Source organism: Watersipora subatra, chromosome 8, assembly GCF_963576615.1.
Source record: "Watersipora subatra chromosome 8, tzWatSuba1.1, whole genome shotgun sequence".
Taxonomy (NCBI): Eukaryota; Metazoa; Bryozoa; class Gymnolaemata; order Cheilostomatida; family Watersiporidae; genus Watersipora; species Watersipora subatra.
Window position 1 is genome coordinate 65,461,319 of NC_088715.1, and position 51,808 is coordinate 65,513,126.

The window sequence follows — 51,808 nt, forward strand, 5'->3', positions numbered from 1 at the left end:
TTCAACTAGCTAGTACACATTTTATAATCAATTTCCATCAAGTTTTACAAGTCACCTAAAATTGACTGGTTGACACTTTCATAACTGGCAGTGTCAGTGCGGGTGAAAAATTCCATGAAAACATTGACACGCGCTATGACCAATAACACTAGCTACTTGGTCCATAGTTAAGATTATTGTTGCTATGACATGACCACTACCGGACGTATAAGGTACCGTTTTAAGTTTTTTTGGGCGTTGCCATAGAGCCCTGTTCTAGAACTTGCTTTCGCAGGCCACAGTCAAGTTGTTTGACAGCCATGATTGTTCCTAATTGTTTGTATAATGCAGTTATTAACATAATGAAAGGCGTAGGAGTTCATCATCGGGCGTATTTAATAACAGGATAGCACGCCGTTCATCCAGTGTCAAAGTGCTGACAAGTGATCTCATCCTAAGCTCGCGTTTTCAAGACTCCTGCCAGCCACAGGCACAAACTATCATCTGTTGGAGCTGTTACTGAATAACAAACTGAAGCATGGGAAAGGGTAAGAAAACTTTGATAGGAATCAAGCTTTATTAATTGTTGAATTTATTCAATGACAGACGAAAAAAATTAGGAAGAGAAACTTATCAAGATTTTTGTTAGTATGCACTCCCTAGAAAACAGTGTGAACTCACATGTACCCAGTGTGAACTAACCTGTAAACAGTGTGAACTAACCTGTAACCAGTGTGAACTAACCTGTAACTAGTGTGAACTCACCTGTAAACAGTGTGAACTCACCTGTAACCAGTGTGAACTCACCTGTAACCAGTGTGAACTAACCTGTAAACAGTGTGAACTAACCTGTAACCAGTGTGAACTAACCTGTAACTAGTGTGAACTCACCTGTAAACAGTGTGAACTCACCTGTAACCAGTGTGAACTCACCTGTAACCAGTGTGAACTAACCTGTAAACAGTGTGAACTCACCTGTAACCAGTGTGAACTCACCTGTAAACAGTGTGAACTCACCTGTAACCAGTGTGAACTCACCTGTAACCAGTGTGAACTCACCTGCAATCAGTGTGAACTCATCAGCAAAAACATTTGTCGTGAGATATTTTGCTAGAGCTTGCCATTTTACTGCAAAATTTGTGAAAAAATTTCCGAAGCGATTTTTTTGTTTTTAGCGATAAAATCAGGGCTGAATTTGGCTTTATAAGAATTGAGTAAAGCAGACATCAAGCACCTTAGAAAAATCAACTCAGAAGCTTTGTGAGATATTTGGTTACGAGAGTGATGGAAAACGTAACTTAGTAACTTGTGTGTTTGAGCTTTGGCTTTGCATTGCTAGTCGTACATCTTGTTCTCTGTTTGTAGAAGACCCTCCACCATCTTACGACAGCATATTCAAGGAACTATCTGACAAGAAGAAACAGTCGGATGGAGTGGTCGACTACACCAAGGAGGCTGCAGAAGTGGTCAACACCAGGATGTCGGGAGCTATTGGGTTGTGTATATGTGGGATTTTCTGCTCTCTGCTCTCCATTGCCCTTCCGGTGACAGAAATCGTTATAGGTAACCCCAAACCAAACATTTATTGATATTCAGCCAACAATGAGATCAGAAGTTTGTGTATCCGCCTAATTTTATGAAACAAAACAAACTATTCAAGATTTTGATTGGTCCAGCAAAAACGACGTCCATAGAATTTGTGACTGACCATTGAGATACGCAATTTACCCAGATAAGCCAATCTCAAAAACTAGTGTCTCTCATCTGGTAAATTTATGGACGCTGAAAACTTTTAGGTGTTTTACTAGAAGCAATTGCAAAGGTTCTATATCCTTACTTATCTTCATAAAGGAAACCAAAGTTAGGCTTACTTGCCTTACAAGCTCGCCCCCTCCCCCATGTTATGTCATAAACCGGTTTATTCCAGTTAGTCACTTGATCCCAAGCATGTTTGATGAGCTTTTCTGATATGCTATCTAAAGCCATGCTGTTTATTTGCATATAATATATAATCTAAGGAGAAAAGATGATGATAAATGCACCAGCAACTTTTCACCCCTGTAGGCATGCTGACACTCTTATTGCCCACATACATTCTTGTTGATTACATATATACATAATATATTTATTAGCCTACATATATATGCATATACATGTATGTAATATATACATATTACATATACATGTATATGTACATACTAATGGATGCCCAGTGTTGCCCGAGTAATAAAAAAGTCTTTGAACAGAAAATTTATTTGTATTTAAAGGTTGACTTGCAACAAAATTCACATTACAGTTATTTGGTATCATAAGATTCACCATGTCTTACTCTGTTGTGTTGTAGGTGCAAAATATATGGAAATGTGATTACAAGCTCTTAAAAGCTCAAAAACGAACAATTAATCGCAGCCACACGAGACCGCCCTAGTTTTGATTCGCTTTCCAAAACGGCTCAAATGGGATGTAGTTGTTACAGGATGGTTTCTGATTACACTTTCAAGCAAAATTCGTCGAAATATTTTCACAAATATATTTTACGCATTCAATAAAACCATGTCTATTGTTTTTACGCGTCTGTTTTATCGCCATTGTAATGCTGTCACTTTTAGCACTGATATCTTATAACTTACCGTTAAAAATCGTTAAACTTTTTAACCTTACCTCGTAGGAGTATATATCATTGTCGGATAATCATGACGAGCCTGTTGGTTACCTGTGATAATCGAAAAGAGCTGCAAAAATTATGTGTGAAGTATTGGGTCACGTGATCAGATTACGACTTGATGATTGACTAATGCTGAAAGAAAACTGTAAAGTAGCGAGCATCTATATTTGATACGGGGTCTTCAGTAAAACCCAAAGTGTTTGTCATAAACTAGTGCTACGATAAGTTTTACATTAAGCTTTTTATTGGCCTTTCAATTCACGTGAGAACATACGTGACAAGACGATAACCAAACTGGAATGACTATGTCAGATAAATAAACAGATTCCAATCAACGGCGGCTTTTCGTTTTTAAGCTTTTAAGAGCTGGTAATCACATTTCCACGTATTTGACACCTACAACACAACAAAGTAAGACATGGTGAATCTTTTGATACTAAATAACTGTAATGTGAATTTTGTTGCAAGTCAACCTTTAACATATAACAACATTTGCCCTTCTTACTTTCAAACTAAATGTCATGAGAAAAGGGTTTTGTGTAGTTCACAATGTTTGTGAAGCGCAAACATTAAAAATCATTTGGCTAAAACAGGTTTCCATTTGCAGGTTCTCTTTATTTGGGCCAGTGCAGCGCTCAGTACCTCCTTCCCATCTACCTAATAGTCTCTGGAGTGTTTGGCGTGGCCACTGGAAGCTGCGGTTCTGTGCAAAGAATAGCCAATCGTAAGTAAAAACTGTCTATGGACTCACTGTTTTTGGCATCAATTAAAATGCTTGTTACAGAAGAAAATGGGCTTTACACGAGGGCTTCGGAAAATTAGGTTATCATGTAATGAAAAGCAATATGCTGTACCCAGGCAATAGCAAAAAATGTGCTGCACTCAGACAATATCAAGCAAGGGGCTGTACGCAGGCAATAGCAAGTTATCTGCTGTACCTAGACAATAGCAAGCAAAGTGTTGTACACAGGCAATAACAAGCAAGATGCTGTACCCAGGCAATGACAAGCAATCTTCTGTAACCAAGCAATGGCAAGCAATGTGCTGTACTCAGGCAACAACAAGCAATGTGCTGTACCCAGACAATAACGAGCAATGTGCTTTACTCAGGCAATAACAAGCAGACGGAAGATTCAGAGAGCGGAGAACAGAAGAGTGGAACCAAGAGTAAAGCTAGCGGGGGCTTCAGCAGTATATTTGGGCTCTTCACCTTCGCCTGGCTCATATGCGGTGAGTCCAATACACCCCTTACTTTCTATCACAAAATATACGTATTAGCTTGGCTATGTAGAACATTTTGCCAGACTTCTATTCCTCTTGCTGTCTATGCTGCATATTCTGCAAGATCAAATCGGTAGATAGTCTCATGCTTTTGCTCACCAGATTGGTTCTGGCAGACAACAAGCACAAATAAAATACAAGGTAATGAAACAGTGTGAATATAAAAATGCAAACTACCAATTGTCACATTATATCAATATCAGTTATGAATGTGAAAAGTTGACTTCCATAATTTCCATATATTTACGCTTGCAGAGGGCAAAAATACTGGTGAAAAATTAACTGTTTACAGAGAAAATGTTGAACTGATGAATTTATGATTAGCAAGGGATTAAGAATGAATGATCTGGTGTAAGGATAGTTGAGAGACTTGTTTGTGTTGTTATAGTTGAGATGATCTCATCTTATGAAGTGAAATAATGCTTTTCATAGAAAAAAAATACCGACCATTCTTTGCTAAAATCTCACAGCTAAGATTGTTCGATTAGCCTAAGTATCTATTCTTACTTTGACTTATTTTTATTAATCTTACACAAGCCCCACTACAGCAAATATTTTGTGTTTCATAAATAAGTCAATATCTAGAATAAAAACCAAAAGATGCACTTTACGTGCCGGCTAGGCCTTACCATGAAAGACATGTAAGAATTCTCTAATAGCAATATTACACCTTCTACTTCCTCAGCATCTCTCTGAGGAACACTTATGCTAACTTAAGCAGTGCTGCTGGCTCTAGCTGACTGATGGACGTGGTTTAGCTAAAAGTTAGGGGTGTTAAGGGATAATGTTACACCTTGGTCAGCCTGGCTGAGGAGGCTGACAGACGGAGTTGACCTGGCAACATAAGGTATTGAACTTTGAATTAATAAACGAATCGCTTCACAAGAATGAATCATTTAAATAGCAAACTAAAGCATTCGATTTATACTGTGCAAACAAACAGTGCAAACAAACTGTGCAACCAAGACTGTGAATTCAGGTGGAAGGGCAAACAGAAAGGATTTACATAAATTAAACCTAATACCCTCAACTATATATGCAAGTATGACGTTGATGGAAATTAAACAATAGCATACCTCAACATATACTTGAATAGCAGAGAATTGTACACAAATGACTCCAACTAAAGACTGTTAAGCTACCTGCTGACAGCGTGGTTAAGTAAAGCTTATATTGATTGTTACGAAGTTGAATATGGTATACCAATATACTGGTGCTGTTATATAACTGAGTCGAACATGATATATCAATATACTAGTGCTGTTATATGACTGCGTTGAACATGGTACATCAATATACTAGTGCTGCTATATGACTGAGTCGAACATGATATATCAATATACTAATGCTGTTATATGACTGAGTTGAACATGATATATCAATATACTAGTGCTGTTATATAACTGAGTCGAACATGATATAACAGTATACTAGTGCTGTTATATGACTGAGTTGAGCACGGTATATCAATATACTAGTGCTGTTATATGACTGAGTTGAACATAGTATATCAATATACTAGTGCTGTTATAGGACTGAGTTGAACATGGTATATCAATATACTAGTGCTGTTATATGACTGAGTTGAACACGGTATATCAATATACTAGTGCTGTTATATGACTGAGTTGAGCACGGTACATCAATATACTAGTGCTGCTATATGACTGAGTTGAACATGGTACATCAATATACTAGTGCTGCTATATGACTGAGTCGAACATGGTACATCAATATACTAGTGCTGTTATATGACTGAGTTGAACATGGTACATCAATATACTAGTGCTGCTATATGACTGAGTCGAACATGGTACATCAATATACTAGTGCTGCTATATGACTGAGTCGAACATGGTACATCAATATACTAGTGCTGCTATATGACTGAGTTGAACATGGTACATCAATATACTAGTGCTGCTATATGACTGAGTCGAACATGGTACATCAATATACTAGTGCTGCTATATGACTGAGTCGAACATGATATATCAATATACTAATGCTGTTAGATGACTGGGTTGAACATGGTATATCAATATACTAATGCTGCTATATGACTGAGTCGAACATGATATCCTAATATAGTTACATATTGAGTAACGTGAAATCCAGTAATAATGGCCGATTCACCGTAAACTTATATCAGTTAAAAACTTGCAGATGGTTTCTAATATTTGTTAAAACATCCGAATCATAAGCAAAAAGCAAGAAATAAACCGTTATGAATTGCTCAAATGTGTGACAAGATTTTACAGTTCTAAATATTATTTAACTGATATCTTTTGTCTCTAGATTGGTAAATTATAAGTTGCTTGTACCTAATGTGTGTCTAATGTATTTGCTACTTGTAGAATAAGTTAATTCATTGCTTATAGTATAGTGTTGACCTGTAGCTACACAGGAAGCTCTCTATATGCTTCTCATGTAATGAAATTAGAGCCTTTTGCGCATATGCTGAGCTAGAATTTTCCTTTCGCAGGATCCGTCTGGGCATTTCAGATGCAAGAATGCACTTCAACCGCTGGTTTAATGATCAACTCAACCGATGTCAGTTGCTTCACCAAGGATGCCGAATTCGCTGCGTCATCATTTTACTGCCACTCATTGCTATATGACTTTGCCTACTATGAGACAATCGCTAAGTGGGCTGTCATGGCTGCCATGTTATTTATTGTCAGTATGGTTTGCTGTTGTATTTGCTGCGTTTTCTGCTGCAAATCCTCATCAAAGCAAGATGCTACAGAGATGCAATAATTCCCACAGGCAGCTTTGCAACAGCGGAAACAGAGAAGACAATTACCACAAGAATCGCTTGAGTGTATTAGAAACCAGCAATCCGTTCTCCTAAACAAATTGATACAATTGGCAATCACGTTCAATTATGTTAATGAACAAACATCTTGTGCAAACCATAGCTGATGAAGATTCAACAAACATTTAGTTCCAAATATTTTCCGTGGCTTGTAACTTTGTTAAAGCTTTAGAATATAGTTTGCTTTAGTCGCTTTTGTAATCACCCGTGTTTGACTTTCTTCAAACAAACAGATTATATGACATTAACTACCATGCAAGAACAAACGGAGCATTTGGTTTATGTTACTAGTGAGTGACTACACCATGACCACAGGTGGCTAGACAAACACAATACCAAAAGCGCCGTAGTTATGCTGGGATGTATCAGACCACTAATGTAGTAAATTGATGACTGAAGAACTGCCATTATTTTGCTCTCAACCCTTCTCTGCTCAATACCTGATTGCTGAACTAAAGTTGCTGCTTGACACTAGATGCTCACGACATCATGCTAATAGCTTAGCAACAGCTTAATATATATATATATTACTTTATTTGCATTAATTTCATTTCAAATAGAAGTTTTTCAAATTATGCTATACAACAATAATACAACAAAAAAAGAGGGCAAAAGCCACTAAAATCGAATGAATAGCTTATAAACTTGGTTTGAATGTTTTTGCTGCGCCAGTATTACAGCCATAGTTTTGGCCAATAAAGGTATTTGGGAGCCGAGATCACAGTATTATTTAAGCATTGAAGTTATATTACAGAAAACTTCACAAAATTTATAGCAACTTTACAAATCAGTCAACACTACTTGATTTATATATTCTATATCCGTAGTAGTCTTTTGATGATATTATCATGCGATATCTATTACGCAATAGGTTTGTTTGCTTCGGATGAGGGCCAATAGAACTTGTGGCAATAATGCTCTTCGATCTTGTGGTTGTTTAGTAATCTGCTATAAAGGTGATCTGGTGATAATCGTTAGAAAACTTATCGACTATGTGACTTATTATTTGCCTCAAGCCAATGCCAAGATATCTTATTTTGCTGTTGAACCTCATTCTTTAAACTGCTCAGTTGAAGTTACTAGACATTCGACAAGCCATCTTTACTCTACCTTCAAAAAGATCAAATACGATACTGCCAATTTGGAATGTCTCTCTAGAACGCAAGCAAGTTATAGTCTGATATGAGAGTTTGAAGACAAGAGTGGACGACTGCGATGTATAAAGAAACCTGCTGTGTATGCTGACCTTTACATCTAGGGTTTGTCTGGCCTACATTTACATCCAAATGGTAGAAGTTTAGGACAAAAATCCTTAGAATTAAACTTTGCAAATGTAATTATGAAGAAGGAGAGCATGAGGTAGGCAACAGAATATAGACAGGTAGCTTTTATTTAAATTTTAATGAACGGTAGCCATTCGTTGAGAGACACTCACCTACATGTACATAACACATCTTACATGTATATCAACACGCAGAACAGCAGTTGATATAAAGTGGATGATAATAAATAGCCAGTATAGAGACGAGAAGTACTTGAGACACGAACTCATTTAGAGAGCTCGAGTGTTACAGTTGAATCAACCAAGCTTGCGCTATACAGGAAGAACAGCTGAGGCGGTACGAGTCGTAAAGGCATAGAATATTTTGTAGAAGAACTTGAGACCAGTCTGCCCACCAGGTATGTAACTAATAATATACCAAACCATGGCCAGTATCTGTATAACTGCGAATATGATCGTTAAAATGAAGCTTCGCTTCCACATAGAGAAGTATAACGTTGCACCAATGGTGAGAAAATAAACAATAGTAAAGGGAAGACGATCCCCGGAGAAAAGATGTTTGAGGTGGTTGACAGGGCCCCAGAGAGCGGAAAAACTCATAAGGAAAAATAGACTACCCAATGTGTATAACAAGGCAAATTTTCTGGCTTTGACCAGCAGAAGTGGCAGGTACAGAGAGCACATGAAAAAGCAGAATAGCCCAAGAGATAAGCAAAGCATGAATCCAACTATTCTTTGTTTCTTTGACAAACTCGGAAGACAAGGGTCAGTCTTAGCCTGAGTAAACCAGCCATCAGCTTCCTCTGATGATTCTAGAAGCTTCTCCTGGTCTCCTTGAGCGCTATTGCCTGTAAAGGCAGACCAACGTTCCCCGACACTTTTACTTAGGCTATTTAGACCTAAACCGGACGAAGCATCAGACAGAAGGCTGCTTTTGGAAGATGCCTTCTCTTTGCTGCTTTTGATGTAATCTTGAAGAACGCTAGCCATAGCTATCTAGTGGTGAAGATCTTAACCAGCTGTAATATAGAACCACAGAGGCTGTAAATCTGAATAGGAAAAACATAATCAAAGTGTAATACACAAGTGATTAGGTATAAAGTTATCTTCTCCTGAGGAGGCTGATGTATCCTACAGGATGAATTTATTCGCGGAGTTATATTTCGCGAAAATTGTCTTTTCATGCATATTCGCGGATGAATTTATCTGCGACTGAAAACTGCCACTCTCTAGGAAAAGTTAACTCTATTGCGGCTAGTAATAGATATTCCTACGCATGCGCACATCGCGTGTTTCGGTTTATATTTAGCTTACAACTGCGAGGCGATCACGCTATTCTACGGTAAACAATTTTTGCTGCGTCCAGAGGTTTTCACGAATATTCATCGCTTTGGAGGCCTTTGATAAGCCAACAACTTGTGGTAAGTAATGAGTTTTTTACATTTACTAAATTAGTTAAATTTTACTTTGGTTCTTCGGTAAAACGCAATACTAATTTTTTCCATCCCTACTGCTTCATTATTTGTTTTAGTGTGAGAGAGAGATTTTTCATCATACACCGAAGAACAATGATTGCAAGGGTGGTAGATGTCATTCTTAGAAGATCACCAATCATTCAGGGAGGTCTGGAAATTGGGTTGAAGTGACCGCAGCTACTTACGGGAAGAATATATCTGTTTTTAAAAAAGGAACGAAAACGCCTTTACGAGCACAAATCTTTGGCCAACCGGCAGAACTTTGCAATAGTATGGCACGGGAAGAGTTCTGATGATAACTTCCTTACCAGCCATGTAGTAGCGAGAGAATCGCCTTCAACACATACCCAAGACAGTGACAGCGACAGAGCTGCTATTACCAAAGTAACTAGTCAGAAAGCACCATTGCACGCTAGTATTCACATATCAAGAGTACCAGTTTAATTTTATTGCTAGAAAACCGCCATATGGACTAAACTGTTTATATTTACTCCATTCATCGTTTGTAAAATTTTATTTGTATTTGAAATATTTTATTAGTACACTCAAGTTTGTAATAAATTATAATACATGTATACATGAAATAAAATATATATAATTTAATCATGTTTGCTACAGCGATATCAAGGAGTTGTTGTTGATGAAGGGGTCTAGGTTGACTGGTTGCCTCTCTGCCAATATTCCTGCCTTGATGAATAATATTACTACTTGTCTCTAGTTTTCGTAGCCAATATGCAGTAAATACAAAAAGAAAAAATATTAACGAGTGTTGAGGAAGTACAATAACAATAGCTGAAGTATTTGATGAAAGCGATCAGTTTTTAAACAAAAGAATTAACTAATGCAGTTGATTATGGAAAAACGTATCTGCACTGCATATCAAATACATACCATAATGTCCAGATCAGAATCATGATCGTCCTTGACTTCGGTATTAGAGATTGATGGAGTTGATTCTAATGTAAAAAGACTAGGCGAGCTTTTTTGCTATGCTGAAGCCATGCCGAATAACTTGTAAAAACCTTGAATTATTTTGTAAAGTTTGACACAATGGCAATAAAGCTCGAAGCCTGGCGATGATTTTAAAGAAGTTTTGGAACTCGACTACGTTTAGTACTTCTGCCTCGCGGCTATTTTCGCGATGACGCCATTCTGCATATCTTGTGACAACCTAAAATAATTTTGTAAATAAATGTGATGCATTGCCAATGGTGTTAGCTCAAAGCTCAGTCAATGATTTTAAAAATGTTTTGGAACTCAATTACGTTTAGTATTTACATTAAAAACTAGGCTAGCGACTAGTTTTAAATTTGATGCAGTAGTTATTCTCTCTTGTGATTAAAAATAGAACTAATTATTCACTTAATTTAATAATTCGCGGGATTGACTGTTCGCGAAATCGCGAATTTTTATGACCAACGAATATTTTCATCCTGAAGGGTATTTAAAGGTTGACTTGCAACAAAATTCACATTACAGTTATTTGGTATCAAAAGGTTCACCATGTCTTACTCTGCTGTGTTGTATGTGCAAAATATGTAGAAATATGATTACAAGCTCTTAAAAGCTCAAAAGCGAACAGTTAATCACAGCCATTACGAAAATGTCGTAGATTGGAATCCCTTTCCAAAACGGCTCAAATGGGATGTAGTTGAACACAATGGCTTCTGTTTACACTATCATGCAACCTCATTCGTCAAAATATTTTCACAAATATACTTCACGCATTCAATAAAACCATATCTATTGTCTTTACGCGTCTATTTCATCATCATTGTAATGCTGTCACTTTGAGCACTGATATCTCAAAACCTACCGTAAACATTCGTTTAATTTTTTTAACCTTAGCTCGAAGGAGTGCATATCATCCTCTGATAAACATGAGCCTGTCGGTCACCTGTGATAGTCGAAAAGCGCTGCAGAAATTGTTCGTGCTATTTGGCAGAAAGTATGGGTTACGATTGGGTCAGATATGGGTCAGACTACGACTAGATGATTAGACCAGGCTGAAATGAAACAGTAAAGTAGTGAGCATCTACCCTACAGGATGAAAATATTCGATGGATATAGAAAGTCGCGATTTCGCGAAGTCAATTCCGCGAATTATTAAATTCCGCGAATTATAAAATTCCGTGAATAATTAGTTCTATTTCTAAACACAAGGGAGAATAACTACTGCCTCAAATTAAAAACTAGCGGCTAGGCGGAAATATTAAACGTAGCCGAGTTCAAAACTTTTTTAAAATCATCGCCGGGGCTTCGAGTTAACCCTATTGCCAATGCATCACACTTTACAAAATTATTCAAGGTTTTCACAAGTTACTCGGCATGGCGTCGTTATCGCAAAAATCTCTCCTAGTCTTTTTACATTGAAATCAACTTCTAATACCGAAGTTGATGACGATAATGATTCTGATCTGGACATTATGGTATGCATTTGATTTGCAGTGCAGATACGTTTTTCCATAATTAACTGCGTTAGTTCATTATCTTGTTCAAAAACTGATCCCTTTCATTCAATACTTCACCTATTGTTTTTGTACTTCATTAACACTTATTACTATATTTTTTTGTATTTACTGCAGATTGAGAATGAAACAGAACCTATTCCGTTTACAAAAACTAGAGACAAGTAGTAATATTCACCAAGGCAGGAATATTGGCAGAGAAGCAACCAGTCAACCTAGACCCCTTCATCATCAACAACAACTCCTTGATATCGCTGCAGCAAACATGATTATATTATATATGCTATTTCATGTGTAGATATGTTATAATTTATTACAAACTTGAGTGTACAAATAAAATATCTCAAATACAAATAAAATGTTACAAACAATGAATGGAGTAAATAAAAACAGTTTAGCTCATATGGCGGTTGTCTGGCAATAAAATTAAACTAATACTCTTGATAAGTAAATACTAGCGTGTAATGGTGCCCTCTGACTAGTTATTTTGGTAATAGCAGCTCTATATCGCTGTCACTGTCTTGGGTAGATGCTAAAGGCGATTCTCTTGCTAATACATGGCTGGTAAGGGAGTTATCATCAGAACTCTCCTCGTGGCTTACTGCTGCAAAGTTCTGCCGGTTGGCCAAAAATTTGTGCTCGTAAAGGCGTCTTTGTTCCTTTTTTAAAACAGATATATTCTCCTCGTTAGCAGCTGCGGTCACTTCTACCTGTATGATGAAAAAGCTGCTTGTTCTACTTATTTCATGGGGTAGATGACCAACCGTTGAGCAGTCTGCGTTTATTAGCTTTAGTGCAAATAGGTCGTGCAGATCATTGGACACTCTTTCTCTCTCACACTAAAACAAATAACGAAGCGGTAGAGATGGAAAAAATAAATATTGCGCTTTACCAAAGAAAAATTCAATTATTAATTTAGTAAATGGTTTTGAAAAAAACTTATTACTTACCACAAGTTGTTGGTTCATCAAAGGCCTCCAATTTGATGAATATTCATGAAAACCTCTGAACGCAGCAAGAAATTTATAGCTTAGCATGGTCGACTCGTAGTTGCAAGCTAAATAGACACCTAAACACGCGGTGTGCGCATGCGAAGGGTTAACTCTATTGCTAGCCACAATAGAGTTAACTCTTAATAGAGAGTGATTGTGTTCACCAGCAAATAAATTAGTCTGCGAATATGCATGAAAAAGGCAATTTGCGTGAAACTTAACTCCGCGAATAAATTAATCTTGTAGGGTATATTTGATAAGAGCTTTCCGGAAGAACTGGAAGTGTCATAAACAAGTGCTACAAGACGTTTTATATTGAGGCTTTTATTGGCCTTTAATTTCACGTGATAACATCACGTGTCAAAACAATAACCACAATGTTTGAGTACGTCATCGAAATAAAGAGATGGCTGCGATTAACTGTTCGTTTTTGAGCTTTTAAGAGCTTGTAATCACATATCCACATATTTTGCAACTACAACACAGTAGAGTAAGACATGGAGAGCCTTTTGATATCAAATAACTATAATGTGAATTTTGTTGCAAGTAGACCTTTAAATGTCTCGCTGTTGGCTATTTCCTTACAATGAATGTTTGGAGTTGTTTACCTCTAATAAGAAAGATTAAATAAATTAAAAACCAAGATATAAGTACATCTAGCCAATAGTGAATATAGATCAAAAGGCATAAAATGGCAGTGAAAAGTGACGCAGTGAAAGGCCTGGGGCATTAAGCTCCGGTCGAAGGCAACATTGGCAGACTACCAATGAGCTATAATTACCTGAAGCTTACAGTATCCCCTCCGCATTTAATTCAGCTTCGGCAATACCCTGTGTAGCCTAGTTTAATTACCCAAGTTCAGTCAATTATTATATATATTATATATACCATATATGGTATATATGCTGTTATATGGTATTGTGTTGTATGGTATATATACCAGCATATATACCATATATATATATGGTATATATGCTGGTATATATATATACCAGCATATATATATATGGTATATATGCTGGTATATATATACAAGCATATATACCATATATATATGTAGTTGACCTACCAGTGTAGCAATAAATACAATCTATCTACTTATAATCTGAGATAGGTAAGAGTGTCTATCAGACTACACAACCACTCCTTACCAATGCAGGTTCACTAGCTCAGGAGCTGGCTATAGACAAACTTGACCGTTGAGAGAGATAGAGAACAAGCATTAACGATTTCTAGGATACAGCTAGCTGGTGTCAGTGCTGAGACTTCTTGTCTGGCTGTTTGACTAGTAGAACCTAATCTTCATTGACTGCAAAAATGTTTATATGAGTTGGTGTACAGTATATCGACTAACACCTTCATAACTAGTGCAAAAACATGTGCGCAACATTATAATTACTGTAAGACTGTGCACGCCTGAATTATCTAATGCCTAATTACTGTAAGACTGTGCATGCCTGAATTATCTAATGCGTAAAATGACACACACTTGCAGATGTGAACATTACTATACATAACCCTACACAAATACAGAATTGAAGGCAGAGAACGAAACCACAGTGACTCCAATGCTTCATTTACATCCATCGGCCTAGATGAATTTAACCTCATGACTAAACACATTGTGAACCCCAGCTGGAACCCTTCCTGTGACCTAGAGACTATGACAGCAACTTCACACAACTGCTAACGTCTGTAAGATGAGCAAGCTAAACACCGGAGACACATGAATGTAAGGGAATCCACTTCCTTCCATCTATTTTGGATCTACCAACTATTCTACGTTCTAACTTAACAACGTGAGCTAGTGCTGTATAATATATTTCGAAATCATTCTATCGTTAGTGTAAGTTGCCATGTATTGCTTTATTTTATTACTGTAGTGTCTATTTACCTCTGTGCATTTATTGCTTTGGGCTCAACAAAGATAGGCAAGACCAACTTGTAGGCTACAACCAGTCTTCTCTCTTAGCACGGGCATTCAAAAACTTCTGTGGATGATAACCATAAACTTGATCAGCAATCAATTAGCACTTCATATATGATGTGCCGATGCTCTTTGGTTAGCTATCCAGCATAAAACATTACCACTTAAGCTACATTCTTTCGTGGATTTGAGATTTGCATCGTCAAACTAAGCACTTAGAAAGTAGAATCATACCTACCAACCCTCACGCATTGGGCGTGAGACTCACGCAATCACCCCAAAGAAAAAATGAAAATGCGTGAGATTTTTGCCCCAATTTCCATAATTTTATATATACTATCATTGATACATCAATTGCCCCAAAACCAAATCTCACGTATTGCCCCACTCTTGGGTTGGCAGGCCTGAGTAGAATCAACTTAAATTGGTCGACACCAGACAATCCATTAGGCCCACTTCATATGTACATCAGATCTATACCTGTCCTACATCACCAAGTGTGGGCTTTACCTTTATAACATTGCATCTGTGAGAAACCTTTAGAAAACATGAAAACGGAATGATTGAAGTGGCAATAAAAAAGAAACGAAGTAAACTCGTTAGTTTTGATACTACGCTATATGAAACTTAACACAGCTACAAACTACAAAAACGACCAAGTATATCCAAGAAGAAACATTCAAAACGAGTGAGCCAATCTGATGATGTTGTCAAGGGAAAAACCAAAACTACATAAAATTAAAAGCGTACTCGTCTTGATTTATTTTTAAAGCCTCCGATTGTAAGAGTAGAAAGACATCAGTCATTGAAGCATGCCCTATTTTACGATGTGGATGGAGCGGCGATAAATCCCAAGCGACTAAAAATAATAGCTACAGTATAGCGTAACGAGAATCTTTATAGTTTTCAGATGAGACAACTCCTAGATTCTAGGGCGGTTACGAAGATATGGTAACTATAATTATTATACGCGCAATAGGTATAACTAATAACTATAATAGCGACAGAAACTAAAGAGTCAGAACAAAAGGTGTTATCTTTGGCAACGCTTTGTAAATAATTTTTAGTTATATGCACCTTTAAAAGCACATTTATGTAAAAGAAGTGAAATGATGCCGACCTGCCTGCTAAAGGATTTGGACTATTTAAGCAACCCATGGGTATGGTTATATTTAATAATGATAAGGGTCTCATAAATGTTTGGTTTTAATCATTACAAAAATGTCCATAGATGTATGGTCCATAGATGTATGGTCACAATAGTGCAATTATATGGTTATATTTATGCGGAAAGGGCTAATCAAGAGAATAACCATTCAATATCTAATATGACTGTTTCAAGTCTGCAGATGTAATGAGCCCAGAAACAATCTTTTGTAAAAACGTTTTCAAAAAGAGACTTCTTAAACAGTGCTAATGATTACAGTACAAATATGCTATCAATAGCCTGATTTCTTGCTTAGAATGATCTTCATGTATCATAATCATCATCAGGCTCTAGCTTGCGTTTGACTTGTACTGTTGCATTGGGTGTCGACAGTGCAGATGCAAAGGCTAAAACGAAAGTGCATATGCATGGTCAGTAAAAGGAATTCAATACAAAGAAAAGACGATGGTTTGAGGAGGCTCCAATTAACACTTGTGATGTCATAATGTCGCAATGACAGCTAGCCATGAACTACTCCATATAAACATATATATATATGTTTATCACTATGTTTCCATGGTGCGCAGTACTGCGATGCAGCCCCCTCCGAAGTCGAGGGGATTGTACGTTTCCATGCTGCGCAGTGGTTTTCAGCAAATTAGCCAGATAAGAGAAATTGTATAAATCGAATCGCCTGATGGAGAAATAGAATCGATCACAGATACCGAACGTCAGAAACGGTCTTTTTATGCTTCTGTCGTCATTATACTATTGTTTACAATACACATTCGCAAGATTTTACAAACCTTAACACAAATTTTACAAAGCAATATATTTTTAACAAGTATTTTTGAGTAATATATTATTTAAAAGTTAATTTAGGACTTGTCACCTTTTTTTCGAAAAGTGTTGGCATCGATAACAAAGTCTAGGAAAGTAATCACCTCATCATCCTCGTGGGTGCAGACCATAATTACATTTAGGTGAAAGAAGATCGGGAGAATAGAAAAAAAACAAGATTAGCGGGATAACCTTTGTACTAGTTTATGGTCCTCGAAGAAACCGTCTCCACGGCATGAGAGCTATGCGCAGCCACTGCGCAACCGCTGTTTCCTTGATGCGAATTTGGACTGGCTTCGCACTGATCAGTGCGAAGACGCCGTTTCCATGATTCGGAGATAGCGCAACTCCGAAGCACTGCGCATCATGGAAACGTAGTGTATATGGAGTAGTTCATGGCTAGCTGTCATTGCGATCTGTCAAGAGAGATCTGAGAAGAGACCAGTTATTCTCTATATATAGAGAATAACTAGTCTCTTCTCAGATCTCTCTTGCAGTTCAAATGTGGGAAACATGAACTAAATTTGGCTGAATGTTGAGCCATTGCAAGAGCAATATACCACTGCTCTTGTTGTCAGACAGCAGCATGCCCATAGACTTAAATTTCTCAGATATGCATAGCTAAAAAGGCACCCACAACCGTATTGTCTATGAGATTCGTTTCTGTGACAACACACAAGGCTACCGTCAAATCTCTATTTAAACACCATGGCACTCTATTTTTTAACCCTTCCCTATAGCGGCGGGCTCTGTATAGACGTGACGTTTAAATAGAGGGTGATATTGCACTTTTCAAATAGCTCATCACAATTTTTGGAAGCTAAATTTAATCCGTTTACAGGTGAAGCGATTGCCGCCTATTATATTTTGGACTCTTCTCGAGCAGAGTGACATTAACTCTTGTGGATACAATAAATCTGCTATAACTTACTTCCAACTTGTCGTAGATCTCTAAATAAATATACACTGGGAAGCTGAGAAATATTTCTACCATTTTATATCTATTGCTTGCAATTAACCTACAATGATCTTATAGCCTGCATTTCAATTTGTTGGAACTTTCAATTTTTTATTTCATTCTTAATTTGAAGACATATTTTTTATTTTTAACTATATTTAACAGTGTTGTATAAAAGCTCATTGCACTCATTAATATTGTTGCTACAGTTTGCAGCCAAAACTGGCTTCTAATGTGCAATAGAACAAGAGTTATCAGCGCCGATCCATTGTAAGCCGTGTTTAGATAATTGCAATGATGCTATTAAATAATATTCGATAAATCTGGAAATTTGTAAGTTATATAATGATAATCGACCAAATGCTACAAAAATATGTTCAAGAACAAGTGACATAAATGAACCATACTTATAATACATGCAGAAACAAAGTTAACATTTTTGAAACAAACATATTTGCATTGCTTGCTCGGCCAGTTACGTTCTGATTGTTGCGTTCGTTTGGAACCATTTCATCGCCTTCTGGCTTTTTAATACCTTTCACAGTGTCTGCTGACCTCAACTCTTCTTCTGCACTGCTGAACTAGTAGTCAATATTAGTGTCCAAACTATTTTTTTAGCAGAGCAAAACTTTTACGCATTGCTATTTAGAAAACTTTTCGTGAAAATAATGACAACCATTTAGTCGCATGCGCGCTAAGCACTAGATTTATGGTGTAAAAATCGTAGTGCAGATTCATCATACATGTAAATGTAAATTGTTTTTCACATATGTCGAAGTGCCGAGATCGCATTAAACAAAGAACTATTACTAGCCTGACACAGTTATTAACTTTTTCTATGGTGTTGCTTTCAAAGTTTTAAAGAAAAAACCGTAAGCTTTGAAGTTAGAAAACAAACTTCAATTCGAACAGCAACTACGAAGGAATTGTTAATGATGTAACCAAGTATTATTAACACCATTTAGTGTAAACTTTTCTACTGATCACTAGCTAATATGGGTTCATAAAGATCAAACAATGTCAAAGTGACAGTCAAATAGAAGTGGCGCTCAATTGAAGGGTGGCGGTCAAATAGAGGTCGAGTTCAAATAAAGGTGGCGTTCAAGTAAAGGTGGCGTTCAAATAGAGATTAAACAGTATATTATCGAAGAACTTCAAAAGCCTTTGGCAACAAAAACCGATGTGATAAAAATTTTGTGTTCAGCACATTTGCAATTAATTGTTTTAGCCATAGATATATTAAAAACCCTAGATTGTAATATTTAGGGTTTACTATATCTATTGTTTTAGCTATGCAACTAGAGCAGAACTTCCTGTTTGCAATTGGCTGTCTACTGGTCAGGCACAAGTTACACACACAGAATATTCTCACCCTGGGCCGTGAGTTGAGAGGATGAAGAGCTGACAATCGATGGCTGCCTTGTGCCGGGTTGAGCTTTACTAGTTCTAGTGGCACCTTGCATTGAGTTACTCCTCGCTAAAGACACTGTCGTCTGCTTAGGCATTCGCTGCTGCCGCATGCCTAGACCAGCAAACCGGCTTTGTTATCTTTGTTATGAGTGTCAGTGAAAGTGTAAACAAGCGCTATTAAAGGAAACAGAAGGCCATCGGCAGTGCCATTCACATCTATGAGACAGAGAATTAGGGAAATACTATACCGGGAAGAGTGTAGGAAAGTGTGGGTTTCCTGTGCGTTTTGAGCTGATAGTTCATAGATGAAAGACAGTATCTGTCTGGAGGTAGCTTAGGACCCGTATATGGCTTTATAACTGGTAGTGACTGGCTGTTCCTATGTGAAGCTATATCTATGAAGCAAGAAGTTTTGTCTAACATGAACACACAACTATGTCTAGGACATTAGAATGTCAAATTTACAGTATTCACCAACAGTAAAAAGTCAAAATCTCTTTTATACCGATTTCTATTAACAAGTTTCTAATGAAATCCAATGAATCAGTTAAAGCAATAGAGTGTTGCACCTCTCCAGCTTGCCTAGAAGAGTGCTATACCCCTCCAGTTTGCCTAAAGGAGTGCTACACCCCTCCAGCTTGCCTAGAAAAGTGCTATACCCCTCCAGCTTGCCTAAAGGAGTGCTACACCTCTCCGGTTTGCCTAGAGAAGTGCTACACCCCTCCAGCTAACCTAAAAGAGTGCTACACCCCTCCAGCTTGCCTAGAGGAGCGCTACCCCTCTCCAGCTTGCCTAGAGGAGTGCTACATCCCTTCAGCTTGCCTAGTGGAGTGCTACGCCCCTTCTAGTTTGTCCAGTGGAGTGCTACACCCCCTCTAGCTGGCCACCTCTAGTTGGAACCTCATGTTAATTCAGTTCTTTCGGCCAGAGTGCTAAATAAGTAAACAAGTAATGGTTGCTACAAATACAAAGATGAAAAACATTTTGATTCTCTTTTAATTAACATGAACAACTAAATGACCTATCAGAGGTGGATGATGAACAACTAAATGACCAATCAGAGATGGATGATGAACAACAAAAATGGCCAACCAGAGATGGATGATGAACAACAAAAATGGCCAATCAGAGATGGATGATGAACAACCAAATGACCAATCAGATATGAATGATGCAATCGATTTCTTACTAAACATTTAAATTATATCTTAAAGATGTAAATGGCCGATTATTAGACTGGTTTATCGTACAACAAGTATAAATGTAACCTTAATTTGCTTGCAAACACCAATTAACACACACCATATCTCATCAACTTCACATGCACCCAGATACTCTTGCTGCCCAGTGAACATGTGACACAAGTGATGATGTTAAACTGCAACACACAAACTTTGCCGAAATGTTTCTCCGTTTTACTGAACACAAGATTTATTAGAAAGCGGCGTTTCCATCGTTGATGTTACTCAAAAGGATGATAACAGTTTGCTAACCTAAAAGAAGCTCCCGAGGAGGTGGGTTGGTGTAGCTTTTGTCTAATTTGAGCTGTACAGCCAGTTTTGTATCTTCAACATCCAGAGACTTTTTGCCGGCATGGCTTGAAAAGGCTTTGGCATCATCCAATATATCTGTCACATATCCTGTAAAGAGAGCTCATGAGACACTAGAAAAAAACTACAAGTCAATAACAGCGATACCTAGCAATTATATCAAACAGCTGGCATTAAAAGAAAAACTGCCTAGATGATAGACAAGGCGGGGCAGGTGTACAAGCCCGACAGTTAGACAAAAGGTTTCAACTGTAACAAAAGCAAGACTGACTGTATGTAAAATCAAGAAGTTGTGGAATGACAGCTGGCTCGTAGTCCGTCACTCCAGCATCCTTAAGTATTGATTGTATAACCAGCACGTCTCGTGGAACACCGCTGGGTTTACCATCTCCCCCCGACATTGCACTTGGATGTATTCACAGCAGCAGACACGTTGAACCAAGTAAATCTACAAACATTAGACAAAAAGAGTCACTTTGCAACAAAAACTTTTCTTTTTGAAAACATAAGAAATCCTATTAAAAAATTAAACCTAAGATAGGCAATTGAGTCTGTGTCTTTGCAGAAAATTTAATATCTAGATTTTTAAGAACAGTTTATAATGACTGTATGAGTGGTACAGAGGTTCATTACAAACATACAAATCTTGATCAGACAATAACAAAAGCTTGGAACGAGCCAGGATATTCCCTGCAGTGAAAAAATGTATTCAGAGCCAAATGGACCTACATTTCAACAAAACCGTAGCAAAGTTTGTGCGAGTAAGGTGCAGCTGAACGACACACCAATAGAATGAGCACATTTGAGGCAAGCTAAAATAATGGCAACACCATTCAGAGGGCTACAGAGAGAAGACAACTTCTTGTTAAATTTTATATTTGCGTGAAGGAAGAATCTTTTTCTAGCACAATCCACAAGATACAAGTGCAGGTGATTAGTGTAACTCTACAACAACCGTTCAAATGTATAATTTGACGTAAACTTTTTTCGTTTTTCGTGGAATCTGCTGTGACCTGACATCATCTTTATCTGCCATGTTGAACAACCTTAAAGAAGTAGCATGGTGACTCGATGGGGAAAATGTGTGAGAATGTCGACCAACAGAAGCAATTTTATATCTCATTCATGCACCAGCTAATTATTGGCACTGACACTGCAATTCATGTCAGTCTTTGGCCAAAAAATGACAGCATTATGTCACAGACTGGAGCTCGATTCGTGAGTGTTTTTTCTCAAAAACTGGTTCATGTTCATCTAATATAACGATCGTGAAAAACTACATATCATGATTATATACATTATATTACATATCATGATTATATACATTATATTGCATATCATGATTATATACATTATATTACATATCCTGATTATATACATTATATTACATATCATGATTATATACATTATATTACATATTATGATTATATACATTATATTACATATTATGATTATATACATTATAATACATATCATGATTATATACATTATATTACATATTATGATTATATACATTATATTACATATCATGATTATATACATTATATTACATATCATGATTATATACATTATATTACATATCATGATTATATACATTATATTACATATCATGATTATATACATTATAATACATATCATGATTATATACATTATATTACATATTATGATTATATACATTATATTACATATCATGATTATATACATTATAATACATATCATGATTATATACATTATATTACATATTATAATTATATACATTATATTACATATCATGATTATATACATTATATTACATATCATGATTATATACATTATATTACATATTATGATTATATACATTATAATACATATCATGATTATATACATTATATTACATATTATGATTATATACATTATATTACATATCATGATTATATACATTATATTACATATCATGATTATATACATTATATTACATATTATGATTATATACATTATATTACATATTATGATTATATACATTATATTACATATCATGATTATATACATTATATTACATATTATGATTATATACATTATATTACATATCATGATTATATACATTATATTACATATCATGATTATATACATTATATTACATATTATGATTATATACATTATATTACATATCATGATTATATACATTATATTACATATCATGATTATATACATTATATTACATATCATGATTATATACATTATATTACATATCATGATTATATACATTATATTACATATCATGATTATATACATTATATTACATATCATGATTATATACATTATATTACATATCATGATTATATACATTATATTACATATTATGATTATATACATTATAATACATATCATGATTATATACATTATATTACATATCATGATTATATACATTATATTACATATTATGATTATATACATTATAATACATATCATGATTATATACATTATATTACATATCATGATTATATACATTATATTACATATCATGATTATATACATTATATTACATATCATGATTATATACATTATAATACATATCATGATTATATACATTATATTACATATTATGATTATATACATTATATTACATATCATGATTATATACATTATATTACATATCATGATTATATACATTATATTACATATTATGATTATATACATTATAATACATATCATGATTATATACATTATATTACATATTATGATTATATACATTATATTACATATCATGATTATATACATTATATTACATATCATGATTATATACATTATATTACATATTATGATTATATACATTATATTACATATCATGATTATATACATTATATTACATATAAAAGTGAATGCTTGGCGTTGAGCGAGTTATAAAAAAGCTTTTGCACAGAAAATTAACTTTAATCAACATATGCAACATCTACCATTCTAACTTTAATCAACATATGCAACATCTACCATTCTAACTTTTAAATCAAGGTGTTACATAGTTTATATGTGTGCACTGTGTTTATTTCTGTGTAATTCATACTGTACCGGCTGCAGTGCCCGCTACAGCTCTATACTGATTGCAATGGTCCTGCTGCCCATGTGAGTTTAAAAATTTCTCTTCAGGCCACAATTCTAGCACAATCCTAGTTGAATCATATAGCGTGAAGTCGTGAAATATTGGCATGTGTAATGAGTATGTGCACAATTTATTCCATAGTATAGCCAGTTGCAGAGCGTAATGTATTAGATAAATACTTGTCTGCAGAACTAAGGGTTCAAAGTTCAAACCCAGCACTAAGTTGATTTTTCACTGCTAGATTTTAATCGCTATAATTGGATATATGATGTACAAAAAGGCAAAACAACACTGAGATTTTTATTTATAAATAAATTCCTAAATTATTTTTAAAATTTAAGCAGTACTTACTATGTATGTACGTAGTACTTACTATCTAAGTACAATTTTCATCACCAAGGAGCCAGCATGACAAGCATGAGTATAATTACGTATATTACTGCAAGCTAAAATTTTGGCTGCGAAATAAAACTGAAAGCCCAAAGTGGATGAAAGAGATATGTTCTGTAGTGTTGTAACCGATTAATGTGAAAATATTTACAAACAAAGTAAAAAAAAATGTTAACATTCTCGGTGATACTAGGCCATAATCTACAAAAAAAAGAAATGCGCATTTAGCTCATTTCTAGAAGACATTATGAGCTTTCATCTTAAAATTAGCAGAGAAAACATGGCTTGAACATGGAAAGCTCATAGCCCCACAATAAAATGTTGAACAAGGTATACATTACTACTCATCCCATAACACGAAAGAGTCTCAATGTCAACATGACAGTATGACAATATAACTAACATATAATACCTAACATACCCTACCTAACTAGCCTAACCTGGCTTTATCCATGGTGTATTTTAGTGTTTCTGCTCATAAGAGATATGAGCAGTGTGTTTGTATTTTTCATAACCAATCAGTGTGTTTGTATTTTTCATGTTTCCAATGTAACCCATGATGACGTGCTTCGTCTACGATGCTACGCTTACTGACTCACTATATCAGATATCATACGAAATCAACCATACATTTTGTATTTTCCGTTTTAGTCGAGACACGGCGCCTTTGATGTTCATGAACTATTTTTACCCTACCAAAAAGTTGCAACAATCTGACTACTTGTAACAATAACAGCTGATGACACCTGCTGATACTTAGAGCTCCTTGATGATGATACAAAGTTCTCAAAGATAATTTCTACTTTAAAACAAAACCTTAATCTAATTTGCTGATGATACAGACAGCTGCAGATATCCATCAACCAGTATGAATACTGCTAAGCTGATAGAAGACGACTCAATACTAACACTAGTACACTTTACTTCAACAGCAACAACGACCAACAATTAAGGTGAACCTCTACTATTGAAATACGACACAGTGGCAGTGTGACAAGTGACTCACACCTGTCCTACCACTAACTGAAGATTCCTGACATTTTGTTTAACTCAGATCTACTACTAGTCCAGACTTAGTTTCATATAACGGTTTCTAACCGCAGCCTGTTACTATGGAAGAGTTGAAACAGCAATATGAACTATGCTTTGATGGTAATTTATCTGTAAACTGGAAGAAGTCTAGAAGAAACTTTTACAATTACTTGACTGCCATTGACTTTTTGTTGAAGGAGAAGTCTCCAACTAGTCCTGAACTTACTAAAAATGCTGCTATCGCAAGAAGGCAGATTGCAATGTTTTTACATACCGCTGGCGATTAAGCGATTATGGTGATGAAATAATCTTTCCATTTGATGCTCCAACAGGTAAAAGTAAAACTGTACTCAATGACGTTTTGGATATGCTTCAAAATTACTGTAATTCAAAGAAAAAGGCGCTCTACAAACGGTTTTGCATTCTAGAACATCAGTCTAACTGATGTCGAAAACTCAATTGTAAAAAAGATTTGCTCTAAAGGTGTGAAGTGTGAATTTTGTGACAGGAAAGAAATGATGCTGTTGGGCAGGATTGTCTTAGGTCTCAGACCAACAGAGCCGAAAGAGAAGCTACTTCAAACAACGCAATAAATCTGACTGACGCTTATTAAATCAATTCGTGCTTTGGAAGTGATTATCACATGAATTTGATGGCACGTGACAAAGCTACCACAAATTGTGGCAGCCAACAATAGTAATAGCCGAAAACAGAATCCTGCAGCGCAAGCAGCCGACAGGAATACATCACAGAACATACACTGCAAAATTTGTGGCTTTGAGCATATGCGAGGTCGATGTCCTGCACATAAAAAGACTTGTAAGGCCTGTGGAAGCAAGAGCCACTTTGAGAGGAAGTGTCTAGCCAAGTCTGTCCGCGCTGTTGAGACTGACTTTGATCAGCAAGAAATGAGAAATTATTCAAGTGTAGGAGAAGTTAGTGTTACAGTCTGGGGAAAGTGGCCTGATGCTAATAAATCTAAACTAGAAGATGATATGAACAGTTTGTGTGAACCATTGAAAGCTTTTCTGCTGCTGCTGAGAACTCATTTCGACTGAGCAGGTCTTGGATGATACCGGTCACTGTGAGTAACTTAACATGCTGTGCTGAAGCCCAATTCAAAGTAGATACTGGAGCTGAAAACAACACAACCACTCTAGCTATGGCAAACAAACTTAATGCTGACATTGTGACCTCTAACGTGAAACTCGTTAGGTACTGCAGGACACCCATAAACAATCTTACTTTGCTAACACAAAGGTATTGCTAACACAAAAGAATGGATCTGGCCGCACTCTGAGGTTTGAAGTCGTAGACAATAATCTGATAACTGTCCTTGACCTCAATGCTTGTGAGCAACTGTCTATAATCAAGCAGGTTGATGACATAAGTCATTTCATTCATGAGTTCTCAAATCTTTTCAAAAGCGTTATGTCTCACTAAAAGCGTGAAATTTCTTTGAATGGAAAAGAGAAACCTGTTATCCAACCTCTGTGAAAAAGTCCTATCAGCATGCTGGAGAAAGTGCAGACTGAACTGAACCGAATGAAGACTGGAGGAATAATATCTCAAGTTGATAAAGCCACCAGATGTGTGAACAGCATGGTGTGAGCTGAAAAGAAAAATGTTTCGGTAGGCATATTGTTAAATCTCAAGGATCTCAACTGAGCTGTTCAACAAAAAAGTGCCCAATTCCCCCATGAAGACACCACCTTCAAATTCTCAAGAAGGAAATCCTTCACCATTCTCAATCGGAAACATGGGTACTGATTGGCATGTTCATTTGACTGATTATAGCAGTCTGTTGACTACCTTCAACACTCTGGTTGACTTCTACTGCTTCCTGAGACTTCCCTTTGGTTTACATTCAGCTTCAGAGGGTTTCGAGAAGCATGTTGAACTGATCTTTGGTGACTTGCTTGACTTGCTTACAAATCTACTTCAATAATACGATTGTGTACAGTGCTACAAAAGAAGAACATGATGGGAATCTTCACAAAGTTCTTGAGAGGGCTAGAGAGTACAATGTCAGGTTCTTCAAAAAAAGGTTCAACTCTATTAGCCAGAAGTGCGATGTCTTGAACATGTTATGTCTAACAATGGTTTTAAAGTCGATCCTTTGAAGATTCAAGCTATTGTTGTCATGCCATCCCCATCTGATATAACTAACATGTAGAGACTTCTAGGCACCCTGAACTTTCTGAAGCACTACATTCTAAACATGTCGACTCTGACTGAATCATTGAAGATACTTCTACGCATGGAGACACCCTGGGTATAGGGTGTAGGAAAAGAGAAAGCTTTTCAGTCCATCAAGCATGTACTCACCAGTAATGAGGTGCTGGCGAGATGTCAAATGATGCTCATCTACATGTAAATGCATCACAAGCTGTTTTGAAAGCTGTGTTACTTCAAGAGAAATAACCCATTGCCTTTGCTTCCCAAACTTTGACCCTTGCTGTAACTAACTACCCTCAGATAAATAATGATCTCTTGACCATTGTTTTTAGATGCAAGAAATTCCACAGCTATGAACATCCCAGTCATGTTGAGTCTGATCACAAGCCACTTGCATTTATCAAAGGCAAGTCATTACACATGGCATCCCCTAGACTGCAATGATTCAAAATACAGCTGCATAGGTATGATACAGCTCTTGTTCATAATGTTCCTGGCAAACTACTACACTCAGCTGATACCCTGTCTAAAGCTTTCACTGACAAAGAATTTGCCAGACAGAAAAAATTGGATAAAAAATTGTGATGGTATATACTGTACAGATTGCTGAATGCTGATGAGCTAGCAGATGAGCAAATGAGTGATTACTCTGATAAACTGGTGATGAAAGAGTTCAATAATGTCATTTATCATGGCAGAAACAGGAAGTGTAAAGCTCCAGGGCAACAACCCTTACAACCTTACTGATCTGCAAAGGATGAGGTATATGAAAACGATGGCTTTACATGTATATATCTAGGTGAGTGGCTAGCGATACCATTCACGACTAGAGAAAAGATTCTCTAGTCTCTTGAATCTCTATGATTCAAGCTGGGCATGAAGGCATACAGAAATGCGGGAATCGTGCAGCCAGTTCTGTATGCCGGCGTGGAATAAATCCTATCTCGTTGATAGTGAGTTCATGTGCAGAATACGCTCTCTTCAGTAATCGACAGCAAAAGAAGACCCTAAGGAGTCACAGTGTACAGTATATACCATAAAACGCTTTAGCCATGGATTTACTGAAATTCAAAGGAAACAATTAACTTGTTGTTGCTGACTGCTTGTCATATGTTGGGAACTTTGAATGCTCAAAGGAAAGTCAGCCAATAGTGTTTTTATGGCACTGAAATAAACTTTGCTGTTCACGGAGTATCAATCTCCATCATGGCTGACAACATATTTTTCAATAGTTATTAAATGCAGCAGTTCACCAAAAAAATGGTAACTCGACATTCAAAATTCAAGCGCCAATTGTCCACAGTCAAATGGTATGGCTGAGCAGTATGTTAAAAAGTAATTCTTGAAGAATTGTGAGCATTCTAACAAAAATATCTTTTGTTTCCTACTTATTGAAACATTCCTATTACTAGAAACATTTACTCATCAGCGTAAATGCTACTCAACAGATTTATCAGAAAGGGCCTGCCAGTAACAGAAACCACCTCAGACCAACTCTGTGCATGCTACAGATAAACTAGGGTGAAGAAATAAAGTACGACACGAAAGCAATATGACCAAACTGCTCAAGACTTACCAAATCTACCTATTAGTTTAGATGTCTTCATGAGGACTGGACATCAAGGACAATGGGTCCCGAAAAAGGTAGGAGAGAAACACGCAGCACTATGATCTTATCTTGAGGACAATAGAACCAACTAGAGATGCCCCGATTCTAATTTCACCAGCCGATTCAGATATCGATCCGATATACCGATTTTCATTGAGAAATAGTCCGATTCAGATCTTTTGTGTTGCATAGATAATTGTTAATTTTATTATGCAAATATAATGCAAAGAAAATATAAATATGAATGTATTTATTTGTTTGTATTTATGGAAAAAAGATATACATGTATATATATTCACATACTGACATACCGTGCATCTAGTAACAAAACAGTCCATGTTTCTTGTAACTTGTTATTAATAATGGTAATTACTGTTAGTGGTACAGCTTTCTCTGTGATAATGAAGTCTCTCTTCTATTGCTGAATGAACTGCTGCGCCTGTACAAGTTTAGAGCAAATCAATGTTTCTTTTAATTACCGTTAGTGATTCAATTCTCTCAGTGAAATGTCTCTATCTTCTAACCCTACTGATGTAGCCAGTCGTACTGAAGAAGGACTCACTTGCCACCGATGGAGGACAGGCTAAATACCGATAAGCCACTGAGGTTATTTTATGCGATACAAATGACACACCATATCATCAGGATCAAAAGAAAGATAGATAACTTTATGCATCGACTGCTCAAATTACTTTCGTTATGCTAGTAAATAGAAATATTACACCGCATTCTTGTCTCCCATCCTTGTTCTCTTGTTTGTGATTGGCTGCCATAAATCATATCGTTGTAATTGGGAAATACTGCACTTTGTGATTACGTCCTGACTAAAGCCAAAAGATTCCTCAGCTGTGTAGATGTTTATCAGGCTATAGACGTGAAATAGATGGTGTGACAGGCCCGGAATTCATTAGGTAAAAGTAAAAAACTTGTAGCTGATGATTTTTTATAAGTGTAGCAGGCTAAAATACGGTTTTCTGCTAAATAGCCGATGTAAAAAATATCTGAAGTTTCCGATTTTTTAAGAAAAGATCAGCCGATACTGATTCAGATACTTAACACCCATATCGGCACCGATACCGATATTAAAATTGGGGCAACTCTAGAACCAACATAATTAGGAGAAACAGAGTGCATCTCAAACCCGATAAGACAACTAGCATCAAACAATAAAGCCAAGACAATGTTTACCATTGCGATACCGCCTGAAACTCAAGCCAACTTAGAGTTGAACCTGAATGATGAAGACGAAACTGAGCAAAGACTATATAATCACAGTCATAAATCTTTATGCTCCTACACTACCGATAAGCGAGGAGAATCGCCAAGTAAAAAACATCTCTATAACGAACTGGGAGCGGTGATCAGAAGCGCAAGCAACAGATATTACCTTACAATCCTAAGTGATTTCAATGCCAAAACAGGTAAAGTGTGAAGTGATTATCAAGAGAACAAGGGCAAATATGGAACAGGGGAGCTAAACAGCAATGAGAATGAATTGCTAGAGTTCTGCAAGAGATGAATCTAGTGCTCACAAAGACGCTGTTTAGACTCAAAATGGTTTACCCAACAACCTGAGAGAGCTCAATTAACAACAATGATAATGACCGAGGAAACCAAATAGATTACATTATCACTAGAAAGAGCCAACAACATGTAGACTCCCGATTCGGCAACCGTTTGACTTTCAGAGATCATCGCCTACTAAAAGCACAGATAAACATGAAGAGATTGCACACTGAAAGAGATTGCACACTGAAAGAGACTGCACACTGAAAGAGACTGCACACCAAAGGAAACTGCGCACCGAAAAAGACTGTGCACCGAAAGAGACTGCGCACCGAAAGAGACTGCACACCGAAAGAGACTGCACACCGAAAGAGACTGCACACCGGAAGAGACTGCACACTGAAAGAGACAAGAAGAAAATAACTAATGGTATCAAACAATGGCAAAACCAAAACAATCAGTCCAATTGGTGTAAGTAATGATCGTCGATGCAGATAACTGGGGAGAAAGAGAGGGCGATGAACGGGCATGAAGTGTAGGACCTGATCGTACAAGCTAACTATCAGGCAGCAAAGGAAAAGCTGAAAAAAAATCAAAAGGGAGAGATCATAGCAAGGCCATACATGCACTGTCCAATTAACAGAACAATCTAAAAAATCAAATATAAACAACATCAGATAAAGAAAAACAAACTGAAAAAGGAGAGAAACCAGCTGATAAATAATATGCATGAGGAAATGGGAAACACCAGAACAGAGAAAATTAAAAGAGAGATATAGGTAATTAAAGCAAGAAAGAATGAGTCCAACAGCTATCACAGCTAGCCAGTTCACAGCTATCAGAAACTAACAGAAAATGAAGAAAAAGTGTCCTCTAGTTATAAATTATGAAAACAGTATAACAACAGACTCTCAAATACAAACAGAGATAGTAACAGCTTTCTTCAAAAACAAGTTCACAGATAGATACACCAAAGAGATGGCAAATATTCCACTTAAGAAGAGGGAGGTCTTCATAGAAGTGAGAAAAGCAGTAAAGGGTTTGAAGAACAGCAGAAATCCTGGACTTGATGAGATATGAGCTACGCACCTGAAAAATGGCCCAGCAGCGCTATATCAGAAAATTGCTGAAACATTAAACTACACAGTAGAAACTGGAGAAACCCAAAAGAAATAAAGACTCAAATACTAGTGTCACTCTAAAAATCCAAAACGAAAAAGGGGACCACCTGCAAATCTACGGCCTGTCGTCTTACTATCACTCATGAGGAAAATTCTGGTTATTATATGATTATCTGTCTCATAGGAAGAAAGATTCGCAACTGAACAGCTACTTACCACCAAACTACTCGCTAAGCAAGCTGCCACCAAGCCGAACGATGAAACCACTCTACTCATGATGGACACGAGTGAGGCGTTCGACGGAGTGGAGCGACAGACCATCCTGGATGACCTCAAATGAGTATTTCATAAAATGAGCTGCACATAATACAAAGGCTGATACAAGATATAAAACTAGCAGTCACGATCAAAAACGTCAACGGTAAAGAATTCGGAACAAACATAGGCAAACCTCAGGGAGATTGTTTGTTACTTATCCTCTTTAGCCTAAATCGGCAAACGATCTGGCAATTGCAATAAAAGAAAAAAAATGACAGCCTGAGGGAGTTGAGAATTATCGAGAACTACTAAGACATGCTAGGTTAAAAACTCCCAAATTGGAAAGAACAGGTCTACTCATTCAGCTCCAATATGCAGGCGAGGTCTGTTGGATGGGGATAAATATCAACCACAATGTAGACAGCATCAAGGAAAAAAATCCATGAGATGCCAAAGAAGAGAAATTTGCTGATTAACACAGATAAGACAGAGAAATATTAAATGCAAAAGGATAAAACAGAAGAATGGAAGCGATGCAAGTATCTTAGTAAAACGTTGGAAACATCTGAGGAGATGAAAACAACTTGCAACTGATGCAATGGAGAAAACTAAACACATGGTAAAGGACAGAAGGCTGGGCACAGACATCAAAATAAGAGCTTTCAATGCGCACACATTTAGCATTTTTCTATACAATATCAAGACATGGACTGTCATTAAGAATGCATAAAAAATATTGACAGCTGTCTAAAAAAAACGCTAAGAAACACGATTGATGTTCGATGGTTAATAAAGATCAGTTCTACAAATCTGTACAATAAGACCAAACAAAGACCATGGAGCAAAGAAATCATCCAGAAGAGACTGCATCTATGTGGTCACACCATGCGCGTTCTTGGAGAAACACCAGTACTGAAATTTATATGGTCACACTATGTGTCTACCTGGGAAAACACCAGTACTGCAAGCAATGAGTAAGTATGAGCGACCAATAAACATGTCACAAGAAGCCCATAAGATCACATGAGGAAAAACAGCTAACAAGACTTTGAATAACTAGACATAGTCACTACCACAAGTAAAACCATCACACAGAATTAAGGAGAGTGGAGATTGTTGATACACAGTAAAAGTGCTGACTGAAAAACGTAAGTTTGAACAAACGTAACCGTTTGATGAAAATGAATGAAGAACGAGTATGTCTTGAACTAAATGTTGTTTATTACGTTCTTTTTTATTTGAGACTCGGCGCCTTTGATGTTCATGAACTCTTTCTACCCTACCAACAGGTTGCAACATGGAACAGTTCTAACTACATGCACATGGAACAGCTGGTGACACCTGCTGACACTCAATGCTCCTCTATGACGATGATACTAAGATCTCAAAGGTAATTCCTACCTTAAAACAAAACCTTCAACGTTTATTGGCTGATGATACAGACAACTGCAGATATCCATCAATCCGTACCAACACTGCTAAGCTGATAGAAGATTGTTCAATACTAACATTGAAAAACTCTATTCCAACAACAACAACAACAACAACAACAATTAAGGTGAGCCACTACTACTGAAATATAACAATACATTACTAACGAACTAGCGCATAATCTTGCAATTTATAGTATTCATAAATATAACGAAAAGTTAGAACGATGATTAAGATAAAGCACCTTGCAATGTTCGAACGATTGATGAATTATTGACATAGACGTGTCTTATGATTTAAAAGATCCGATTTGACTGAAGCTTTCGAAAGCTAAAAATTTCTGAAATTATTATTAATACAAAATTAGCTACTTCACAAACTTTAGCAACTCGGTAACAAATGATGGTTGAAATGGTTTGTCTGTTTTAACCATGTTTCGTTTCCCCAAGTAAGCGTTTGCACAAGCTCTAAGGCTACTTTTACAAACGATCGTATCAGCAGCTGCGAGATCATTGAGACAGGCGCGGTATCTTGAATATCAGTTCATAGGTCGTTCTCGCGCGATAACGTTGTAATCATATGGTTAGCTGTCACATTAACAAATGTAACATGCCTTTACATGTAACTTTTCACATATTTTTTGTTTTATATAATTTAATTAAAAATTCAATTATTTTATTCAATGTGTGTAATTATTATCATCACGAAATTAAGTTATGTAACATCTAAAACCACTGCTGTATTATTACAAAGCTACGGATGTAGGATTAGCGTGATAACTGCTAGTCGTCTTGCGAATGCGTACCTTGCTTCACCAAGGCATTCACATAAGCTAACGCAGATGGCCAAGCGATCACTGAAAACTTATGTTAATTCCGTAAATAAACTTCATGCTTTCGGTGTAAAGTATAATATACTTGATATAATACAAATAGTATATACGTAGGCCTAGTGATGCATGTAGGGCTATAGCATTTAGCTAAAACGTAATATACCTTGTACTTCTGTATGCTGTCCTCATTTGTAGCTATAAAGTTTGCTCAGCTCTTTGTTACAATACGGGCTTCTCCGTTATATATGTGTCTTCAATTTATTAGTTCTATTTATTTTATCTGTAAGGTTCTATGTTCTATCATTAAATTCGCTCCAGCTCACATTTCTAAGGTTGTTTCAAGCATCTCGGCATATGCATTTCTGATCTGGCCAGGCTCTTAAAAAGTAACAATTAGTCCTTGAGAACTGTCATAGGTGGTGTGCTGAGTGCCATTCCTGAAATAATCTTTTTCCACATAAACACAAACACACATTTTTCTTGAATCTGTCGACTCCAACCACCCTAAAACTGCTTGCAGGCTGGCATTAGGTTTGAGTATAGACGAGTGACATTGGACGAAACGCGACAACGACAGGATTATTTGTCACCATTAGTGCTCTTTCTTCCGTGGCTTGGCGCACAAAAAAAGCACATTGACAAGTATGCTGATTTCTATCATGACAGGAGTATGTACAACAAGACTTTTATCTTTGTATTGGCCGGATGATCTTTCCTTAGTGTTCGTCAACTAGTTTTTTGTATGAGAAATTTATGGACCTCCCACCTGGGTCTTGGTAAACAAATTAGACAGGGTGCCAAACTTGTCTACTTGCGTTTATGCATATATACATGTAATGTGTTAGATACCCATGAGTAGCTTTCAGCATACCATAAGCATAACCTGAAGATGAGTTGTAAGCTAGGTGTCATGAGCAAGACAACTGGACCTTATAATAACTATCAATATTACAGGTACTGTGTGAATATCATACATGATAAAATGACCAACTAGTTGGAAGTCGTGGCATAGGTCTCAGCTTTACTGCCTGGCTTATATCATTAACAATAAATCTAGGCTAAGGCTAGAACACTCCTGTGTTTCATACTGTTGTACAGTATACAAGGATGAGCAGAAAATCTTTTGGCTTCAAACCAGTCTATGCACGGAGTAATTAATGTGTTTTTTCATAACTTTCTGTCTGTTTCATTGTTCCAGCTCTGTTATTGCTAGTTATGATTTTAGTTTTAATTTATACCCAGTTCATCCACTAATCTAATCTCTCAATTGATCACTCTGTCATTTATCTCAGGCTACTAGGAGATACCCATGGTTTGTTTTGCAGGCTATGATGTCCTGGTTACCCCAAGCATCCGAGCTAGAGACTTTCTCTTCCCTCAAAAATCTTTTAACTTGGCGAAATGCCTGGTGGATGAGCTGAGAAAGCAGCCTTATGCCGAAAGGCCACTTATATTTCACAGGTAAAGCCAGGTCACTGTCACCAGTTAGAGAAGTTTCATTGGCTTAGTATAGAATATTACAACCGTAGTGTGATCCAGTTTATGTACCGTGAAACTTTATTTGAATGCCGCCTTTATTTGAATGCCACTTCCAATAGAATGCCACTGTAGAAGAAGGGTTGAAAATTCACTGCCACCCTTTAATTGAACATCACCTCTATTTGACCGCCACTTTGACATACTTTGGTCTTTACGAACTCATAATAGAAAGTGTTCAGAAGAAACGTGTCTACAAAATGGTACTAATAATACCTCGGTTACATCAATAACATTTAATTTTTTCGTTGTTGCTGTAGTGGCTACCATGGTTTTAGTCATGGTGTACCTTAGAAGGACGATCGTCACAATCATCAGAACTACACTCTGGTTCGACTTCACTAAGATCTAAACATGATCTATTGCCTTCAGATTCGTCCATAATGTGGTTTACAATCTGACCTGAAGACTTCAAAGCCTTTTGAACACAGACCGACGTAATAACAGCTGTTGTTATGGCGTATCGAAGTCCGTTTCCTAACTCTAAAGCTTGTAGGTTTTTTCTTTAAAACATTGAAAGCGACACCATCGAAATAATTAATAACTGTATCCACCTAACATGTTTTTTCAAAGTAGTTCCTCGTTTAACTCGGTTTGATGATTCGACATATATGAAGAGCCATTTAGCAGAAGTACTAAGACCGGCGGCATTAATGTCACTATGCCCGAAGGAGAGTGTAAAATATAGCCGACATTAGCATTGCTTCGCCCGTGAAAAGGTTAAATTTATCTTTCCAAAATTTTGATGGCGAGTCGGAAAATACAGTGCCATCTTGTATTTGAATGGCATCTTTAATAAAAGGCCACCACGGTGGACCCTCGCCATACGATTTTAATCCGTTCCAGTGTTGGCATCATAAGTCGAAAATGTCGTGTATATTATTAGAGGTATAAAAAATCATAGTAATTATCTAATGCAAACACCCCTTGTTAAAAATCATCAAAATTTTATGTACATACTGTACATAAAATTGTTAATAAAGAAATAATAGTATGCTCTTTTAAAATAAAAAAGCATACTGTATAAAATACAGTATGCTCTTTTATTAATAAAAATAATAAAAGAGCATACTGTACATATTAAAAATGAGTGATAAAATAATATGTTAATATTAGTAACCATAGTTACCTACTGTAACTTTAGTGTATTTAGTAGTTATGATCTGCTATAAAATGTAACGTTACAATGTACTACGTGCAGTACGTACCATAAGCCCATAAGGAGGTCTTACCTTCGAGACAGACGTATAACACAAACATCGAATTAAACTTAAATGAGTTTAGCTTACTAAACACATACTTAAAGCTAAGTTTTAGCATGTATTTTACTGAACTAAACTTTGACTTTGTAATCAGCTAAAAATTTTTATCACCTATTTGTTTCCGGTTTCGTTTTCACTATAACGAACTTTAAACCCTAATGGCCAGTATTCTGGCATTGCATAAGATGTGTCAGAAACCCTAGTGACCGGAATAGCGGCATTCGCATGGCTTTGTTTACAAATGCTGTTTCTAAGTAACAACGTAAACCAATCAATTTATTCTTGTACGGGGCGTTAGACCAGTAATTTCATTTCCGTTTTTCAAATATCTTTATCTACTTCCTTTGTTATGATAACAATTTTTGTTGGAATGTTGTCGTGAAAAAAATTGATATGACTCATTTGTTGGTGGGTCATGGATGATTATGATGCAGATGAAGAATTATGAGATACTCTCTACAATTTTCCAGACTATTTTGAGCCATAATCTGATGATGCACGTGTGCTCGATGGATATGATGCTAATGTAAAGAATTTACAAGTTTTTAAAATCGTACGGATTTTTATGGTTTTAGCCCAAAGAACTGTGAAACACTTTTTTTTCTATTTGGGCACATTTGCTTTGTGTTGCCACACTTTTTTGCTAGTGTTTTTCCAAATGTCATTGTATTAGGAGCATATTTAGATATATTTAATAAAAGTTTAAAAACCTCCGATTGTTGGACAAATTGCCCAGGGATACTGACACACATTGACAAGGATGGCCAGGGTTCAAAGGGTTATAATGAATAACACTGAGAGAGAGTGAGCATCATATCTCTTTCAAGTGTTGTGAGAAGGATTTCAGCAAATAGCATATCAGCATCTTCATTATTTCAACATATTCAGCATACCAACTGCCAAATGTTAATTTTGAGAGAAATCTTTTGTTGATATTGTACGACGAAAAAATGTCGCTTGGGGAGAGTGAAAAAACATTATTTGTTGCAGCGTGAGGCAATAAAATCATATAACAGGGTCATTGTAACCACCGGGCGCACTGTATAGGGGAAGGGTTGGAAAATAGAGCGCCATGGCATTCAAATAAAGGTTTTACGGTATGTCCCTTTACAGAGCATAGTCACTTCTAGCATGCTATATTATTAGTTATATGATGGTTCATGTAACATTCATGTAGACACATATGACAGGCAAATATTGTTTAAGGATGAATTCTGACATGCTGAACTGGGTGCTTAAGTCATCAGAAGTATCCAACATCAGCCTGTTTAGGTCTCACTTTAGTTCTGTCAGCATTAAAGGAGGCGTGATGGCAGCAACACTTGTGGATTTTGTGAAAGTGATTGCAGCACGGACAACTTTTGTAAAATTGTCTTGTCAATTTTTGATGTTAACAGTTAAAGGCCATGGCAGCAGTCAGTTGTTTATCAGTGAAAAATGGATACTTGACTACTTGTACTATTGACAGCTGGAGTGTTGGCAGCTACATTCTCGCTGTTATTTATTTCTTCATCAAAACCAGCCCTAAAGAATATGCTGACATTAGCGAAAGAGTGATTGGATGTGTTGCAGACAGCATAACAATAGGTAAGGTCGCTGTCCTCAAGACGGTATTAAAAGCTAATAGCCTAAATGCTCAAACACAATAAGCAATATGTAGCACGATATTGCGTGGTGTGGCTGGTGCTAATCTGCGCTGGAACTCACCCAGCAAGTTGATGCTGAGCCATAACGATGGACTTTCTCTATCAGAACTTTATTGCGCGAAATGCATTTCGATTGGTTGGTTTTTCCCAGAAGGCAATGCTCTAGCTGCTAAATTTTCTGTGTCAATGTTCACCAACGTACAGCAACAAAATTTTGTTATGATTGAAACATCAAAATGATCATGAATTGAGAATGGTAAATATTTATTATATTATAAATAGAAAACTACTTTAAAGTAAACTATATATAAAAGTCTTAAAATATTACTGTTAAAAATGCAAAAATCATTTTTTCATCTCTTGTAGTGTACAACTCGTGAAAGTGAGATAGACCTAATAATGAAAACAGAAGTTGTTTAAGTCATTGTATAGAAGGCGCTGTATCTACTTGAATTTATTAACAACTCCGAAGAAACTAATGATATGGACTTTTATTGGCAGTTTGTGAGCGTGCCCGCGTTATCGTTTGCTGATGAATCGCTCGAGTGTGTTGCACACACCAGCGTTATCTCCGCTCTCCTCATGACGCACACGATAAAATCGCCTAGTGTGTTTGCACCTTAAAGGTAAAGAGTCTGGTGAATATGCTCGATAATTTAGTACCCCTCTGAGGCTAAACTAGGATTATTGGTTATAACTTATTGGGCTTTGTAGTTTTTCAATCAGTTTTTATGTTACAGTGCACCCTCGAGATACGATGTTAATTCGTTCCAGAGTTGGCATCGTATGGTGAAAAATTCGTATGTAGGGGTATAGAGACCATTGTAATTATACAATGCAAACATCCCCTGGTAAAAATCGTCAAATTTTTTATAAAAATGTGTACATATTGACAATTAGCAACAAAATAGTATGTTAACTTTAGTAATTATAGTTACCTACAGTAACTGTATTGTATTTAGTGTATTTTAATGGTTATGATCTGCAATAAAATGCAAAATTATAATGTGTTTACCAAATGCAGTACGTATGGTAAGGAGTTCTTACCTTCAAAAGGTACGCATAACATAAACTTTGAATTCACTTCAAGTAAGTTTAGCTTGCTAAACCTACACTTAAAACTAAGCTTTAGTATGTATTTTGAACTATTTTACTGAATTTCAACTTTTTATCACGAAATCTTATTCTTAGCAGTTCCTATCTTCACTTTCACTATAAAATTTAGCGTGTCTGGTTGAAACCTAAATCAATTTGGCCGTGCGATGCAGTTATAGAAAGCGGCCTCTCGCACACTCGACCATTTAATGGCTACCAAAAAGAAAAATAAAATTTTATTTGCTATACAGGACGTACATACCTTTGGAGTAACGTGGCTTCAGCTGGTACATGTAGCGAGTAAAGCAGAGAGGAGGCAAACACGTATCAATGCTAATTATGTTGCTGTACACTTGAAAATAAATTTAATACATAATGAATTTGAATTTTTTTAGCAGGCTAAAAGAAGTTGTCCATTCCTGTCCGATTTTTCCACTGGTTTATAAAGAAAAATTGATGGTGCAATGCAGAAAATTGCTAGCTAGCTAACGCTTGTAAAAGGATCCAGAGAAGGTGGTACAGTAGTTTGTCTTGTATGAAATGTGCACAAGAATCAATGTAACCAAACATACAAAGTTTGTACGTATTTTTACACTAGAGGACATGGCTTTAGCAAGTTTCAGAAAGTAATGGGGATGCGTCAATTATCTTGAGTAGCTAGTTATATATGAGTTACATACATACGATGAATTGTATTTACGTAGTAGAGAACAGGCCGGACTGCAAAGACATGGTTGAACAAGAAAATAAAACATAAAATGAAATAAATGAAACATAAAATGAAATGAATAAAACATTCCACAAAAATATAAATAATGATATACATTCCACACGCATCGTTTTTATGTACCAGTCCACATCAGTAAATTAAACACTTGAAATATTTCTGCCGATGTAGGTTTATCTGTATCATCTAGTTCCTCGACCCTCGTTCATACTAAAGGGTTGCTCCTCTTTAATGCTGATCGCGTGCATGGCCTTCCAACTGCTTCAAATCGTCAGTCGTAAGCTCCTCCTTGTGCTTGCTTTAATAATAACTGCAAATTCTGATTAGTTACGACCATATTCCTTGACAATATTAACAATACGGGGTCTTTCTTCTTATTTATTTATGACTTCCAACTTTGTTGACATGGAAATCATTTTTTCTTCGTTTGTAACGTTTGTATCGGTCTCAGATTCCATAGCTAACGAATTAAATATGGATACTGGTAGTTATATACGTATGCTGACTAAAAGTTTATAGTAAAAGAGGGTATAACGCTAAAAATGAATACTTGCTCTCGCTTGAGCATTTTACACGAAATCCTGTCGAAATGCTGTCCTGAGAGAAGTCGGTCATCGTGTCTCTTCTAAACGTTCTGAAAATGTTTTCGGCAAACAGTATTTCGGTGTCTTTGTTATTTCGACGTGCGTTATGAGCACACCAACCGCCAAATTTTAACTCGGGCGAAACTTTTCTCAAAATCTTATCGTGAAATAAAATTCGTATAGCGAGGTGAAGATCTCACAATGTTCAACTTCGTAAGGTGAAAAAATCGTATATCAGGGTAATCGTATCTCGAGGGTGCACTGTATAATTCAATAGTTTTGATGCTGTATTCAATTACTGGAAGCATCTATCATCAGGTCTTTGGAAACTTCTATGGAATGAATCGCAGTGTATTTCCATAAGAATACGCTGTAATTCACTAATTAGGTACACAGCAGAAATCATGGAATTACTCCACAGTAAATACTGGAAGTAATGACTTGAGGCCGAGTCAGATATTTTGCCAACTTTTACACATGATATTGGGAGAAATGGTGAGGAGATTGTAAGTAGAGGTTAGACATTTCAAAATTCTACATGTAGCGGAGCCCTGTCAAACACGATACACACACACTCCAGCCTCAGAGCCCTGTCAAACACGATACACATGCGCTCCAGTCTCAGAGCCCTGTCAAACACGATACACACGCGCTCCAGTCTCAGAGCCCTGTCAAACACGATACACACGCGCTCCAGCCTCAGAACCCTGTCAAACACGATACACACACGCTCCAGCCTCAGAGCCCTGTCAAACATGATACACACACACTCCAGCCTCAGAGCCCTGTCAACCACGATACACAGACGCTCCAGCCTCAGTTGTAAAATCCAGAGGCACTACTGCTATTATTATGTAGCTAGCTTAAACCATAACTGTCACGAACAACTTTTATTGTATTTTCTAGGTAAATCAGCCACGCTGATTCCGATTTTGTACTCAAAATAAAGATTGGTCCACTAACCTTAAAAGTCATTTAGGCTTTTTTTAAAGCGTTTCACTATCCGTTTCAAAAACAACACAATCGGCATTACAAGCTCCGCCCATAAATATGTGACGAAACCTAGCTTTTTCAGGAACGGAAGTTGGGAATGTTTAGTCCGATTTAGAATAATAGAGATGGGTATCTTAAAACTCATTATTATCTAAATCCAGCCTGTAAAATAATCTTAGTTTTTTATGAAAGGTATATAAACAATGTAAAATTGCTCGTATCTTGTTACATGATGTTTAAATGGGCTGAACGCCGAGAAAAGTGAGCTCAAAAAGCGCGGTTTTATCACAAGCTAGCGTTGTTATCGCGCTTTTTTAAATGTGCAATGTTAAATAGCTTATCTACCTTTCAGAAAAGACTGAGATTATTTTTAAGGCTGAATTTAGATATTAATGGATTTTAAAACACCCATCTCTATTATTCTAAATCGGTCTAAACATCCCTACGTAACTTCTGTTCCTAAAAAGCTAGGTTACGTCACGTATTTATGGGCGGAGCTAGTTGTGCCGATCGTGTTGTTTTCGAGACCGATATTAAAACGCTGTAAAAAAGCCTTCATTACTCTGAAAGTTAGTGGACTAATCTTTATTTTGAGTACAAAATCGGAATCAGCGTGTCCGATTTACCTAGTAAATATGATAAAAGTTGTTGGTGACAGTTATGGTTTAAAGAACAAGCACATCATGGCCTGTTATTTATTGTGATGCAATAATATACTATAGTTATTCTTTTTTACCAGAAAATGACCGTCCATAATGGTAGCTTCCTCTGCATGAGTTTGTAAAGCATTCAGCAATACAACTGTTGTTATTGGTGTGTCCAATTACCGTGGTGTTGACAGCCAGGCAGTGACAGCCCCCAACATTACATCATTTCGGTCAAGACAGCAGTCATGCACAAGTGTTACATGCTACGAATTTTTGATCTTCGAAGTCGCGGTTTTGATCGTAGGAATGAGGAGGATGTATTTACATGATACGCAGGAGTGGTCGCACAACTCACAATTATTCGTAGCTGATGAGTTTACATGTTACGAAGAAATTGTTGCACAACTCGGCGTTTTCCATATTAGTCTGTTGCGCTTTTAGCTACAACGGGGCGCATATTTTATATTGCGACTGACACTCCTAAAATGTGTCTAAGGTCAAATGTCAATGTCAAAGCGAGTAAGAATTTTTTCTTTCAAATTCGGAGTTAATATTTTTATTGCGCAGATAATATTTTTAAAACACGTGCATTAAAAACAGAGCTGCGTAGGGATGCTGTAGGGACGTCACTAATGAAGACGATGAAAATCCAATCTCCGATCGCAAAGATTTGTGCAATAATACAAATATTGATGGTTACATCTTACGCAGTACTTCGTTGTTGATACGATGTTTTCAAAAATACCACCCCTTGAAACGGAGGTTTGAATTGCTTCCAAGAATTAAAGATTCGATGTTTTAAACCATTTACATGCTACGAAGATGAAAAATATGACAAAACTTCGTAGCATGTAACGCTAGTGTATCAGTATGCCTCTTCTATTTGCACCCTTCGAAAATTAGGTTTTGCAAATCTTGTGAGCATTAGCGAGCTCATCCTGATCTGAGCTGGTGCCCTCATTGTGTGCTATGTAACACCTGGTTTTGAAGTCTTCTCTATTTCATGGTCATAGTTTAGTAACAGAATACAGCAGTGGCTAGTGTTATTGTAGCCTGTTTACACCATTGCTCGCAGCTGAGGATATAATTTCCAATTTAGCATAATAAGCACCTGTCTCAGTTTGTCTCTTCTTGTCACAAGTCATATTACATGTATAATAAGTAGGCCACCTGTCTCAATTAGTCTTTCATTGTCACAGTCATATTACGTGTATAATAAGCACCTGTCCCGGGGTAGTCAGCAGTCAGGCACTGCCTGAAAGAGACTTAATGTTCATCTGGGACAATAAATATTTTCGGTAACTTACGAAGATTCACTCGTCCAGCCATTTTAAAAAGTTCCCTTTTTAAAATACTTAACCGACGCTCAGAAATTTTCACTATCACATGAATTCCAAAACATCAAACAATGTTAAACAATTTGTGAGCAAGCATACAAATTTGTGTGGAGCACACGAAAGTATTTGGGGTGTTGAAAGTTGATTCGTGTTTTTAGGAAGCACCTCTAGGATGTGTACTGGCATCGCTGAGAACTTTGCCAAAGGAAGACCTCTCTTCAAGCTGGTTATTACCCAAACATTAGCCGCCTATTTCTACCTAACTCATTCTTCAACAGTCAAAGTTTACGAAGAGTTCGTCGATGCTTTTCAGACTCCGCCCCTTCCCCACACGCCTCTTCTTTACTTTTACTCACTAAACGACCCTATGAGTGATCCAGTCGCGATAGCCCAACTCATAGCCGAACAAAAAGAAAAAGGCTACACCGTATTTCATCGAAGTTGGGAGGTCTCTGCACATACCCAACACATGCTCCACCATCCACAGGAGTATAAGTCTACCCTCAAAAAGTTTTTAATGACTATTGATCCTGGAAACAAGTTGTTTTTAAGGGCAGCACTTTAGAAGATGTGGGAATCAGCAGCACTCTAGTAGTTCTGTTCAACTTTCTATTTTCTTATTTGCAGTCATAGAATAGTATAAAGAAATTATAATCTTTGCTCATCTTCATAATTGCGGGTTTCCTTGTATGGTTCTAGTTGGAAGGTTCATACATCTTCATAATTGCTGGTTCCCTTGTATGATTCTAGTTTAAAGGTTTATACGTAGAATGTTTTTAAGAAATTATAATCATTTTTTATCTTCATAATTACTGGTTTTCTTGTATGATTCTAGTCGAAAGGTTTATACAATACATCGACAACGCTTTATTAATATCACTAATGTCGTTTCATAAGTACTGTCATTCTCTTTCTGGTCTTGATCATTGAGCACTTAGTAACAACAGCAGTCTAGTCGAATGCTCATTCATTGCCTGTGTCATCAACCTACATTTCCATTTTTTCAGTCAGTGTTCAATGCACACAATCGCACACCTCTGAACGTGCAATCACATCTATCTTGCTCAATCGTAAGTATTAAAGGATGTCCACTGACCATACATTGGTTGCAGACCTCTCGTTTTTGGTAATCTTACAATGACAGGCAGACAATGTCAGAACTTATTTTTGACAATGCCCAAGTATCTCATTGCGGTGGTTAGTGAGCAAGCGTCTTTCTACATGATGTTAGAATTTGCTTCAAAGTTACCTTTTGTCAAACATATACAGTAACACCCGCTATAGCGACTCATTTGCTGCAGTTGGTTGAACCTTCCATACGGGCTCACACCTGCTGAAGTACTTCACCTGAAAAGTGGAGTTGATAGCGGATTTTTAGAAAATAAAACTTAGCTGAATGAGTTCCAATAAGCTGACTACTGGATAGATATTTTCTTGCCATGTCAAACGCCGTTGATACGTTAAATGCTTGCTGATAGGAACACTTAGCACATTGAACCTCGCTGATCACCATACTATGTCAAAGCTGTTGCATATCTTATGAAAATGTTCTTTATCTATATTTAAATAGCAGCTCTTAGGTAAGATTAAACTAGAATAAGATTTGAGAATATCTATTTCCAGACTTCCTAAAACACTCCATATCATGACTCTTTCGAAGTTATACATAATATATTTAAAAGGCACCCAAACAATTTAACACCAGTTTCTCACGTAAAAACTCGTATAAGCTCACTATTGTACAGATTATTCCTAAAACAGTCTTATGCGTGCATGTAACGTTGAATCTATGACTCCATTTTAGCTCAACACTTAAAGGTTTTGTTCTAGAATGTTCCCTTGAGTTATTATGATTGTTTCCTATCCTTTGCAACTAGCGTTGCTGCTCTTTATTGCATCAATTTTAAAAACTAGCCAGTTGTTAGGTTTCCACTATGTAAATGTGTATTTTCTGCTGAACCATGAACACCCTCGCTTCTGCTAAAAAATAAACTAAAACAAGTTTTCACATTTGTTTCTGGGTGAGCCAAATGCAGGTAAACATGGACGCTGAGCACTGTGAAGCAGCAAGGATGCAGCAAATGAGGTATTTTAGTATTGACCATCCAACCCTAGTAGAGTCATTCCAATCCTTTATTCGCTATGCTGCAACAGGTGCTGTTATCATAGGTAAGTAAATGTAGCTCTTGTTATTGGCATGTATCTATCTGATGCCTCAGTCACTTTCCTCTGATACCGTAAATATAGTCCAGCTCTTCCTACCTTCATCAGCCATTGTTTCTGACCTTTTTCCTGTTCTTGAATGAAGGTTAGATGGAACTGAATCTGCAATGAGAATTATTGCAAACATGATCGGTGATCTCGAAATGTAGAGGAAGCTGAAACAGCTTGGGGAACACAGGCTATGAGTAGAATGGCGCAGTTAGTCATACAGTAAGTGAAACTAGGAAAAGTGCTCTCATAAAAAAAAGATGAGAAAGGAGCAGATGAATGCCAGTGCTAAAAGGAGGCCCATCTAATGTAGTTGGCTGTCGCGCTAAACATGACAAGTGCTAGCACACCTTACCACTTAGAAGTTTGGCTGGAACGGTGCTCATGCCTTCCTTGTCCACTCGCTTTACCATCTTGTCCATCGGTATGGATTTATTCTGAAATTAATATTTCAATTCAGTGTTATCAGTTTCATTGGTTTGATAGATCGAAAGGCATGATGGAGGTAAAAAGGAGATGGTCCTTATCCGCTCCCATTGACCAGCCTTATATTAGACTTGTTTTAGACGTTTATCATATGAAATGATAATTTCATATCACTTTTAACACAGCCCAGAACATCCGCCAGTGTGAGATGAATTTCAAACAGGAGCACCAGATTAATTCATGTTTTTTTAATTATCTGCTGCATGAACTACACATAGTCAAGTTCCGCATCAACCTAGCACCGCAACACATTTATTGTTGATTTCAGAAGATGCGTTTGCCTCTTCTCCCTTCACATGCTGCCAGCTATCTGATTGAAAAGGACGGAAATTTTGGGTAATGCCAGGCTTGCTGCTAGTTAGTAGTATAGCAGAGTCTGTAAAACAACTGAATATGTCACTTTCTCAATGCAACCGACTATTCGTCTCAAAAACAAACCTTACTACCAAAATGGTTGTTTTGGGTGTCTCACCTCATCTTCTGAGGTAACCATTCTATGCAATTGACAACGTATGTCTAAGAATGCGTTCCAGAGTAGGCATTGCTATTTACTCGCACGTAAATGTATGTACATCTTTGCCAAACATCTACATATAAGTTAAAAAAAACTTTATGTGAAGCCGTCGTGTGTATCTGTAAACATCACAAAGAGATTTTTACAGTCCTCAAAAGCCTTAACAAAACCTCAACTCACTGATAGCTAAAAGGCACCCACTGACATCATTGAGTGATGTTCAACAGAGAGCTTTAGATGTACTTATTGTTGCCGAGTTTTGAATTATTTCACGCCTTCGAGGAGACCTCCACCCCTCCCCCCGCTTCACTCCAGTATTCATTCTTGGCAATAATAATAATTAGCAAACTCTGCAACTCACTCTGTTGAAGAAATGCTTTATGATGCTCCCTCGTGGCCAATGAGAAGTTGCCTTCTCCTTCAACTCATCCTTCACTACTGTGTTAAATGAAACAGCACTCTGGGACCTCTTCAATTGAAATTTGCTGACATCTCTTTCTAAGTTTTCTTTTGGGATGGAAATATTGTCAATACTACTTAATATAGTGGATGAACCAGCCCCACTGTCGATGCTGAAAAATATTGGAGACTTTGGAATTTGTTTAGCTTTTGTCTTGGCTTGGCAAAGAGGGTAAACACACAAAAGAAAGAAAGTGAATAGTTGATCATGCTCGTCAGCAGCAAAACACTAGCATTTTTGCTGTTGATAAAACACTTCAGTTTAATCAGCTATTATATTCTACCACGGTAACCATGGTAACCACATTACCTGTTTCTGGAGAGTTTCTGTTTTAGCTGTTGCTTGTAGTTTTTTGTTGTATATTATTTTATATAGTTTTCTATAACTTTTTATTATACTGTAGCCTTATAGTATTTCTTTATAGTCTTTTTGATATTGTTTTAGTTAGAAAATAATCTAAAGTACATTTGTTGTGCAACTGTAAATACTAATTTATAAACTCATAAAAAATCTATCCGAGCAACTGATGAACCTCCAGTATGTGCAAGACTTACTGATATTGCTAAAACAATCCTTCTTATTATTACTCCAGCTTCTATAAATTCTGCTGTCAGTCACAATCTAATGTTTCAGAAGGACGATCTTATAGGCGCCAAAGTTCATTTCTCTTATCATAAGTAAACAGAATTTCACGATGCGAAACATGACAAAACTCTGATCTCATCATAATTCCACACTGTTAGTAATATGGGTTGTAACGTTTGTAACAATAACTCTCAGTGCGCATAAAGTAATAGGTTTTCAAAATATTAGTTAAGTAAGAAAATCTTTATGCCCAGTATTTTAGAGGCAAACGCTCGATAGGGAAAAACTGATATGCATAAAACGAGAGTAACAGGAGCCAAAATTTAACTAGTGCTGCTTTTGCGACAACCTTGGGTGTGAATCCCTTACCAGTTGAATGTCAACATTAAACAACACCTGTCATTGTGTGTCTACTACTTACCAGTTGTATGTCAACATTAAACAACACCTGTCATTGTGTGTCTACCACTTACCAGTTGTATGTCAACATTGAACAACATCTGTCATTGCGTGTCCATCACTTATTAGTTGTATGTCAATATTAATGGCACCTGTCATTGTGTGTCTATCACTTACCAGTTGAATGTCAACATTAAACAACACCTGTTTTTGTGTGTCCACCACTTACCAGTTGTATGTCAACATTAAACAACACCTGTCATTGTGTGTCTACCACTTACCAGTTGTATGTCAACATTAAACAACACCTGTCATTGTGTGTCTACCACTTACCAGTTGTATGTCAACATTGAACAACATCTGTCATTGCGTGTCCATCACTTATTAGTTGTATGTCAATATTAATGGCACCTGTCATTGTGTGTCTATCACTTACCAGTTGAATGTCAACATTAAACAACACCTGTTTTTGTGTGTCCACCACTTACCAGTTGCATGACAACATTAAAAAACACCTATCATTGTGTGTCCGCCACTTACCAGTTGTATGTCAACATTAAACAACACCTGTTTTTGTGTGTCCACCACTTACCAGTTGTATGTCAACATTAAACAACACCTGTCATTGTGTGTCTACCACTTACCAGTTGTATGTCAACATTAAACAACACCTGTCATTGTGTGTCTACCACTTACCAGTTGTATGTCAACATTAAACAACACCTGTAGTTGTATGTCTACTACTTACCAGTTGTATGTCAACATTAAACAACACCTGTCATTGTGTGTCTACCACTTACCAGTTGTATGTCAACATTAAACAACACCTGTCATTGCGTGTCCATCACTTACTAGTTGCATGTCAATATTAATGGCACCTGTCATTGTGTGTCTATCACTTACCAGTGGAATGTCAACATTAAACAACACCTGTTTTTGTGTGTCCACCACTTACCAGTTGTATGACAACATTAAAAAACACCTATCATTGTGTGTCCACCACTTACCAGTTGTATGTCAGCATTAAACAACACCTGTCATTGTGTGTCCACCATTTACCAGTTATATGTCAACATTAAACAACACCTGTCATTGTGTGTCCACCACTTACCAGTTATATGTCAGCATTAAACAACACCTGTCATTGTGTGTCTACCACTTACCAGTTGTATGTCAACATTAAACAACACCTGTCATTGTGTATCTATTACTTGCAAGTTGCATTTCAACCTTGGACAGCACCTGTCACTTGCGTGTCAACATTGTGTATCTATCACTTACAAGTTGTATGTCAACATTGGACAGCACTTGTTACTGGTATGTCAACTCTGGACAGCATTGTGTGTCAACGTTGAATAGCACCTTCCAACTATGAGTCAATATTGACCAGTATTTCCCATTTGAATGTCCAATTTGAGCAGTCAACTGAAGCAAGCTATTAATTTTTCATACAGAACATATTTCACCTGCTTGTAAGTGACCTGACAGGATCCCTTGCATCCCAAGTCCTCTCTTCCTGTTTCTGAAAGTGTTTCACGTGTGAGTACTTCCTCTTCACCTTCATAGCATCTGAAATTTACAGCTTAACAGAAACCTCTACTTCTTTGTGATCTTCTATGAAGGCATCAGATCAAATTAAACTTGCTAATTTCTGCAAACTAGGCTGCTTAAATAAATGTAATCCTTCAGCATGAAGATTATCAAGGATGTGCTATGGACTAAAAGCGCCAAGAAATGCTTGTTTACTCTAAAGCCAAATATCACACTAAATTAACATTACGAGCTTCATAGTTCACGGTCAAGACTCAACTTATCTTTAAAATGATTTTCTCTCAAGCACTTCTGAAGAGACAGTTCATGAATAGCCAACTAGAATGACAGAATTCTTCTCACAAAATTGTTACCAACCACTCCCAAGATAAACATCTTTTCACCTTGAACACCGTAGAAAGTAATTTCTACCGACTTTTTCATCAAAGAAAATAGCTGTGCTGCCATGAGTATGATTCTACAGATAATGCCAGCAAAATCAAATCTGTGGCTTGACTTTTTGCTCAGAAACAAATCAATGATGCTAGTTTATCTTTGCTCGCTTAAAATGTAGACTTGACCAATAGTTCATCGAGTCACAATAACGACGCACGTGGTGCCGTTAAGCTAATTCAGATTGATGAATGCTCATCTTGTCATCAGAGAGTTTATATTTTTATAACTCTTAAAGCAGAGCTCTCAGAGCACCACAGGTATTAATTTCTCTTCAGAAGTGCTGTAAGGATGTGCTTCAACAACTTAATACAACTATTACCATTTTAGAGTTTCCATGTACATGTAGGTTGTCTCACCTGTTTGCATATTCACATGAGCAGAGCAGTGAGAACTGTTCATATTGACTAGCAGTATTTGATGGATAGAGCCAGTGTGTGCTCCATGCAAGACAACTGATGAAAGCAGAGCCATGCAAAGGTGTCTCACAAAAATGTTTCTTCGAAAGGTATAGACTAGGCTATCACTTAGAAAGATAGAAGTCAAGATGGCGTGATGTGTTTTAGTATACAGTAATTATCACTAGCAGGTAAACATGCAGAGAATACTGTGGTCTTTTTGATTTAGAAATATAGAGTAAAGTTAGTAGAAAGCTTGAAAGTAACTAGTGTTATGATATTTGATAAGGGAAATAAACAACACTTGTTAAGTATGAAAAGTTGTATTTGTAGTCAAAGAGTCACAAGGAGAGTATACCCAAAGTAAAATGGAAGAGGTGACCCCATTATTCGACTTGGCATTAACACTAGGGATGCAGCGCCATCTACCTCTAATAAACAACTTGGCTATATTAACACTAGGGATGCAGGGCCAGCTACCTCTAATAAACAAGTTGGCTATATTGTATTAACACTAGGGATGCAGCAACCTCTAATAAACAAGTTGGCTATATTAACACTAGGGATGCAGCAACCTCTAATAAACAAGTTGGCTATATTGACACTAGGGATGCAGCAACCTCTAATAAACAAGTTGGCTATATTAGTGAATGATAAAACTAAGTAATGTTATTATAAAATCTGCCCGGTATGGTTTTGGCAATACACTCACTCAAATAC

The 51,808-nt window shown here is 36.7% G+C and overlaps 4 protein-coding genes across 8 annotated transcripts; 2 read left to right on the plus strand and 2 right to left on the minus strand.

Moving 5' to 3' along the window:
* The first annotated feature begins 400 nt into the window (after positions 1–400).
* On the plus strand, positions 401–6,874 carry LOC137402008 (transmembrane protein 272-like). The gene is made up of 5 exons (XM_068088476.1): positions 401–527; positions 1,345–1,542; positions 3,252–3,368; positions 3,755–3,874; positions 6,411–6,874. The coding sequence occupies exons 1-5, from the start codon at positions 518–520 to the stop codon at positions 6,683–6,685; spliced, it is 720 nt and encodes a 239-aa protein (XP_067944577.1). The 5' UTR covers positions 401–517; the 3' UTR covers positions 6,686–6,874.
* Positions 6,875–8,237: 1,363 nt separating this feature from the next.
* Positions 8,238–15,710, minus strand: LOC137401690 (uncharacterized). 2 transcript variants are annotated; one of them, XM_068088149.1, is made up of 3 exons: positions 15,638–15,710; positions 14,112–14,269; positions 8,238–9,044 (listed from the first exon to the last, which is right to left on the minus strand). In XM_068088149.1, the coding sequence occupies exon 3, from the start codon at positions 9,013–9,015 to the stop codon at positions 8,338–8,340; it is 678 nt and encodes a 225-aa protein (XP_067944250.1). In that variant the 5' UTR covers positions 9,016–9,044; positions 14,112–14,269; positions 15,638–15,710; the 3' UTR covers positions 8,238–8,337. The 2 variants fall into 2 exon arrangements, with proteins under 2 accessions (XP_067944250.1, XP_067944251.1); XM_068088150.1 differs by having other exon boundaries at positions 8,238–9,074.
* A 330-nt stretch (positions 15,711–16,040) lies between these two features.
* LOC137401743 (transcription initiation factor TFIID subunit 9-like) lies at positions 16,041–33,809 on the minus strand. 2 transcript variants are annotated; one of them, XM_068088213.1, is made up of 6 exons: positions 33,638–33,809; positions 21,064–21,240; positions 20,736–20,882; positions 19,491–19,637; positions 19,205–19,354; positions 16,041–16,441 (listed from the first exon to the last, which is right to left on the minus strand). In XM_068088213.1, exons 2-6 carry the CDS (start codon positions 21,191–21,193, stop codon positions 16,359–16,361), a joined length of 657 nt encoding a protein of 218 aa, XP_067944314.1. In that variant the 5' UTR covers positions 21,194–21,240; positions 33,638–33,809; the 3' UTR covers positions 16,041–16,358. The 2 variants fall into 2 exon arrangements, with proteins under 2 accessions (XP_067944314.1, XP_067944315.1); XM_068088214.1 differs by lacking the exon at positions 33,638–33,809 and adding an exon at positions 33,364–33,500.
* Positions 33,810–34,147: 338 nt separating this feature from the next.
* LOC137401632 (transmembrane protein 53-like) lies at positions 34,148–44,926 on the plus strand. Of its 3 annotated transcripts, XR_010979365.1 has the most exons (6): positions 34,167–34,294; positions 34,746–34,893; positions 35,551–35,686; positions 38,492–38,610; positions 44,211–44,758; positions 44,810–44,926. XR_010979365.1 is itself a non-coding variant. In XM_068088074.1 (5 exons), the coding sequence occupies exons 1-5, from the start codon at positions 34,235–34,237 to the stop codon at positions 44,615–44,617; spliced, it is 846 nt and encodes a 281-aa protein (XP_067944175.1). In that variant the 5' UTR covers positions 34,148–34,234; the 3' UTR covers positions 44,618–44,926. The 3 variants fall into 3 exon arrangements, 2 of the variants coding, with proteins under 2 accessions (XP_067944175.1, XP_067944174.1); XM_068088074.1 differs by having other exon boundaries at positions 34,148–34,270; positions 44,211–44,926; XM_068088073.1 differs by having other exon boundaries at positions 44,211–44,926.
* The last annotated feature ends 6,882 nt before the right edge of the window (positions 44,927–51,808 follow it).

Coding starts and splice junctions, on each gene's coding strand:
- LOC137402008 (XM_068088476.1), top strand. Junction 3,369..3,754: donor TGTGCAAAGAATAGCCAATC/GTAAGTAAAAAC, acceptor TGCTTTACTCAG/GCAATAACAAGCAGACGGAA. Junction 3,875..6,410: donor CTTCGCCTGGCTCATATGCG/GTGAGTCCAATA, acceptor TTCCTTTCGCAG/GATCCGTCTGGGCATTTCAG.
- LOC137401690 (XM_068088149.1), bottom strand. CDS start 9,015: ATGGCTAGCGTTCTTCAAGATTACATCAAAAGCAGCAAAGAGAAGGCA.
- LOC137401743 (XM_068088213.1), bottom strand. CDS start 21,193: ATGTCGGGGGGAGATGGTAAACCCAGCGGTGTTCCACGAGACGTGCTG. Junction 19,355..19,490: donor ACTTTCCTACACTCTTCCCG/GTATAGTATTTC, acceptor TTGCTGGTCTAG/GCATGCGGCAGCAGCGAATG. Junction 16,442..19,204: donor CTCTCAACTCACGGCCCAGG/GTGAGAATATTC, acceptor CTTTCGTTTTAG/CCTTTGCATCTGCACTGTCG.
- LOC137401632 (XM_068088073.1), top strand. CDS start 34,235: ATGGCCAAGCGATCACTGAAAACTTATGTTAATTCCGTAAATAAACTT. Junction 34,295..34,745: donor ATAAACTTCATGCTTTCGGT/GTAAAGTATAAT, acceptor AACTGCTTGCAG/GCTGGCATTAGGTTTGAGTA. Junction 34,894..35,550: donor TGATTTCTATCATGACAGGA/GTATGTACAACA, acceptor TTTGTTTTGCAG/GCTATGATGTCCTGGTTACC.